Source organism: Bos taurus, chromosome 11 (assembly GCF_002263795.3).
Source record: "Bos taurus isolate L1 Dominette 01449 registration number 42190680 breed Hereford chromosome 11, ARS-UCD2.0, whole genome shotgun sequence".
Lineage (NCBI taxonomy): Eukaryota > Metazoa > Chordata > Mammalia > Artiodactyla > Bovidae > Bos > Bos taurus.
In genome coordinates this window covers 42,138,111-42,210,199 of record NC_037338.1, presented here as the reverse complement: position 1 = coordinate 42,210,199, position 72,089 = coordinate 42,138,111, and positions in this window count along the sequence as shown.

Genomic DNA, 72,089 nt, shown 5'->3' with positions numbered 1-72,089 from the left:
TTTGCAAGTTAATTGGATAAACATACATAGATGAAAACAATAAATAACTAGTACAAAGGAACTGGAAGGTTGCACAAGCAAGCACTGAATTAGATAGCCTACTCTTAAGCAGCAGAATTTGAGAGACTGTAGCTCATTTATAATCCTTAAGTGTGAAAAGTGTTTGAATATAAAGAACAACCAAATGCTTTCTCTCCAACAAAACAGGAGATGCTTTTAAATTGCAGATGAAATCGTGTCTAGTTTAAGAAAAGGTTTCAACATTCATTTGGACTGAGGGGCATAGGTTGTCTTGAAGACTTTTAACACAGGGTGTTTTTTAAAATAATTCCACTAAAAGGCAGGGCATTGGACTGAGTGACCCCCTCATGGCCTCTCTCAGCCCAGGAATTTTGTGACATGCATTGGAATGCAAGACAGCTCATCACTGTAAAGAAAATGAAACAGCTATTGTGTCTTGCTAACCCAGACTGTTTACCTCCTCCAGCCATCTCTACAAAGTTGCCCTAAGCCATCAAGGCACGTTTCTGGTCCTCAACAGCGAAATTCTGAAGAACAATAGTGTAGTATCTGAGACTAACAACTCACCCTACCCAGTACTCATCTTAGCAAAACCACCTAAGTATTCAACATTTTTACAAGTTTGCACCCCATCAGAAAAAATAAGTTAGACCAAGAAGGCTAAGTAATCAGTGTCCCACAGATGGGTTTTAAATAAGTGGTGTGGATTTCAAGGACTGTATCCAGTCCAGTGGGAGTAAAGGAAGTGTTACTGTAGATGAAAACAAGGAGCACCCTTGGCATCTTGAACGTAAGTGGTGAAAGAGCAGAGCTTCACGATGCTCTTCATTGCCCCCACTATTGACACTATTGTGAGGGTGTGATGCTTACTCCATGCCACACTTCTCTCACTCTCTTTTAAGAGCAGGCCACCTAGTGCCTAATGTGCTAGGAATACACAGGAAGGGCGACAATGACTGCCGAAGGAAGGCATGGGAGGCAGAAGATGAGGAATATGTATAGGAAATGACTGTAGACACATCTGATCAAAATGTAAAATCTGACATTTATCTGTTTGCAATACTGCAGAAAGGTGGTCTTGCCAACAACGGATGGACCAGGAAGCAGTGGTTTTTCTATTAAGGGTAAATAAAATGAGGGTAAAATTTTAAGTTGAGGAATTTTTCTGTTGCTAGAAGGCAAATTACTACATGCAGTAGTACAAAAGAACAGGGGTAAACAATACAATATGCTGTGAATTGCGAATGCATGTGTGGTAATGTCATGAATATATTAACTTCCTTCATTGTCAAGGCAAGTGACAGAGGCTGCCTGAAATTCAGAGAGGAGCCGGCTGTCACTCTGCAGCTCAGACACTTGGAGTCACATCTCTCCTAATAACAAAGTCTATTCTGTTTACATTTGACATGGTGAGCCAGGGGTGGTGGATTGTTTTTTTAATAGGAAAATGAATGAAGGTGTGAATGAATGAAGGAGTGAATGAGAAGATGGAGTCTCTCTCTACCCAGTCCATCCTGAAGCCATCAGTCTTCCCTGTTTGGATGAAAACAAATCATCTCTGACAGGAGCACATTTAGATGAATTTTTAAATATTTCTGGCAATGGGTTGTATTTATTTATTTTAACTATGTCAACATACTGCACATTTCTGAGTCTGGGTCCCAGTGGTGTTTAATAAAAGAAACCTGCAAAGCACTACAGTGTCAAAATCAGGGAGAGAGGAGACTATACAAACAAATGGAGGGAGGGTATTTGAGGATGATGCCAGTGAGGACTGGTGACAGGTTAACATTAGTTCTGGTTGGGTCGGGGGGTCTGACTAGCTGGCTGTTTCCCCATCCTAAATGTGTAACTGAGGTAGGAAGGTAAATATCCCATTGTGCTTAATAGCAGGATCCAGAGAAATGTTCTGAGTGAGGGAGGGAAAAGAGCCGGAGGCAGATTATTAGGCTGGAATTAAAATGCAGACGAGATTCATTAAATTGTTGACCCTCCTCCCCACTCCAAAAAAAAAAAAAAATCAGGTTGCCATCTTAAATTGACAGCATTAGAGAGGAATTATGTGCGCTGATTAATAAGTGAGTGTTTTTACCATTATGATCGCGGCACCTGCTAGTTATGTCGACATTGAAGAGGCTCTCAAACTACAGTGTTTCCAATAATAAAGGTACCATCAGTTGAAAGTTGTGCACAAGTGTCAGTACAGGGACACATCATTTTCTTATGCAGTAGTGATGTTTAAAAATATTGCCACAATTTCTCTTGCTAGTTTCCTCTGCACCCCTCCCCCAATTCCTACCTATATATTGTGCACAAAAGCACATCATTGACTGTCATCAGTAAAGCAAAGGCAATTTAGGGTCAAATCAGAAAATGCCAAAGAGAGTGAATTCCAGAGCAAGACTAGCATGCAGCTTAGGGCCACATGATATGAAGTGATTTCAAAACATGTGTTATTCTTTCCAGGTTCCAAGAAAAATGGCAATTTTATCCAATTTGGGTGTTTGCCAAAGGTGCCATTTCACCAAATGTAGCTACGGTCATAAAAAAAGGAAGCTTCAGAGTAGATTAACTGGCTTTGCTGTACTATAATGGTGTTTTAAATGAGCAATTTGAGACAATTAACCTGGAACAGGCACTTCTGAGAGCTTTATCCCTTTAACAGTTTTGGTTCTTCAAACAAGAACAGAGAAAATGAAAATTGGCTTCTTCTCATCATAGAATCTTCTGTATAACTTTGTGAATATACACATGATCCATAAGGAGCATGTAATGGGAAATCTAAACTATGTAATTTGGAGATGTAATACTCCATCAACCAAATAAAATCATTTTAAAAATTAATGGGTATTTATGTGGCTGACTTAAGATAAAAATATTCTCCATCTTTTGGTAACACTTAATAACTCTTTCCTTAGATACAAAACACATATTTTTCTTCTATGTACTTATTATTTACTGTAAAGTATGGGAGGAATAAGATCATTTTAAATTATATGGAATTATTAAAATATTAAAATGCTTTCACACTATCTAGAGATATGGTTCTCTCATTATATTTAAAAATAGCTAGACAGAGAACAAAAATAAAATGAATCTTACTAATCAAATAGGAGGTGTATTTTGAAATGCATTTTAAAATGCACTTTAAAAAATTACCTAATTTCAAACCACATGAGAAATATTTGAGTGCCTACTATGTGCAAAAGATTAAGGACAATTATATGGAGTAGATTAATTATAGCTATTACCATTATGAATGCATCATTCTGGAAAGGTTAATCTAGAGATTGTGTACAGGATGGAGTAGAGTCAGAATGATAAAAGACTTTTACAATGATTGAAGGACCCTGACTACATTGTGGTGGGTGAGCCAAGCTAAAGAGAACTGTCCTAGGGAAAACTAGTATTTAAAAATCATTGCTGGGAGATTTGGAATTCTTAATAGAAACTCCAGGAAGCCTGAGGCATCTCTGTAATATGGAAATGGGAGGGAAAAAACACCAATTTCTGCCTGGTAACTGACCTTTCCTTAATGATGTGTGATCCCTGCTTCAGTTCCTTGAGGTTTAAAGCCCCCACCAGAAACATGAGGAAGTCTCTTCATGGCATGGACTGAAAGAGTGGTACTCAGGGAAGCAAGCACAACAGCTAGAAGGATGACTTAACAAATGAAAACAGAAAAAAGTCAATCAATGTGTATTCTGTAAGAAATAAACCACAGTCATCTAAATTGTGGAATTTTCCACATTGCTCAATCCAGGGTTTAATTCTCAGATCTTATCTCTCTTGACAATGTTGTAGTATTTGATACAGCTGATCACTCCCTCCTTAGAGTTTTCAAGCCTTGGCTTCCTCAATATCAGTCTCCTCTATCTTACCAATTAATATGTTTTAGATTCCTTTGCTGGATTTTTCTCTTCTTCTCAACCTCTAAGTTTTCAAGTGCTCTAATTCTCAGCCTTACACACCTCCTCTGTCTTTATCTACTTCATAGGTCCAGTCCCATGGCTGCAAATGCCATGGTACTGACACCTCAATTGACATCTCTAAACCTGATATCTCCCTTGAGCCCCAGATTCATATATCCAACTATCCACTCAGTATTTCCCTTTGAATGTCCACTAAATGTCTCAAAATGAGCATGACCAAACTGAAATGAACCCAAACTATTATTCTCCTCATCTTTCCATCTTGATCAATACTACCACCTATGCCTTGTCATGCAGGATAAAAACTTCAGAATTAATTTTTCTTCCCATGGAGCTCTATTTCTGTTCTGAATCTGGGAAATGCAAGGACATGAGATTATTCTCTGCATACATAGGATCTGAAATATCATACCCACCCAGCAGGTTATTTTCTCTCTCTTCTGAATAATAGGTTGCCTAACCCTTACATGCATTTGACAGCTATTGGGCATCATTCACATGGTAGAACCCAGATGAATTATACATAGATTTTGGTTTCATGGAGCTTACAATCATGTATTTGAAGAGACAACTGTATGCCCTGCTAACCCAAGACCTGGAAAGATAGCTCATGAGTTCTCTAACTTAATAAAGTCTCTGAAAAGGCAATGTCTCAAAGATAATGGCCGATATCCACTCCTTATCCCATCAGATTCTAAAGCATATAACCCTGAGGGCCCATCTTCAAATCTCTAATTCACTGAGAGAGAAGAAGGGACAGAGGAAAGGTTAATACTCTGCATGCTTATTGTAGATAAGCAGGGAGAGTGTGGTGGCTCAGTTACATTTTTTTTCGGACTGACTATTTAAGTCAGTGAGTCTGGGTGGGGTTTCCTCTGTTCTTCTCCTGGGATCCTTTTCTTTCTAATCTTTTATATTCACTCAATATTCACTGAGTGCTTATTTGCATGGATCTAGATGCTAGAGACAAAACGGCCATTAAGAGATTCTCTGCGGTGTAGCAGTTTAAAAGTCTAATCAAGGGAGGAAACCAAAAAAATAAATTGGGCAGTATCAGGACTCAGATGCCTAGTGAGATAATGGGGGTACATGCTGATGGTGTGGACTATGCCACCTGGTGGGCTGAATGCAAGTCTGTAAAGAATATGATGTTTGTCCTGCTCCTGGGCAGCCAGAAAGTAGAGACAAAGGCAAAAGGTGTGAAGCAGCAAGGTCTGTTCACAGAGCTGCAATTCTCATCTTGAAAGATGACTGTGAAGAAGGCATGTTCAGAGGTGAGGTAAGGATTAGATCACAGGGATTGGTTGTGCCAAAGTGAAAGGACTTGGCCTTTATCCTGTACAAATGGGGAAGCCAGTGACAGCTTTAGCAGAAAAGATAATGTGACTAGATGGGCACTTGAGCAATTCACTGTGACAGCTGCGAACAGGTGAGGTGGACATGATTTGTAGAGGGGAAGTCTTCTTCATAATGAGACTGAGCATTATGAAATCTGCAACTAAGTGCTTATGTTTTAACAATGGCCACAGGACTGGAAAAGGTCAATTTTCATTCCAATCCCAAAGAAAGGCAATGCCAAAGAATGCTCAAACTATCGCATAATTGCACTCATCTCATGCTAGCAAAGTAATGCTCAAAATCCTTGAAGCCAGGCTTCAACAATACATGACCCATGAAATTCCAGATGTTCAAGCTGGTTTTAGAAAAAGGAGAGGAACCAGAGATCAAATTGCCAACATCTGCTGGATCATTGAAAAAGAGAGTTCCAGAAAAACATCTATTTCTGCTTTATTGACTATGCCAAAGCCTTTGACTGTGTGGATCACAATAAACTGTGGAAAATTCTGAAAGAGATGGGAATACCAGACCACCTGACCTGTCTCCTGAGAAGTCTGTATGCAGGTCAGGAAGCAACAGTTAGAACTGGACATGGAATAGCAGACTGGTTCCAAATAGGAAAAGGGGTAGGTCAAGGCTGTATATCATCACCCTGCTTATTTAACTTATATGCAGAGTACATCATGAGAAACACTGGGCTGGGTGAAGCACAAGCTAGAATCAAGATTTCTGGGAGAAATATCAATAACCTCAGATATGCAAATGACACCACCCTTATGGCAGAAAGTGAAGAAGAAATAAAGAGCCTCTTGATGAAAGTGAAAGAGGAGAGTGGAAAAAGTTGGCTTAAAGTTCAACATTCAGAAAACTAAGAACACGGCATTGTGTCCCATCAGTTCAGTTCAGTTCAGTTCATTTGCTCAGTCGTGTCCAACTCTTTGTGACCCCATGAACTGCAGCATGCCAGGCCTCCCTGTCCATCACCAGTTTCTCGAGTTTACCCAAACTCATGTCCATTGAGTCAGTGATGCCATCAAACCATCTCATCCTCTGTCGTCCCCTTCTCCTCCCACCTTCAATCTTTCCCAACATCAGAGTTTTTTCAAATGAGTCAGCTCTTCACATCAGGTAGCCAAAATATTGGAGTTTTAACTTCAAATCAGTCCTTCCAATGAATACCCAGGACTGATTTCATTTAGGGTGGACTGACCAGATCTCCTTGCAGTCCAAGGGACTCTCAAGAGTCTTCTCCAACAGTACAGTTCAAAAACATCAATTCTTCTGCATTCAGCTTTCTTTATAGTCCAACTCTCACATCCATGCATGACTACCTGAAAAAACATAGTCTTGACTAGATGGACCTTTGTTGACAAAGTAATGTCTCTGCTTTTGAAGATGCTGTCTAGGTTGGTCATAACTTTCCTTCCAAGGAGTAAGCATCTTTTACTTTCATGGCTGCAATCACCATCTGCAGTGATTCTGGAGCCCAAAAAATAAAGTCAACCACTGTTTCTGCTGTTTCCCCATCTATTTCCCATGAAGTGATGGGACCAGATGTCATGATCTGAGCTTTCTGAATGTTGATCTTTAAGCCAACTTTTTCACTCTCCACTTTTACTTTCATCAAGAGGCTCTTTAGTTCTTCTTCACTTTCTGCCATAAGGGTGGTGTCATCTGCATATCTGAGGGTACTGATATTTCTCCTGGCAATCCTGATTCCAGCTTGTGCTTCATCCAGCCCAGCGTTTCTCATGATGTACTCTGCATATAACTTAAATAAGCACTTTATGGCAAACAGATGGGGAAACAGTGAAAACAGTGGCAGCCTTTATTTTCTTGGGCACCAAAATCACTGTAGATGTTGACTGCAGCCATGAAATTAAAAGACACTTACCTTTGGAAAGAAAGTTATGACCAACCTAGACAGCATATTAAAAAGCAGAGACATTACTTTGTCAACAAAGGTCTGTCTAGTCAAGGCTATGGTTTTTTTTTGTTTTTTGTTTTTCTCTTTTTTTATTTTATTTTTTGTTAATTTTATTTTAACTTTATAATATTGTATTGGTTTTGCCATATATCAAAATGAATCTGCCACAGGTACACATGTGTTTCCAGTAGTCATGTATGGATGTGAGAGCTGGACTATAAAGAAAGCTGAGTGCTGAAGAATTGATGCTTTTGAACTGTGGTGTTGGAGAAGACTCTTGAGAGTCCCTTGGACTGCGAGGAGATACAACCAGTCTCTCCTAAAGGAATCAAACCTGAATATTCATTGGAAGGACTGGTGTTGAAGCTGAAACTCCAACACTCTGGCCACCTAATGCGAAGAGCTGACTCATTTGAAAAGACCCTGATGCTGAGAAAGATTGATGGTGGAAGGAGATTTGGACGAAGAGGATGAGATGGGTGGATGGCATCACCAAGTCAATGGACTTGAGTTTGAGTAAACTCAAGGATTTGGTGATGGACAGGGAGGCCTGGAGTGCTGCAGTCCATGGGGTTGCAAAGAGTCGGACATGACTGAGCGACTGAACTGGACTGAACTGAATAAGCATTAGTCTCTATTTGCTTTGCAATCTTTACATATTAATATTTTCATAACAATTTGTTCATGAGAGTTAAAAATCTATGGTCAGTTATTTATGATTTGACTTTGATCAAGTTACATAATATCTGCTTTGATTTCCTCATCTACAAAATGAAGAAAATACTTCTTCTCTTATGAAGTTTATGGCAGGACTAAGTAAGTTTTTACACGTAAATGGTTTAGCCATGGTATGTATAGAGTGCAAACAGTTATGTATAAGTTATTATGGATATTTTTAAAATAAATCATAAGGCTAATATATAATGACATTTTACTCCACCCAGGGTTGGGGACATGGATGTCTTTATATTGTTTTGGCCACTTTGTGTCTTAGTACTATAGTAGATTGTGGATAATTTGAAGAAAAAGAAAAGGAGACATAATTAGCATTGGTAAATCCCAATGTTCTCAGCCATTAGTTGAAAGAAAATTCCCAAACAAAATTTTAAAATGCTGTTAATGGCTAAATGCAATTCAGGATTGGTGCAATTATACTGTTAAATGAAGTAATCACGCTCTTTGGTCATGTATTATGGAGAGACTGTGGACACACCCAAAGATACTGAATGACCCTAGTGTCCTTGAGATAGATGCCCTCTTAGTAGACATTTCGCCCTCACTTCCCTGTTCCAGGATTTGCAAAACTTATTCTGAATTTTGTTTTCCACAAATAACGACATGGGCTGCCCTATTTTAAATACTATAGCAATCGCCATATTGCAAGCTTTATATCCACTCTTTAAACCTCACAACAACTCAGTGGCAACAATTATATCAGTATTGCTATTATTATTCCTATTTTACAGATGAGGACACTGAGGCAGAACATGATTTTTGATGCCTACACACCTGACTTAAAAGCCCTAGGGAGCTTAATCACTGTGTTACAGGGCCTTCATTAAAATAGTACTGGACTTATATTCTACCTACTCAAAAATTGTGTATCATTTCATTTGGGTTACCTGCCTGAAGAATGGTTGTCTTTTAACATGAAGACTTGCACCTTATAAAAACTCACTTTGCTTAAAAGATAGTATGCTTTGAAAACACTAGAGTGTAGCCAAATATCAAAATTAGAGGTATTAGCAAGCTAAGTTGAACCACCCCTTAACCTTATTGATTACTAAAACAGAAGAAAACAGCAACGTTTCAAGTTTTTTTTTTCTCTTTTCAGAATAATTGGATTCAAATTCACATCTGTAGCATTAAACCAGTGTTTTCAACCTTTTTCTCCCTCCCAATTGTTTAACCTCCATCTACATCTCTGGCATAAATTTAAGCCTTTATTTGTGAATATTCGGATAAGCACTTTGCCTCAAACGGTATTGTTCAGGGCCTGGCATCATTGTTACAGCTGTAATTGTAACTATCAAGACACAGTTCTTTGTAATTAGAAAGTCAAGATGGTATTCAGCAGTATGGCAGCACAGACTTACATTTGTTAGGCTATTAGAAAAAAATGTTTACAGAGAAAACAGTGTCATTGTTTAGTGCTCTTAATTGACCATCTGCCTGGTAAAGAAATGTCCAAAGAAGGATAAATAAGACTATAGTACACTTATTTATTTATTTTCTTTGTGCAGAGAGGAAATTAGGAAAAGCAGCCACAGAGGCAAAGTAGAAATGATGTTGCTGAAACAGGCTGCAAGTGAGATTATGGCACGTATCCATTTCTTGCTTTAATTTCTTTCAGTGTCAAGACAAAGACCTATGGCCTCCCCAAAGTTTATTTAAGAAGCATGCTTTAGATTGCCCCCGAAGTTTTTGGATAATATGGTTCCCACTTTGATTTTCCCCATTTTCTCTTGCTAATCCTCAGGGCACAGCCACTCTGCTCTAACCACTCTGCATTGTTCCCTGACATGCACTTCCTGCAGATGGAAGCCCCTCCTCTGCATTTGACTTAAGCCAATTCTAATCTACCTTCCCCTCTCTCTTCAAACTATAGATACCTTACCCATTCCTTCAAGAGGTAGGCAAATATCTCTCCACCATCCCAACCCTCATTATCTCTCTCTGACGGCACAGTAGAACAAAAATCACTCCCTCCTCTGAACTGCTATAGCACGTATATTTTCCCATTTACTTGGCAACAGAAGATGACCTGTCTGGAGACATTCTTCTGTTGTGCTGGAACCATTATTCAAATTCAGCATCCTCATATATTTCTATTTTGATTCTCTCCTTAGATTGTGAAGGGCTTGTCCTCAAATCACGTCTTATTCTTCTTTGAATTCCCCCCAAAATGCCCATCACTTTTTCCTTATTTTGTTATTCAAAAAAAACAGTAGAAATTGAGATCCTGTGAAATGTCTATCATTTATATTTTGACAAAACCAACCAAACTCAGGCTAATTTGACCCTCGAGACATGTTTAATTTGCCTTCTGTAAATATACTGAGTAACTCTTATGTGCCTAACTCTTACTAAATACTTGGGATGTAGAGAAGAATCCCAGGTGTTAGTCCTCTCACGAGGCTCATTTCTGGGAAAAAATCTGCAGTTGAATCATGAGTCTGTGAGGGAGAGGCATAGGGAGAAACAGGAAATTCATGGAAATCAGAAGGTAAGTTTCTTGGAATTTGATTCTAATTGATGAGAGTTCATTTTGACAAAACCTTTTCTATAGACACCAAAAACCTTGGTTCACATTTGATGGGCTTGTCCTGCTATTGTGTCATGTTGGCATGACTCTTACAGAAAAGGCTACATCAATTGTTCTCGCCAGGAAGGAAAACAGTATGTGGCACCCAGGGCAGAGCTGGTCCCAGATTCTGTAATTTGGGTCCTATCCCATGTCCAAACCACAAAGAGCAGCTGGTCTTGAGGAGATTATCTGTTGTACTATATGGATGTCCTTCTGCCCAGGGTCTGAATTGAATTTCCTCCCAAGACAATGAGTGACCAGGCTTATGCTCCAGGACGTGTCTCTTCCAGGATCACAGATGGAAGCCCCCATTACAGCCACACACAGATTCACCACAATATGGAAACCCTTCAAGTAGGAAATGGAACAGAAACACAAAATATGACCTGACCCAATACCAAGGAGCTTTTTTTTTTTTCCTGTCTTAAATTCTAGTGGATAATTCTGCTAGTTATTTCTTCTCTGTAGCCTTCTAGAGGCAACAGAACCTGATTCACCAGCAGGTGTTCTTCAAGACTCACACAAACATCTTTTGTAGTAACTTTTCCAATCCAGTCTCTTTCTAACTTAGTTGCTCTTGGAACGTTTTATATACTTTATACATTTTACAGTATTTCCTCACAATGCTTTCACCACTAACTACCTGTAATTGAACTGACAACGCCTTGAGTATAAATTACTAGTGTAGTTTTTTTAACAGTTATAAATTTAACGTACACATTTCATAGAATGGGATATCACAGAAGCCTTAATCTAACTATGTACAGAAACTAATTTTTTGTGGGTTTTAAAATTTTGCTTTTATTTTATAATGGAGTATAGTTGATTAACAATGTTGTGTTAGTTTCAGATACACAGCAAAGTGATTCACTTATACATATATGTGTGTAAGTAAATGTGCTCAGTTGTGTCCGACTTTTTGTGACCCCATGGACTGTAGGCCTCCAGGCCCCTCTGTCCATAGTATTTTCCAGGCAAAAATACTGAAGTGGGTTGCCATTTCCTCCTCCAAGTTATCTTCCCAATCCAGGGGTCGAAACCATGTCTCTTATGTCTCCTGCATTTACAGGCAGGTTCTTTACCACTAGCGCCATCTGGGAAGCCCCAAATACACTGTATATATAGGTTTCTATTTTCCTTGTACTCTATTGTCTTAAGCTGTTAAAAGCCACAGGGCTTTTTCTCTTGCTGTACCTCCCTACAATTTTTTTTTTCCCCAGGATGACCTCACAGCGCACTTCCTTTTCTAGATTAGATTTCTGTTCACATTCTGCCTTACCATTGAACTCTTCTCAATTTCCTTATATAAAGAATAACCCTCACTCCAAACCTGACCTATCCTGTATCCCCTACAGTACTTAATATTTCCATAGCTATTAGCATCACTATAGCTCTTAAATTGTCTTCCCCTTCCAGATTTAAGCTCAAGAAAGCAAAGGATTTAATTTTTTTTCTCCCACTAGTGTATCTCTCAGAGAAGGCAATCGCACCCCACTCCAGCACTCTTGCCTGGAAAATCCCATGGATGGAGGAGCCTGGTAGGCTGCAGTCCTTGGGGTCGCTAAAAGTCGGACATGACTGAATGACTTCACTTTCACTTTTTACTTTCCTGCATTAGAGAAGGAAATGGCAACCCACTCCAGTGTTCTTGCCTGGAGAATCCCAGGGACGGGGGAGCCTGTTGGGCTGTCGTCTATGGGGTCGCACAGAGTCGGACGTGACTGAAGCGACTTAGCAGCAGCAGCAGTGTATCTCTAGTGTATGCCCTAGTGTATCCACTAGGGCATTTTGTAGATGCTCAATAAGTATTCACTTAATAAACAAACCCATTTTCTTTCTTTCTTTCTTTTTTTTTTTTTTGGTGTCAAAATTGAGGTGTGCTTTAGGTATAAAATACACATTAGATTTCAAAGACAGTACAAAAGAAAAATGTAAAACATGTCATTAATTTTACATTGATAACAAATTAACATACTCATTTTGGATATAGTATTAGGTTAAATAAAATATATGATGAAAATAAAATTCAACTTTCTTTTTTACTTTTGAAAAACTTGGCTACTTGTAAATCTTTAAACTATATATACAGCTCACATTACATTTCTTTCGGATAGCGCTGCTCTAAACCATTGGTTCTCAAAATGTGGTCCCTTCAGTTCAGTTCAGTTCAGTCGCTCAGTCATTCCGACTCTTTGCGACCCCATGAATTGCAGCACCCCAGGCCTCCCTGTCCATCACCAACTCCCAGAGTTCACTCAAACTCACATCCATCGAGTCGGTGATGCCATCCAGCCATCTCATCCTCTGTCGTCCCCATCTCCTCCTGCCCCCAATCCCTCCCAGCATCAGAGTCTTTTCCAATGAGTCAACTCTTCACTTGAGGTGGCCAGAGTATTAGAGTTTCAGCTTCAGCATCAGTCCTTCCAATGAACACCCAGGACTGATCTCCTTTAGGATGGACTGGTTGGATTTCCTTGCAAACAAACCCATTTTCAAAGATCCTTGACTAGTGTCTACAGTGACAGCATAAAATATACAATTCTATACAATTCCTGGGCTTTGAATCCCATATGGGTCATTCAGCCACCATGAGACCCTGAGCAAATCGATACCACTCTCTGTGCCTAACTCCTTAACCTCAGAATGGGGATGACAGCATGTCCCTCTTTGGAGTGGTGGTGAGGTTATGAGGAGAGAGGCAGGAAAGTGTTAGAGTGTTGTCTACCACAGCTAGCATCCTGCACATGGGGATGGTTTTCTCCCCTTTCCTTTGTTCTGTTTTTTACCTCTCCTTTCCTATTAATTTCTTTCTCCCATAATTCTCCCTTTTTCTCTCCCTTTTCTCTCCTTTTTATCTTCCTTTTTTTGTTCTTTCTTCCCCACTTTTCCTGACTTTCTGTCCTTCATTTTGCATGTGTCTCAGTATCCGGTCCCATCACTTCATGGGAAATAGATGGGGAAACAGTGGAAACAGTGTCAGACTTTATTTTTTTGGATTCCAAAATCACTGCAGATGAGAAGACATACAGATGGCTAACAAACACATGAAAAGATGCTCAACATCACTCATTATCAGAGAAATGCAAATCAAAACCACTATGAGGTACCATTTCATACCAGTCAGAATGGCTGCGATCCAAAAGTCTACAAATAATAAATGCTGGAGAGGATGTGGAGAAAAGGGAACCCTCTTACACTGTTGGTGGGAATGCAAACTAGTACAGCCACTATGGAGAACAGTGTGGAGATTCCTTAAAAAACTGGAAATAGAACTGCCTTATGATCCAGCAATCCCACTGCTGGGCATACACACTGAGGAAACCAGAAGGGAAACAGACACATGTAGCCCAATGTTCATTGCAGCACTGTTTATAATAGCCAGGACATGGAAGCAACCTAGATGTCCATCAGCAGATGAATGGATAAGAAAGCAGTGGTACATATACACAATGGAGTATTACTCAGCCATTAAAAAGAATACATTTGAATCAGTTCTAATGAGGTGGATGAAACTGGAGCCTATTATACAGAGTGAAGTAAGCCAGAAGGAAAAACATAAATACAGTATACTAACGCATATATATGGAATTTAGAAAGATGGTAACAATAACCCGGTGTACAAGACAGCAAAAGAGACACTGATGTATAGAACAGTCTTATGGACTCTGTGGGAGAGGGAGAGGGTGGGAAGATTTGGGAGAATGACATTGAAACATGTAAAATATCATGTATGAAACGAGATGCCAGTCCAGGTTCGATGCATGATACTGGATGCTTGGGGCTAGAGCACTGGGATGACCCAGAGGGATGGTATGGGGAGGGAGGAGGGAGGAGGGTTCAGGATGGGGAACACATGTATACCTGTGATGGATTCATTTTGATATTTGGCAAAACTAATACAATTATGTAAAGTTTAAAAAAAAAAAAAAAAAAGACGCTTACTCCTTGGAAGGAAAGTTATGACCAACCTAGACAGCATATTCAAAAGCAGAGACATTACTTTGCCAACAAAGGTTCGTCTAGTCAAGGCTATGGTTTTTCCTGTGGTCATGTATGGATGTGAGAGTTGGACTGTGAAGAAGGCTGAACACTGAAAAATTGATGCCTTTGAACTGTGGTGTTGGAGAAGACTCTTGAGAGTCCCTTGGACGGCAAGGAGATCAGCCCTGGGGTTTCTTTGGAAGGAATGATGCTAAAGCTGAAACTCCAGTCCTTTGGCCACCTCATGTGAAGAGTTGACTAATTGGGAAGACTCTGATGCTGGGAGGGATTGGGGGCAAGAGGAGAAGGGGATGACAGAGGATGAGATGGCTGGATGGCATCACCGACTCGATGGAAGTGAGTCTGGGTGAACTCCAGGAGTTGGTGATGGACAGGGATGCCTGGGGTGCTGCGATTCATGGGGTCACAAAGAGTCGGACACGACTGAGCGACTGAACTGAACAGTAGTGCTCTGAATCAAGAAAAGTAGTATTTTCTTTCTCTCTCACACACAGACTCTATTCCTTACTTCTTTTCAAAAGGGTTTCTATGAACCATACCATTGATGAATATGTTTGCCTTTATTGTTGCTTTTCCAGCTGAAACTTTCTGCAGTCCCTTACTTTTTTTCAAGTATCTTAAGAATCACATTGTATAATCCTGCCTCTGTGGCATTCCTATGGGGCTGTTATCCTTTGTATCCTTGTATGCAGTGCCAATAGCACAGAGTCTAAAGAGATATATGAAACACCAGAACCTACACATGCATTTGGGCAGAGGTGATCATTACAATGATCATGGGGAATATTTAACTCATAGGATTTCAGCATTGTGGTAATTTCAGCCAAAATAGAAGCCCTTACTTTCCTGGGCTATGGAAAGGCATTATTTCCTATATTTTTCAGTTACAAAAAGAAATGTAAAAAGGCAAAATAGTTGTCTGAGGAGGCTTTACAAATAGCTGAGAAAGCAGCAAAGGCAAAGGAGAAAAGGAAAGATATACCTATTAGAATGCAGAATTCCAAAGAATACCAAGAGAGATAAGAAAGCTTTCTTAAGTGAACAATGCAAAGAAACAGAGGAAAACAACAGAATTGGAAAGACTAGAGATCTCTCAAGAAAATTAGAAATACCAAGGAAACGTTTCATGCAAAGATGGGCACAGTGAAGAACAGAAATGGTACAGACCTAACAGAAGCAGAAGAGATTAAGAAAAGGTGGCAAGAATACACAGAAGAACTATATAGAAAAGGTCTTAATGACACGGATAATCATGATGGTGTGATCTCTCATCTAGAGCCAGACATCCTAGAGTGTGAAATCAAATGGGCCTTAGAAAGCATCATGACAAACAAAGCTACTGGAATTCCATGACAAACAAAGTCATGGAATTACAGCTGAGCTATTTCAAATCCTAAAAGAGGATGCTGTTAAAGTGCTGCACTCAATATGCCAGCAAATTTGGAAAACTCAACAGTGGCTACAAGACCGGAAAAGATCAGTTTTAATTTCAATCTCAAAGAAGGGCAATGCCAAAGAATGTTCAAATTACCACAAAATTGCACACAGTCCACATGCTAGCAAGGTAATGCTCAAAATAGTTCAAGTTAGGCTTCAATAGTACATGAGCTGAGAAATTCCAGATGTTCAAGCTGGATTTAGAAGAGGCAGAGGAACCAGAGATCAAATTGCCAACATCTGCTGGATCATAGAAAAGCAAGAGAATTCCAGAAAAAACATCTGCTTCATTGACTTGGCTAAAGCCTTTGACTGTGTGAATCACAACAAACTGTGGAAAATACTTAGAGATGGGAATACCAGACCACCTGACCTGCCTCCTGAGAAACCTGTATGCAGGTCAAGAAGTAACAGTTAGAACTGGACATGGAACAAAGGACTAGTTCAAAATTGGGAAAGGAGTATATCAAGGTTGTATATTGTTACCCTGCTTATTTAATTTATATGCAGAGTACATCTTGGGAAATACTGGTCTGGATGAGTTACAAGCTGGAATCAAGATTGCTGGGAGAAATGTCAATAACCTCAGATATGGAGGGGTTTCCCTGATAGCTCAGTTGGTAAAGAATCTGCCTAAAATGCAGAAGACCTGGGTTTGATCCCTGGGTTGGAAGATGCCCTAGAGAAGGGAAAGGCTACCCACTCCAGTATTCTGGCCTGGAGAATTCCAAAATCACTGGGGACAGTGAGTGCAGCCATGAAATTAAAAGACGCTTGCTCCTTGGGGAAAAAAAAAGTTATGACAAACCTAGACAGTGTATTAAAAAGCAGAGACATCATTTTGCTGACAAAGGTCCATATAGTAAAAGCTATGGTTTTTCCAGTAGTCATGTACAGATGTGAGAGTTGCACCATAAAGAAGCCAAGCACCAAAGAATTGATGCTGTTGAACTATGGTGCTGGAGAAGACTCTTTAGAGTCCCATGGATAGCAAAGAGATCCAACCAGTCAATCCTAAGGGAAATGAACCCTGAATATTCATTGGAAGGACTGATGCTGAAGCTCCAACACTTTGGCCACCTGATGAGAAGGGCCAACTCATTGGAAAAGACCCTGATGCTGGGAAAGATTGAGGGCAGGAAGAGAAGGGGGCAACAGAGGATGAGATAGTTGGATGGCATCAGCTACTCAATACACATGCTGCTGCTGCTGCTAAGTCGCTTCAGTCATGTCTGACTCAGCGCGACCCCAGATGGCAGCCCACCAGGCTTGCCCGTCCCTGGGATTCTCCAGGCAAGAATGCTGGAGTGGGTTGCCATTTTCTTCTCCAATGCATGAAAGTGAAAAATGAAAGTTAAGTCACTCAATCGTGTCTGACTCTGAGCAACCTGATAGACTGTAGCCTACCAGGCTCCTCCATTCATGGAACTTTCCAGGCAAGAGTATTGGAGTGGGACGATGCATATATATGGAATTTAGAAAGATGGTAACAATAACCCTGTATAAGAGACAGCAAAAGAGACACTGATGTATAGAACAGTCTTTTGGACTCTGTGGGAGAGGGAGAGGGTGGGATGATTTGGGAGAATGGCATTGAAACATGTATAATATCATATATGAAACAAGTCGCCAGTCCAGATTCAATGCACGATACTGGATGCTTGGGGCTGGTGCACTGGGACAACCCAGAGGTATGGTACGGGGAGGGAGGAGGGAGGAGGGTTCAGGATGGGGAACACGTGTATACTTGTGGTGGATTCATGTACATATGGCAAAACCAATACAATATTGTAAAGTTTAAAAATTAAAAAAAATGAAAAATATAAAAAAAAATTAAAGTTCTTCAAATTAAAAAAAAAAAAAAAAAAAAGTACTGGAGTAGGCTGCCATTACCTTCTCCACAATACACATGAGTTTAAGCAAACTCTGGAAGATAGTGAAGGACACGGAAGCCTAGCATGCTGCATGCAGTCCATGGAGTTGCAAAGAGTTGGACATGACTGAGCAACTGAACAACAACAACAAATTGTTAGAAAACAGAAACAAAATTTAGGCCACAGATTACCCCACAGTGGCATCTAAATGCAGGAATTTTAGTCCTCAGAACAATGGCTTGAAAATAGTAGATACTGGTCTTACTTATGGTTACACAGAAGTTCAGTTACATTGTCTTATCCAAATAGAAGGGGGTTTGTCAATCTCAGGGAACAAGATGTACAGTAACAAGTCATCTAGGTCTGCTATTGTGACTTAATGATGTTTTAGTCATTGCTGTGGCATCTCCAAAAATGTTCTGTGAGCCAGGCAAAAAGATGGAGGAAGTAAAAGACACAGTGATGACAGATTTCTGCTTAAAAATATTGACCGGTAGGGGTCCTATGGCTCTCCTTGCTATAACAGAGACTGAGAATGAGGTGCTTTTTCTCCCATCTCTGTAATAGAGGCTGATATAAAGGAAGGTTGTTGAGATGGATAGTGGGATAGTTAACTGACAACATCTATAACAAAAATATTTGTAAATAAGTGAGATAGTTTTTTTAAAAAATGAGGTTGACTTTTAAGGGCTAAAAGATGATATATTTCAAGTCCTCTCTCCTGCCAGAAAGAAAACCACCATGATCAAGAGTTCAGCAGTTCTTTTAAGTAAGTGCAATACTAAGACCAGAACCTAAGTCAGCTGCCTGTCAGTTCTGCCCCCTTCCACAATAACTAAGATGACAGCCACCTCCTGGTCCATCACACTTCCCACATTCCTGATGGATGAAGTAGGGAGTCAGAGGTGCCCCTTCAGGAAGCCACTGTGGTTCCATCTTCCCAAAGGCATGCTTGTTGCAGGGCTCTCTGCTTTTGACATTAAAAAAAAAAAATAGATGAACAGACTGAAGCTCAGAAAAGTTAAGATATTTTGTGGCTATATTCACACAAGTAAAATAGGTAAAAACAGGATTTAAATTCAAAAGTTTTTGGATGCACAAATGCTAAATTGCAAAAAATGAACGAACAAAAAAATACCATACTATATCAGAGAACATACAATATATGAAACAAAATTGTAGGCTTTTTGTTGCTTCCTTTTAATAAAAATAATAGGTTTTTATAATTTACTTAGTAATATGAAAGACTTATTTTTATAGGCCATTATTATTTATTTTAAACTTCTTATTTAATTCAAGGACTCATTTTTTTCTAAACAAACATATGTGATATCATATAGATGACACCACACTGATCAGCAAATATGCCTTTTTTTCCCTTCATAATCAAATGAAACAACTAATCTGGGCTTTTAGCCTGAGTATGCTCTAGGGCTGAGCAAATTGGAGGAAGAAACATGGCTCTGCCTTCCTACCTACTTTCTCTAATCTCATCTCATCCGCACTGGGGAGGGTAGTCAAGCTACAGGTCCAAAGTAAGTCGAACTCTACTGTAGGGCTTTACACGCATCAAAATATATGTACCTCCCTCTAGAACCTCCTTAATTTGCAGATTCCAATCAGTAGGTCTGGGGTAGGGTCTCAAGATTCCATATTTCTAATATGCCCCCATGTGACACCAACGCTACCAGTCCCATGAGCACAATTTGAGTATTAAGGATTTACAGACAAAACACTGGTTTGGTGCTAGGCTTGCCTCTCCACCCATCCTGGGTATAGTCAGTGCCTTACCTTACCAACCACTGCTGCCACCAAGACTGACTGCCGAGAGTCACCTCCCTGGACTGCAGGTGTCTGTGCCAACCTTGGTGAATGAGTTCAGTATATTAAACGGTCAGGATGTTCTTCTCATAAAATGATCACATTGATTTTAAATTGATGACTGTGGGCAAAGGAAGCATGTTCTTCAGATATTAGACCAGAAGAAATTAATCACCAGGTACTAGACAGCATAGCCCAAGGGCCTAGCGCTGTGCCAGGTGACTTCCTGAGGAAGACTTCCTGAGGAAGGAGCAGGGCTTCATGCTCGCTTTCACTGCTGGCTCACAGGTACACCACCACTGCACAAAGAATTCTGCTTTTCAATGACCCACGTCTAGTCGAGCTTGTTATCTCATGGTTCTCTCAAAGCACAGTGTCCATCTCCTGTGGGTATTTTTTGCTCATCTAAAATACACCTTTTAAATCTGATTTTTATCTACATCCCTTCCATCCTAAGTCACCTTTCTACTAAATTCAAGAAGTCCTGAATTCCTTTACTGTTTACTATTAGATCCTCAGCTCTAGCACAGACCTAGATACATACATATCAGGCACTGAATGAGTATTTGTGGAATAAAGAAACCTATAAATGAATGACAAGGAAGTGCCATATTTTGGTATCTACAACATGTGGACCCATTGAGTCTTAATTCTCTGCTGTAATCTGCAAAGTCTTCCAATAAATTGCAGAAACAAGAAATGAATTTAAAATTCAATATGGATTCCAAGTAATTGATCCAAATGTAAAACAGGAATAGTTAAGTTGAGGAACCCTTAAATCCTGTCTGTGCACTAATATAAAATTATTTATTTTGTATTAGCCATCATATTAAGCCATTATAATCTCTTTTAATCCCTACAAAAGTCCAACAAGATTGGTTCATCACGCCATGACCATATATGGTTAGGAAACTATAGACCATCGAGAGCCTGTTGACAATGGAACACGAAATTCAAAGAAGGGCAGTTTACACATGCTGTCCCTGAGCATCTCCTCTAGTACCCTGCCCACTTCTCAGTATCCCACAGGGCACCTCATGTGCCATTACACTTGTATACAGATAATACCCGAAAGAAGAATGAAGGAGGGCTTTCCAGAGGGCTAGTGTATAAATTCTCATTCATAATGCCTCATTAAGATCACCTATCCTGGTCATCTTGGGTTTTCAACAGAAGTGGAATTTCTGATTGTCTAACCATCCATCAGATGCTCACACATCCCCTAAAAATTATCATACCTATTGGCCCTTGCAAACAGCCAGAGAGGCAATTTCACCATTGCATATTTTTAATCTCTTCTGAGGAGATTCAGGGAAGCCAAAAACATAATAGAAGTATGAAACCAAGAGTTACTTAAAGTATCAATGACCAGATAGCTATGATGTTCTTCCTTTCTGGAAGGCTGGCTGCAGAATGGGGAAGACACAATGCTCCAGAACCCAGCTCACACCAGGGGGGTCGGGGCTTTGCCTCTGCTGTTCCCTCTGCCAGGAATGCTCTTCCCTCAATGACCCTCAGGATCTGGATAGATCCCTCACTGTATTCATGCACCAGCTCAAATGTCACCTCATTCAACAACCCTTTCCTGACCTAAAATAAGGCTCCTTACTCACTCTGCACCCTATGGCCTTATTTTTTCTTCAAAGCCCTCATTACCACGTGAAATAGCATATGTTGACTTGTAAGCACCCATGTTCTCCCCACTAGAATGACACATGTATGAGCTGGGACCAGAGTTGCATTGTTCACCTCTGATTTCCAGCACACAGGTTAGTAGTCAGCTTTTCATAGATGCCCACAAAATATCCATTGAGTAAATATGGGATATTGGGTTGGCCAAAAAGTTCATTTGGGGTTTTCTGTATCATCTTATGGAAAAGCCTGAATGAACATTTTGGCCAATCAAATATGTTAAACATAATACCTACATTCCAATAAGCAAGGTGGCCATTCCACCCACCTAGCGAAGGCTACTAGCTTCTTCATTATTCTGTCCAAGATATACTTGGCTTTCCAACAGCCCTGCCTCTCCTTCTCTCTACCTCACCCCATATTGGACATCTTCCAATGGGGAGGGGTTCATTTTCTGGTGTCATATCTTTTTGCCTCTTCATACTATTCATGGGATTCTCACGGCAAAAATACTGGAGTAGTTTTCCATTTTCTCCCCCAGTGGACAATGTTTTGTCAGAACTCTCCACTGTGACCTATCCATCTTAGGTGGCCCTGCACAGCATGGCTCGTGGCTTCATTGAGTTATGCAAGCCCTTTTGTCATGACAAGGCTATGATCCATGAAGAGGCATCCCATATTTAAGTTAGATTAGATAAATCAAATCCCTTATTATTATACAGTGGAAGTGACAAATAGATTCAAAGGATTAGATCTGATAGACGAGTACCTGAAGAATTACGGAAGAAGGTGTGTAACATTGTATGGGGGGTGTTGACCAAAACCATCCTCAAGAAAAAGATAGGCAACAAGACAAAATGGTTGTCTCAGAAGGCCTTACAAACACTGAGAAAAGAAGAGGAGTGAAAGGCAAAGGAGAAAAGGAAAGATATACCCATCCGAACGCAGAGTTCCAAAGAATAGAAAGGAGAGATAATAAAAAGTCCCCGTAAGCGAACAATGCAAAGAAACAGAGGGAAACAGTAGAATGAAAAAGACTAGAGAACTCATCAAGAAAATTAGAGGTACCAAGGGAATATTCCCACAGAAGGGCACAAGAAAGGACAGAAAAGGTATGGACCTAACAGAAGCAGAAGTTATGAAGAAAAGGTGGAAGAAGAACTGTACAGAAAAGGTCCTAATAACCCAGATACCCACGATGGTATGACCACTCACCTAGAGTCAGACATCCTGAAGTGCAAAGTCAAGTAGGCCTTAAGAAGGATTCAGATCAGATCAGATCAGATCAGTTGTGTCCAACTCTTTGCGACCCCATGAATCGCAGCATGCCAGGCCTCCCTGTCCATCACCAACTCCCAGAGTTCACTCAGACTCACATCCATTGAGTCAGTGATGCCATCCAGCCATCTCATCCTCTGTCATCCCCTTCTCCTCTTGCCCCCAATCCCTCCCAGCATCAGAGTCTTTTCCAATGAGTCAACTCTTCGCATGAGGTGGCCAAAGTACTGGAGTTTCAGCTTTAGCATCATTCCTTCCAAAGAAATCCCAGGGCTGATCTCCTTCAGAATGGACTGGTTGGATCTCCTTGCAGTCCAAGGGACTCTCAAGAGTCTTCTCCAACACCACAGTTCAAAAGCATCAATTCTTTGGTGCTCAGCCTTCTTCACAGTCCAACTCTCACATCCATACATGACCACAGGAAAAACCATAGCCTTGACTAGATGAACCTTTGTTGGCAAAGTAATGTCTCTGCTTTTGAATATGCTATCTAGGTTGGTCATAACTTTCCTTCCAAGGAGTAAGCGTCTTTTAATTTCATGACTGCAGTCACCATCTGCAGTGATTTGGGAGCCCAGAAAAATAAAGTCTGACAGTTTCCCCTGTTTCCCCATCTATTTCCCATGAAGTGATGGGACCGGATGCCATAATCTTCGTTTTCTGAATGTTGAGCTTTAAGCCAACTTTTTCACTCTTCACTTTCACCTTCATCAAGAGGCTTTTGAGTTCCTCTTCACTTTCTGCAATAAGGGTGGTGTCATCTGCATATCTGAGGTTATTGATATTTCTCCCAGAAATCCTGATTCCAGCTTGTGTTTCTTTCAGTCCAGTGTTTCTCACGATGTACTCTGCATATAAGTTAAATAAACAGGGTAACAATATACAGCCTTGATGTACTCCTTTTCCTATTTGTAACCAGTCTGTTGTTCCATGTCCAGTTCTAACTGTTCCTTCCTGACCTGCATACAAATTTCTTAAGAGGCAGATCAGGTGGTCTGGTATTCCCATCTCTTTCAGAATTTCCCACAGTTTATTGTGATTCACACAGTCAAAGGCTTTGACATAGTGAATAAAGCAGAAATAGATGTTTTTCTGGAACTTTCTTGCTTTTTCCATGATCCAGCGGATGTTGGCAATTTGATCTCTGGTTCCTCTGCCTTTTCTAAAACCAGCTTGAATATCAGGAAGTTCACGGTTCACATAATGCTGAAGCCTGGCTTGGAGAATTTTGAGCATTACTTTACTAGTGTGTGAGATGAGTGCAATTGTGTGGTAGTTTGAGCATTCTTTGGCATTGCCTTTCTTTGGGATTGGAATGAAAACTGACCTTTTCCAGTCCTGTGGCCACTGCTGAGTTTTCCAAATTTGCTGGCATATTGAGTGCAGCACTTTCATAGCATCATCTTTCAGGATTTGAAATAGCTCAACTGGAATTCTATCACCTCCACTAGCTTTGTTCGTAGTGATGCTTTCTAAGGCCCACTTGACTTCACATTCCAGGATGTCTGGCTCTAGGTCAGTGATCACACCATTGTGATTATCTGGGTCATGAAGATCTTTTTTTTACAGTTCTTCTGTGTATTCTTGCCACCTCTTCTTAATATCTTCTGCTTCTGTTAGGTCCATACCATTTCTATCCTTTATCGAGCCCATCTTTGCATGAAATGTTCCTTTGGTATCTCTGATTTTCTTGAAGAGATCTCTAGTCTTTCCCATTCTGTTGTTTTCCTCTATTTCTTTGCATTGATTGCTGAGGAAGGCTTTCTTATCTCTTCTTGCTATTCTTTGCAACTCTGCATTCAGATATTTATATCTTTCCTTTTCTCCTTTGCTTTTCACTTCTCTTCTTTTCACACCTATTTGTAAGGCCTCCCCAGACAGCCACTTTGCTTTTTTGCATTAACAAAGCTAGTGGAGGTGATGGAATTCCAGCCGAGCTATTTCAAATTCTCATATTGCTGCACTCAATATGCCAGCAAATTAGGAAAACTCAGCAGTGGCCACAGGACTGGAAAAAGTCAGTTTTCATTCCAATCCCAAAGAAGGGCAATGTCAAAGAATGTTCAAGCTACTGAATAATTGCTTTCATTTCACATGCTAGCAAGGTAATGCTCAAATCCTTCAAGCTAGGCTCAACCATTTGTGAACCGAGAACTTTCAGATATACAAGCTGGACTTAGAAAAGGCAGTTATCAAGACAGTATGGTACTGGCACAAAGACAGAAATATAGATCAATGGAACAAAATAGAAAGCCCAGAGATAAATCCACACACATATGGACACCTTATCTTTGACAAAGGAGGCAAGAATATACAATGGATTAAAGACAATCTCTTTAACAAGTGGTGCTGGGAAATCTGGTCAACCACTTGTAAAAGAATGAAACTAGAACACTTTCTAACACCATACACAAAAATAAACTCAAAATGGATTAAAGATCTAAACATAAGACCAGAAACTATAAAACTCCTAGAAGAGAACATAGGCAAAACACTCTCTGACATACATCACAGCAGGATCCTCTATGACCCACCTCCCAGAATATTGGAAATAAAAGCAAAAATAAACAAATGGGACCTAATTAACCTTAAAAGCTTCTGCACATCAAAGGAAACTATCAGCAAGGTGAAAAGACAGCCTTCAGAATGGGAGAAAATAATAGCAAATGAAGCAACTGACAAACAACTAATCTCAAAAATATACAAGCAACTCCTACAGCTCAACTCCAGAAAAATAAATGACCCAATCAAAAAATGGGCCAAAGAACTAAATAGACATTTTTCCAAAGAAGACAAACAGATGGCTAACAAACACATGAAAAGATGCTCAACATCACTTATTATCAGAGAAATGCAAATCAAGACCACTATGAGGTACCATTTCACGCCAGTCAGAATGGCTGTGATCCAAAAGTCTACAAATAATAAATGCTGGAGAGGGTGTGGAGAAAAGGGAACCCTCTTACACTGTTGGTGGGAATGCAAACTAGTACAGCCACTATGGAGAACAGTGTGGAGATTCCTTAAAAAACTGGAAATAGAACTGCCTTATGATCCAGCAATCCCACTGCTGGGCATACACACAGAGAAAACCAGAAGGGAAAGAGGCACATGTACCCCAGTGTTCATCGCAGCACTGTTTATAATAGCCAGGACATGGAAGCAACCTAGATGTCTATCAGCAGATGAATGGATAAGAAAGCAGTGGTACATATACACAATGGAGTATTACTCAGCCATTAAAAAGAATTCATTTGAGTCAGTTCTAATGGGGTGGATGAAACTGGAGCCTATTATACAGAGTGAAGTAAGCAAGAAGGAAAAACACCAATACAGTATACTAACACATATATATGGAATTTAGAAAGATGATAACAATAACCCTGTGTACAAGACAGCAAAAGAGACACTGATGTATAGAACAGTCTTATGGACTCTGTGGGAGAGGGAGAGGGTGGGAAGATTTGGGACAATGGCATTGAAACATGTAAAATATCATGTATGAAACGAGATGCCAGTCCAGGTTCGATGCACGATACTGGATGCTTGGGACTAGTGCACTGGGACGACCCAGGGGAGGGAGGAGGGAGGAGGGTTCAGGATGGGGAACACATGTACACCTGTGATGGATTCATTTTGATATTTGGCAAAACTAATACAATTATGTAAAGTTTAAAAATAAAATAAAATTTAAAAAAAAAGAAAAGGCAGAGGAAATAGAGATCAAATTGCCAACATTCAGTGGATCATAGAAAAAGAAGGGAATTCCAGAAAAACATCTACATCTTTTTCGTTGACTACACTAAAGCCTTTGACTGTGCAGATCACAACAAACTGTGGAAAATTCTTTTTTTTTTTTTCAATTTATTTATTTTTTAACTGAAGGATAATTGCTTTAGAGAATTTTGTTGTTTCTGTCAAACATCAACATGAATCAGCCATAGGTGTACATATGTCCCCTCCCTCCCATCTCCTTCCCCTTCCTATCCCTCTAGGTTACAGAGCCCCTGTTTGAGTTCCCTGAGACATACAGCAAATGCCCATTGGCTATCTATTTTACATATGGTAATGTAAGTTTCCATGTTAAAGAGCAAGGAATACCAGACTACCTTACCCGACTCCTGAAAAACCTGTATGCAGGTCCAAAAGCAACAGTTAGAACCGGACATGAAAAAAAGGACTGGTTCAAAACTGGAAAAGGAATATGTAAAGGCTGTACATAGTCACCCTACATATTTAACTTATATTAAGAGTATATAATGTGAAATGCCAGGCTAGATGAAGCTCAAGTTGGAATCAAGATTGCCAGGAGAAATATCAATAACCTCATTATGCAGATGATACCACCCTAATGGCAGAATGCATGACAGTGAAAGAGAAGTGAAAAAGCTGGCTTAAAACTCAACATTCAACATACTAAAATCATGGCATCTCATCCCATCACTTCATGGCAAACAGGTGGGGAAAAAATTGGAAACAGTGGCAGACTTTATTTTCTTAGGCTCCAAAACCATTGCCAATGGTGACTGCAGCCATGAAATTAAAAGACATTTGCTCCTTGGAAGAAAAGCTATGATAAACACAGACAGCATATTAAAAAGCAGAGACATCACTTTGCTGACAAAGCTGCATCTAGTCAAAGCTATGGTATTCCAGTAGTCATGTATGGATGTGAGAGTTGGACCATAAAGAAGGCTGAGCACCAAAGAATTGATGCTTTCAAACTGTGGTGCTGGAGAAGACTCTTGAAAGTCCCCTGGGCAGCTAGGAGACCCAACCTGTCAGTCCTAAAGGAAATCAACCCTGAAAATTAATCATAAGGATTTATGATGAAGCTGAAGCTCCAATACTTTGGCCACCTTATGTGAAGAGCCGACTTATTGGAAAAGACCCTGATGCTGGGAAATATTGAGGGCAGGAAGAGAAGGGGACGACAGAGGATGAGTTGTTTCGATTGCACCACTGACTCAATGGACATGAGTTTGAGCAAACTCTGGGAGATGGTGAAGGACAGGGAAGCCTGCCATGCTGCAGTGCATGGAGTCACAAAGAATAGGACACAACTGAGCAACTAAACAACAGCAACAAGATTCCCTTCAGTGCCCCCAACCTTTTCATGGGATGGATCCAGGAAGCTGTTCTGACTTATATAATAGAGTGGCTTAAGATGGGGAAAGGCTCTTTCTATTTTTGCCAGGTGATGGCATAAGATCTTTATTAGGTTAGCGCCTCACATGAAGCACAAGCCTCTTAGGGAGGTAATCTGTCCAGCTCATCCTGTCACTCTTCAACTTAGTGCCACTCAGTGATGATGTGCTCCAGCTGTCATCTCTATTATCCTTCTGCAATGAAGCAGCCACCTCCTTCCATCTTCAGTTCACTGGGAGTCTAGTTTTGCATCTTCACTTGGATATGTCTGTTATTGCATACGAGAACCCATAAAGGACTAACTATTCAAATTGTTATCGGGTATATCTTGCATGAGAGAGAAAAGGAAGTTAATGGTAAATACTACTCTTGATTTTCATGTGATAACAAAATCCAGCAAACTTTATATCAAACAATAATAAAATCTTGTTGGTATCATTTGGGAAAGGTTGCCAGATTTATATACTTGTGTAGTCAAAGCCACATTCACACAATGAAACACTGCCCCTCCCCCAAATCTCTTTTATCTTCAATATATCTTATTTTAAAGGTACCTGCCCATTTATTGTGGATGACAGACTAATAAAATGAAGTCATTTTAACAAACGCTGTATCAGAATATCCCATCTTCTAATGTGGCAATGTGAAATTTCACCACTGGAGGAAACATTTAACATTCTGACTATTTTAATACTTTTAATAAATATTTGCAATTCCTATGATAAAGCATCCCAGTAGAAAATGCATTTCCTCCAAAATTTATGTGGCTGCTGGCAGGTGGCCATTTTCTAATTTTCTGTCTCACTTACATACATTTATTACAGATTTCTAACTATCTCTTTTTGCTCTTTTACTGGTTTTGGGCATGCTGTTTCCTCTGAGTAGGAATGTGTGTGGTTAAAATTGAGGATAGTAAACAGGAGCTTTCTGGTTTGCAAATTGGAGGGTTGGTCAAAGCCCTTTGGGGAGTCCCTTAACATCTATTTTATTCAGCTCTATAATACATTTGAATCAAGTCTTCAGATTCACATGGAGTTTGAGAATCCTTTCCCAGTTCCTCAATACAGTGAAAGGTTGGGAACAGGTACAAAGGTAGGTTTGGGAGTGGGGACTGGATCATTATTTAGTTCTATTAAGCTTTGGACTTACTCAAGAAATTCAGTAGGTAGAATCTGTGAAATCCTTGTTGTATAAATAAGCCTTAGAGAGATAGAAATATTCAGGTTAAGTAAACTACATTTTAAATACAAAGGGAAAGGAACTATTTAAAAAAATTTACTGTAAATTTTCTTGAAGAAGAAAAAAAAAAAAACTCTTAAAACTTTGTCATCCCCTCCTTCATGTATATTTCAACTCTGTTAAATATCCCCATGTAAAATACGTTCGTATAAACTCAAACATTTCACAACAAAACTTATGATTCCTGCTACTTCCTATTCCCTACCTTCTGAGGACTCAAAGTTGCATCCTTTACTTGCATTCTGGGTCTTGCTTAAAGTTATTGCCAATCTCTAATCACACAGAAGTACGAGTCTTAGGCATTTCCTTTTTATATTATCCAAAGTCTTGATCATCCTACCTATTCAACATCTCTTGATTTATTTCTTCCTTCAATTCCTACTGATGCTGCCCTGGCTTAAGTGCATATTATTGCTGAAGACCATTATATTTAATGAATCACTATCATAAGCAATTCATTATCTCATTTAAGGCTTCCAACAGTTCAAGAGTTATCCCCATTTTATAGACAAAGAGAAAGGCAGAAATTCTGGGATGTTCCCAAGGTTATTCAGCCAGATCTTAGAGCTGAGATTTAAACCCTGACAGTCTGATGCCAGAAATGAAGCTCTGAATTACTAGGCTCCACTCTGCTCTTGTAAAAGTTTAATAATTGTTCTCCCTATTTTCTTCATCTTGTCTCTCCTATTCCTCTTTTACATAGCTGCCAAAGACTATTTATAAAAGAGGGTTCATGTCCTAACCTACAAAACCTCTGATGGTGCCCTAATGCCCATCATTTATTCATTCAATGGTTCATTCATCATTCATTCTTTTATTTCATCTACATGACAAATATTTGTGGACTACACATTATATATGAAGCACAGTTTAGGAACTGGGGCTTTTACAAGGCTAAAAATTGTCCAGAGTTCTTGCCCAGGGATAGAAAGTAAGGAAATGGTGATCTGACACAAGCTTGGGTGGTGGCAAGTGCTTTGAAGAAAGAAAATGCAGAGAAAAGAAAACAGAGGGAGAGGATTTGCTGCTTTAGACAAGAGAGTTAGCGAAAGCCTCTGTAATGAGCACCATGCTAGTGGTGGTGTTGTTTAGTCCCTAAGTCGTGTCCAACTCCTTGCATCCCAAAGGACTGCAGTACTCCAGGCTTCCCTATCCTTCACTATCTCCCAGAGTTAGCTCAAACTTATGTCCATAGAGTCAGTGATGCCATCCAACCATTTCAACCTTTGTGGCCCCCTTCTCCTCCTGCCTTCAATCTTTCCCAGCATCAGGGTCTGTTCCCGTGAATTGGTTCCACGTTAGTATAAACTCAAGTAAAAGGAAGGAAGATGCCAGGCCAAGGGGGAAGAGCATTCATAAAAATTGAAAAGCAAATGCATTGTCCTGAAGCAAGGCTATGCTGAGCCTGTTCACAAGCAGCAGAGAAGCCAGAGTGACTGGAGCCAGGTGAGAGTGCGGAAGGGAGAGAGGCTTAAGGGAGGTGGAGGCTCTGTAGACCAGAGTTGTTTCTTTACAGTAATATTCCCTTTCCTTTCACTCATGAACCTATATTTCCAGCCTCTCTAAAAAGGGTACAGCTTATCACTATGTGCCACTTGCTGTCTCCAAAATAGAGCATGTACCTTACCACCTCCCTGATTTTATTTTTAATACAGTCCCTCTTCTCTGCCTTCTAAAATCTTCTGCAGCCTTTAAGGTCAGTTCCCAATGCTGTAGCCTAAGTTAATTCTTCTGTTATGTCTGATCTTGCTCTAGCTGTTCCCTCAATAAGGATGAGGAGGTTACCTGGGGAAGACCTCCAGGGCCAGGCTACTTGAGATCAAATCCCATTGTACACCTTGCTGACCAGGATCTTCCAGGGCAACTGAGAAATGTTTTTCCAAGCTTCCATTTGGTTTTGACATTTTAAAAATACACCAGTAGAGGAACAATTTCATGCGGTTTTAAAACAATAATTGATATTATCCTTGCATATAATAAGAATCTAGTAATTTTTAGTATTAAATTATTTTAAAGGACTTCAGGGGATCCCAGTGCCTTTCTCTTATAATCCTAATACCATGTGCTAATGTTATTCTGCTATACAATTTGTTTTCTAGGAAAGACTTCAAGCATCTTGAGAACAAGGGCCATATTTAATTTATGTAGTTTTGTTCTCTTTTTCGGTCCTTTGCATGGAGTCTGTGTGTACGTGCGTGCTAAGTCGCTTCAGTCATGTCCAGCTTTTTGCAACCTTATGGACTGTAGCCCACCAGGCTCCTCTGTCCATGGGATTCTCCAGGAAAGAATACTGGAGTGAGTTGCCATGCCATCCTCCTGGGGATATTCCTCACCCAGGGATCGAACCCACATCACTTCTCCTGCATTGGCAGGTAGGTTCTTTACCACTAGTGCCACCTGGGAAGCCCTTGCACGCACTGCTGCTGCTGCTGCTGCGTCTCTTCAGTCATGTCTGACTCTGTGTGACCCCATAGACGGCAGCCCACCAGGTTCTGCCACCCCTGGGATTCTCTAGGCAGGAACACTGGAGTGGGTTGCCATTTGCTTCTCCAATGCATGAAAGTGAAAACTGAAAGTGAAGTTGCACAGTCGTGTCTGACTCTTAGCGACCCCATGGACTGCAGCCTACCAGGCTCCTCCGTCCATGGGATTTTCCAGGCAAGAGTACTGGAGTGGGGTGCCATTGCCTTTTCCATTGCATGCACTAGGTATTAATAAAATGGGACAAAGGAATTTATAACTCAAATCACCAATTTACCTAGAATATTTAGTATATACATTGGTGAAGGATTTTGTAAAGTCTATTTTTTTTTTTTTTCCACAGTGAGGTTGAGATAAAGGGCTTAGGATTTAAAGCAACACATGGAGAATATCTTTATGATCTTGAGAGCAAGAAATAATATTGAACAAAACACAAAAAGTAGTAAGCTTAGAGGAAAACTGATGAGTTAACCTTCATTAAAATTTGAAACTTAGGCTCATCAAAAGTGAATGATATGACAAAATACAAACTATAAGAACATACGTCATTAAAGATTCTGTATCCAAAATGCACATAAACTGTCTACTAATAGATTTTTTAAAGATAAAATCTTATAGAAAAATGGAAAATAAGATAGAATAGAAATTGTACCAAAATATAGGACACAAATTGTGAATAAACAAATGAAAAACTATCAGAATCCTTTGTAATTAAGGGAATGATATTAAAGACTTTAATAAGGTACATTTGAGATGTTTGATAATCAATTCATGGGGTCGTAAAGAGTCGGACATGACTGAGTGACTGAACTGAACTGAACTGACTTTAAGTATGTGGACCTGTGAGGATACACAGACACTTCTAGTGGGAGTCAAACTTCATACAATCATGTTGGGAAGTGATTTGGTGCCAGTTTGTGATTTTGAACATTTACAAGAATTAAGAATCAGCAATTCTTCTTCTACTTATGTAATTTAAAGAAACTCCTGCTCATGAGTTTCAGGAAATCTAATACAAGAATGTTCACAGAAGCACTGATTATAGGAGAAAAATAGGAACAATCCTAGGATAATATATATTATAGACTGAACTGTACCCCCTTAAATCCCTATGTTGAAGCCCTAACTCTCAACATGGCTGTACTTGGAGACAAAATATTTAAGGAAGTTCTTAAGGTTAAGTCACAGAGGTGAGACCCTAATCCAATAGGACTAGTGTCCTTAAAAGAGGAAGAGATAACAAGAGTGAATGGTACATATCTACAGAAGAAAGACCACATGAGGGCAGAGAGAGAAAGCAAGTGGCTGCAAGCTAGGAAGAGAGGCCTTGCTGGAAACCAGCTCTGCTAGCACCTTTAATTTGGACTTCTAGACTTCAGCACTGTGAGAAAATAAAGTCCTATTGTTTAAGCCAATCAGTCTATGATATTTTGTTATGGCAGCCTAGCAGACCAATATAATAAATAAACCACATGTGATATATACACACAATGGAACATTATGTAATAAATGAATATTTATTTTTATTTTTTAATTTTTGTAATTTTATTACAAAGTAATAAAAATGAAAAAACAGCTGTACCCTATAATGGGATGAATCTTAAAAAAATTTACTAATAAAAATCATTATATCAAACACTACTATTTTTGTAAAGCTCAAAACAATAGGTTATAGTATAGCATTTTATGCATATGTATTATATGCATATGGATTAAGACTATTTTGTTTGCTTATTTGTTTTTAAATTTATTTATATTTTAATTGAAGGATAATCTCTTTACAGAATTTTGTTGTTTTCTGTCAAACCTCAAAGTGAATCAGCCATAGGTATACATATATCCCCTCCCTCTTGAACCTTCCTGGATTAGGATTATTTTTTTAAGCAAGGGAATAATCAACATAAAATTCAGAATAGTGGGAATACTGTGGAATAAGATGAAAACCCTGACACAGAAACAATGAAATGGTTAATAGTTTAGTTTTTAAATCAGGTAATGAGCTTACACATATTTCTTTTATTATAATGCTATATACTTGTTTATAGATACTATAATAATGTTTTAAGTATCAAATATGATGATAGCTATTTTCTTTTTTGGAAAAAAATGTGTTTTTCTGTCTTATGCAAGGATATAACTTTCAACATGCTTTTAAAATTGTAACTATTTTCTTTTCTCTTTCATATCCTTTGCCTTTTCTTCTTTCCATATAACTGGATTCTCTATCAGCTTTAAAATTAAGAAAATGACTCATTTTGTTAATTTTCTGTTATGAAAAATATCCCAATACTATCACAGGTGTGTGAGAGTAAGGTATTCAGAATTGATTCCAGTATAAAATTAATTCTCAGTTACTTATAATATTTAATTTGTGTATGCAAAGTACCCTAGTCACCTAAAAGATAATTGACTTTACTCTGAAGCCTCTCTGTCTACATATTAATTTCAACTTCTTTCTCAGACCCACGTCCTCAATAAAACTCATTGCTATTATTGATGTGAACTTAGAGGAGCTGCAGTATCAACAAGTTTGTCAAACATCATCATATCTGGTCTGTTGGGCAGAATTTGTTGATGTTATCCCAATTCCATAACCATACAATGTTGAACAATTGCCTTCCAATACATTATGGATTCTTTTCTATTTTACAAGTCACATTCACTACTGAAGGTTAAGTGTTACTGTAAAATTTTTGCTACATTAAAATGCTTATTGCAAAATCTCTAGAAGCTAAGGGATTATATTTTACAGTCCTAATTGGCAACTTAAAAAATAATCTAAAACCTAAAAATACATAGTAATAGCCTACCATATTCCTCATGAAGTTGTGGGACCACAGCACATGTACGGAGTAGCGTAGTAATTATTTTTAAGGACTTTTCCATCTAATATATATATATATAATTAAGCCATGGGGATGTTGCTGGGACTGACTGATCATTTCCCTCACTAAAACACTGCATTTCTGTGAGTATTGTAATGCCACTTGTCCTCTCCTAAAACCTTCAAAACAAACTGTCAGTCTTACTATATGGAACATCTTACAATAACCACAGACACATTTGGTTTTAATCAGAAAGTTTCAGGCAAGACATCATCCAAAAAGCAGGGTGGGCTGTTGAATTATTATTATTTTCTCATCTTTTTTTTTTCAGGAAATATGTTAAATGTGAAACATTGAAACGTTAATAATTGAGAGTGACACCCATCAACAGCACCACCAGCAGCTTGGAGAGTTGGATAATTGAAGAATCAGTTTCTTTTTACAAATATCAACCCATTTCATTGGCTGGCTGTATCTGAGCAGGAAATAGTAAAGAAATAATGGCATGTTTGTATCACCAGAAGGGTCGTAATAAAAAGATTTGTTTCTGCAGGTGACTCCAAAGCCTAAGCGGCATTCATTTCTGTTTCCAAAATAAATGGTCCTCTCTTCTCTCACTGACTGAAGTTCATTTTCCCTCAGATGCTAAATAAATCTGTACATCCCAAAGGCACAAATACAGAAGCAGACTTCCTCATTCCCTAATTATCTTTGGTGGAATTAGTATCATCAAAAGAAAATCCCTGCGAAATCAACTTACACAAGAAGGAGAACAGGAAATAGCATGTCATTTAAAAAATCACCTGCTGCTGCGGCCCACCCACAGGAGCACAGGGATTGAAGCCAGTATCCTCTGTTAGAGACAGCACAAGGGCAGGCTGAGGACATAGACTACGATGGCATCAGGTCTCCTGTTGTAGTGATTGTATCATTTTAAGAACCTAGACACTGGGGGAATAATGCGAGTGATTCTTCACACTTTATTGTATCTATCCTCAAAGAGCTACCACTTTCAATCTCAAGTTGAAGGATCTTAACATCTGGAGTGAAGTTCTTGTGAGAGTACAAAAGTTGCACTGTGTGACACTGGGTTAAGAGCAATTAGACTTGCTACCTCCCTGAACGTTGACCACCGTCACTTTGGGAGTTCCATCAGGACTTTTGAGCTTTCTGGTAATGAATTTCCATTTAATTTTTACTTTTGTTGGATGGGCTGGAATCCATAAACATAAATGGGAGGGCTACTGGCCGTTATGGAAGCTGTAATTCAATCCACACAGTAGGCTCTGATAAAATGTACACTGGATAGAGCCCTACTCTTATAGCTTACATTTATCAGAAGCTCTCTATTGAATTATAACCAAATAATGTCTATTTTCTCATGTATTATCATATCTGGAATGATAACAAAATCATGCTAATCCATTCTGAATTTTTTTTTTTCTTTTTTTGGTGACACTGAAGTTGAATAGCCCCTCCAGCCAGCCTCTTACATCAAAGTGCTTCTTTCCTATCATGGCTCTTAAGAACAAAACTGTATTCCACTCTTCAGCACGCTGTAATCTTTCCATTTCTATTACAATACTTCATTAATTTGACTACCCTATTGCTTTGTAGCTTTTAAGAAGGGCAGAAGTGGAAAACACTTGAATTCACAGTAACCTCTGGCAGGGAGGGTTTGTTCTTCCAAATATTTCAGCTATTTCCTCTCTGCTGGCTTACTATCATGTTGAGTTCCTGTGAGGAGCAGATAGGAGTCATGCTCTCCCACCTTAGGCATCATAAATATCTTTCAGATAATAGATAATTCACCTGATCTTATGCGTTCCTGTGCACTTAAGAGATTCTCAGTGTGAAGAGAAAAATGCATTTTGATTTGAGGCATCCCTAGGTTTTATAGGGGTGCTAAATTATATCCCTATAATGGTGGGGGAATGACTGCTCTCATCACCAAATGCCAGCTTTATCTCTTTCTTTTCCCATTCACCAACCTCCAAAGAAACATCTGAACAGCTACGCAACCTGATAAACAGCAAGATTCCCCTGTACATAACCCCATGTTTGTGACATTAAATAAATGTGTGTTAGCAACGTGGATTACAAGGATCTGTGTAAAATACAGGAATTTACTTGAAATCTCTGAAAGAAAATGTGAACCTTGGCACAAAGCAGCCTGTTTTGTTTGAGTGTGCTCTAGAGGTTAAAATTGTGTCCTTATATTGAACTTATCTGGCTAGGTCCAATTTCCAAGTCTTAATCTTGCCTTCTGGAGCTTAACCTGTTCATTTTATCTCTTTTCATAGGATATTTCCCCGAAATTTGACTACAGGTATCAGACTTATTTTAAGTCTGCCCTGCATAGTTCCTACACATTCTCCCTCTATGGCATCACTTCCAGAGCCCTCACAGTCCTGATGAACCATCTGCATAGCATGTAACTATTAGGATGCCCTCACAATAGAATACATTTAAATGCTGTCCTTTTAGTTTTCTCTGAAAGCAACCTGAGCCCAAGGCTTAGTGCACATATTTGTTTGAGGAGTGATTTCAGCTATGAGACTGCTAGAAACTGTTTCCCTCAGCATCTGGGGAATTTCTGTGGGCTGCAGGAAAATGGGACAGAACATAGGAAGAGCTGCTACCAATGCCAGGCTGGCAGTATAAATATGTGGATCTGGCCAGGTATACAGCAATAGAAATGTTGAGCCTGTGAAAGCACATATTTAAATCCTGCCCCAAAGCATTACAATTAAAAAACACATTAGTAATAACATAGATACTATATCAGCCAAACAAAATATGTCAGCCTGTTTATACTTTCTGCAGCAATGAGCAGTTGGGATGGTAACAAATTTCAATGCACATCCTATCTAAAGGAGGCTGTCATTCCTTAGTCTAGTCAATTATTACCATTCAAGAATATGGGCTCTCCCAGGTTCAGAGTGGCACTATTTACAGTAGCTAAGATATGAAGCAACATAAATTGACAGACAAATAGATAAGGAAAATGTGGTACATACATACAATGGACTATTGCTCAGCCATAAAAAAGAACGAAATCATATCATTTGCAGCAACACGGATGGACCTAGAAATTACACTGAGTGAAGTAAGTCAGAAAGAGAAAGACGAAACCATATAACATCACTCTACTATACGTGAAATCTAAAATATGACCCAAATGAACATATCTGCAAAGCAGGAACCAACTCATAGCCATGGAGAACAGACTTGCAGCTGTCAAGGGTGAGAGGAGGTGGAGGAGGGAAGTATTGGGCATTTGGGATTAACAAATGAAAACTATTATACACAGAATGGATAAACAACAAGATCATACTATATAGCACAGGGAACTACATGCAATATCCTATGAAAAACCATAATGGAAAAGAATATGAAAAAGAATATATATATATATATGTATATATGTGTGCATGTATATATATATATATGTATGTGTGTGTATATATATATATATATATATATATAAATATAAAATACTGAGTCACTTTGACAGAAGAAATTAACTACTTTAATGAAATTAGAAACAAAACAGACAAAAGGCCAAACCAACAGAAAAAAAAAATAAAGAATATGGGCTGAACATTGTTAGATCTTTTGATTCTTTCTGTATCCAGAAATCCAGATTTTATGGGAAATACCTTGATTCTTAAACACTGTAGAAACTGAATGTGTTTGGATCCCATGAAGCACATCTGTGGGTGTCCACCTCCCATTATAGTCTTACTGAAACAGCAACAGTAACCACTGCACAAGAGCTATGGAAATTCAGGATTTCAGAAGTATCTAAAGTGGCCCATGGGTGCATTTCTGGGTAAACTGACTTTGCTAATGCAAGCTCATTTTCTATTGAGCTGAATACCGTCTTTGCAGTGAAGTTGGGGGTGGGGCTCTAAAATGAGTAACCCATTTTTTGCCCTTGTTAATGTAACCCAGGTTAAAGCAGCATTGCTTTGCTTCAGGAACATTTAAGGTAGAGCTTTGATCTCCCCTCTATTAAAATAAAGTAATGCATTATCCTGACCTCAAAAAAGTAGTCTTAATTAGGGGCCTTGAATGAAATAATTGACCTTGACATTGCCTTCAGCTCAGGGCACAAAGCTGTTATCAAAAAGACTTATTGAGAAGTAAGACATGCTGCAATAAAGACTATTTAATAATTTTACAGTTTTGAGTTTTAAGATCCCAGAATGCTTATACCACAAAGACAAATACTAACTAGCTTTGCAGTGGCCAGTAAGGAGAACTGTTGCATTGTAATGAAATTTTTGTTGAGATTATGTATTGGTAAAAAATATAGTCTTCATTTAAAACTAGTATTGTTGATATTTTTTTACCTACTTCATCTGCATTTTAACATAATTAATGATTGTGAAAAGTCTTTCATATGTTGCAGGATGGGTATCATTTTAAGCACTGGCACAAAGATTGGAAACAGAAAATAGTAGAAAAAGCAAAGGATTAAATAAAAGACTGATAGCTCAGTTGGTAAAGAATCTGCCTGCAATTTGGGAGACCCTAGTTCAATTCTTGGGTCGGGAAGATCCCCAGAAGAAAGGATAGGCTACCCACTACAGTGTTCATGGGCTTCCCTTGTGGCTCAGCTGGTAAAGAATCTGACTGCAAAGCAGGAGACCTGGGTTCAATCCCTGGGTTGGGAAGATCCCCTGGAGAAAAGAAAGGCTACCCACTCCAGTACTCTGGCCTGAAGAATTCCATGGACAGTCCATGGGGTTGCAAAGAGTCGGATACGACAGATCAACTTTCACTTCACCTCAAATAAAAGACAGGAGATTTCATTCTTGGTCCTCAAACTGTCCTTATCCAGTGTGACCTTGGAGAATTTATTTATATGATCATCTTTCCATTCCTTAAAGCTCTGTTACCTCATAACTTTAATATAATTATTATCTTACTTCTTAATTTTATCTTTATTTGTCCTATTTAGGTAAAAACTAAAAATAAAACTATGATCAATTCTTCTCACCAAACAAAACTTAACAAAATGTAAAGTTGACAAAATATGTTTTGCAGTTCCCAAGATTTGCTTTCTGGTGCTTTCTTCTCTTCCATGAGCTACTTTCTCCCTTCATGTCCCTTTGTTCATACCCATGAGATACTTTATCACCATCAGTAAACACTTAGTCTCTCACCAAACTGAGTTCTCATTGAAAATCTCCAAGCAACCATCTACCCCATAGTGAGAAAGAGCCAACCAGTTGCTGTTCTTTCTTGCATTTGTACTTTTTTATGGTTACAGAATTAAGATTTTGCTTTCCTATAATAGGAAATCAAGAATTAAGCATCCAAATGGGAGGGGTTTCAGGGTGCCAGTAAAGAATTATTTCTACTTTCCCTCTAGAATTTTAGAGGGAAAATGGATGTGTACACAGTATGGAAACCTGAGGCTTCAAATTGCACAGGTTATAGAGACAGACTATGACCAACCTAGACAGCATATTGAAAAGCAGAGACATTACTTTGCCAACAAAGGTCCGTGTAGTCAAGGCTATGGTTTTTCCAGTGGTCATGTATGGATGTGGGAGTTGGACTGTGAAGAAAGCTGAGCATCAAAGAATTGATGCTTTTGAACTGTGGTGTTGGAGAAGACTCTTGAGAGTCCCTTGGACTGCAAGGAGATCCAACCAGTCAATTCTGAAGATCAGCCCTGGGATTTCTTTGGAAGGAATGATGCTAAAGCTGAAACTCCAGTACTCTGGCCACCTCATGCGAAGAGTTGACTCATTGGAAAAGACTCTGATGCTGGGAGGGGTTGGGGGCAGGAGGAGAAGGGGATGACAGAGGATGAGATTGCTGGATGGCATCACTGACTCGATGGACGTGAGTCTGAGTGAACTCCAGGAGTTGGTGATGGACAGGAAGGCCTGGTGTGCTGTGATTCATGGGGTCACAAAGAGTTGGACACGACTGAGTGACTGAACTGAACTGAACTGATGGCAGGGCTGTGAGAAGAGATCAGGTCTTCTGTGCATTTCAAGCTACAGAGATTGAACATTTATCAGGTGACTACCTAGTAGGCATGGTGCTGAGGGAACAGAACTGAGTGTGACAGTCTGCTTGTCAGGAATTTGCAGGCTAGCAGAGGAGATGGGTGGGATCTACAGAACACCACAATGTTTGCAGTGTTAGGCCCAGGTAGAATCTGGTATGAGAGGTGTGGCACAGCCAACAGGCCCCCTTGGGCTTTTCAACACCTTTTTAGGTAGCATCTGTCCGCAATAACCCAGTCAGCATCTGTTTTCTTTACCACTGTCTCTTAATAAATCAACTGACCCCTCCATCTCTAAACTTGTCTTGCTGTCAAGTCACTGTGACTGCCCTAAAAAACAGTCCTTGTTTCTGGTTTTAACCTGAAAGTCATTTCTGGCTCTTTCCTGTATCCCTAAGGCAGGTAAAGGCATTCTCCAGTTGTCAATCTAGTCCTAGGTTTCATTTTGGTTTACCTGACATGGTGCCTCTTGCCTCATTAATAAAGATGAAAAACATTCCTCTGAGAACCCAGGAGAGAAAATATTTAGTAGAAATAGAAGAGTGAGTAACATCCTCATCAAGGAAGCACACTTCCTCTGGTCTAGAAGAGTAAGTTGGTGTTTGACAGGAGATGGGAGGAAGGCATTTGGACTGAGGATTCAGTGTACATAGAAGCAGGGAGTCATGACAGACTTGGTGTGTTTGAAGAAGAACTAGAGGTTCCATGAGGAAGTCATATCTGCACCTCCCTAACCTGTCATAACGGTCTGTTTCCTAAGAGAGGAATCTTAGGATGGTGGTTGGGACTTTCCTGGTGGCCCAGGGGCTAAGACTCTGCACTTCCACTGCAAGGGGTGTGGGGGGTTTCCCTGGTAGCTTAGTTGGTAAAGAATCCACCTACAAAGGAGGAGACCCCAGTTCAGTTCCTGGGTTGGGAAGAGCCGCTCGAGAAGGGAAAGGCTACAAACTCCAGTATTCTGGCCTGGAGAATTCCATGGACTGTATAGTCCATGGGATAGCAGCAGGTCAGACAAGACTGAGTGACTTTCATTTTAACTTCGGGGACCTAAGATCCTGCATGCTATGTGGTGTGGCAAAAAAGAGGGGGGCGGTTATCTCTTTAGGCAATAGGGTCCACACCCCACAATGTATATATGGATATGAAGGAAATGGCAACCTGCTCCAGTGTTCTTGCCTGGAAAATTCCCCAACAGAGGAGACTGGTAGGCTACAGTCCATGGGATTGCAAAGGAATCGGATATGACTGACCACAGACACACACACACACACACACACACGACAGAAATGGCCTTGAGAAAGAGAAAAGTTCAGAAAGAACCTTGCTATTGGGCTAATTTCATATTACTAACAGTTATTGGTAGAAATAAATATATCTTGGCCCCCAAACCTTTTAATTCTACCCAAAACACACACACACACACACACACACACACACACACACACCACTCTCCACTTGTACCTCTCCAACCCACCTCCTCTCCTTGTGCATTTTGTCCTGAGATTTTCCCTTTAACGATAGGTGGGGCCCATCCTTCTGATTTTAACTTCTTCCTACCAGGAGGTAGAGATTTATCTTGACAAACCATTTGGAATTGCTGGGGGAATATTAATAAAATTTGCATGTGTGTCCTACAGCAGTGAAGAGAATACCTGAGAAGTTTAAACGCTTTTGTGGGAGATTAGGTGTGGCTGTGAGGAAATGTGCTACCTGGTGGTGAGCTCCCAGCACAGATATTTCACCATCCAGGGATCTCTAATTACTAATACAGTACAGGAACAGTATGATATGTCCTTACAATTGCAGATGCCTTTTCAAAGATAATCTTTAATAGTTTATTTGACAACCTGTAAAATTATAGAAAATTATTAGTCTTGGGAATTACAAAAATCCCTGTAGTACAGTCAAACAATAAAGTTATAATTACCTGTGGGTAATTGAAATTTAACTGTTTTTTTTTTATTTTATATTACACATCAATAGCAACATAAGTTCAAGAGGTTTTTTTCCTTCTTCCCTTTTTTCTTACAGAACCTGAGAAAATGGACAGCACTGTTGGGGGCTTGTGAGTTCCTGTCATAGTACTGAGCTTGAACAATTTCGATTAAAGCCCCATGTTTGAGACTGTCATTAGACCCGCATTAAATTACATATCTGCAGTGTTAAAAAATAGAGTACTGTAGCTTTTTCTCAGCTACCTAAGGTAGGTAGTTAAGGCCTTGATTATCTTTAAAGATCTATTTTTTCCCTCCACTGAAAGTCATTGTTTCTTTCATTAAACATAAAACACAATTAAGAACACTAAAATGTGCAGACAGGAATATTAGGACGGCATATTCCAAAGTACCTTTGTTCTGTATTCATTGCTGTAGGTTGAATTCTGCATCTTATAATGTGACTTTATTATTTGGCTTTCATTCAGGTGTACAGAACAGGACGGGCATCGCTCAGGACCTTTAATTCCCTGGACTTCAGATGAAGCAGGCACTTGCCTTCTTCTTCCTCATTCACCCTCCACTTCTGCCACACACAAATTTTTGTTAAAGCTACATAAGCATTTTCAGACCAAAGCAAGGTAGTAGCATTTCAATTACTTCCATCCCTTCTTTGAATGATAGCCTTTATCACAGCACCTCCAAGCCCTGCCCCTTTGGTTTCCTTTGTTTAAAGGAACCTTCTGATTCTTTGATTCTTCTCAGCTAAACAGTGGTTCAACTGAATGGAAGGAAAGCAATGGACCTGTATATAGAAAAACGTTCATAGGTAATGGGGCAGGTTCCTTTACAGAAATTGTCTCTACCCTTTGCTGCCCCTCCTGTCCAGCGTCATCCTCCTCCACACTGTCTCCGGGTCCATTTCTTGTGTATAAACATCACCTGGGTGTCAAGGCCTCTGGGGACCCAGGGCACACAGGGTAGCCCTCTGAAGTTTTCACCCAGAAGGAGCAGCTATAGACCAAGTGGTCTGACCCAGTTCCTCCTCTGTGATTTGGAGAGTAATGGGAATTGAAATCTGCTTGTGTTTTATCCAGGGCTGACTTTCACCTCATTTTCTAGATATTAGGAAACAGGGTCAAAGAATGTGGAAGGTTCCAGACTAATATTAGAAATTAGCCAGCAGGCTAGTGCTTTCCTTTCTTTCATAAGAGGTCTGAGGGGTCCAGTGTGGGAGGACCACGGGGCCTTTATCTTCTTTGGTAACCACAGAGCAGTTCATGACACATGAAGCAGACAAAGGAGGGGCTAACCACATCCAGACCTTTGTGTTAGTTATGCTAAGTGAACCGACAGAGGAAGAAAAAACTAAAATTCAGAAACAGCAGCCTAAGATCATTTCTTCTCTTGTCCTCCTTTCTTAATTCATTCACACACATGATGGCTGACATACACGCATGCTAGTGCATGTGCACACACACACACACACATACACACACACTTCCTCTTTTAGACAGAATATCATCAGTATCTCCTGTTGGATAACCTAACTTATACCTTCATCAGTCTTAAGACCCAATGTTGACAAGCAAACATACATAAAGCATCTCTTAGGGGAAAAGTTAGTCCTCTTAGAATTAGTTCTTTATAATGATTTAATGAGGTTTCTTTTTACAAACAAAATCTTATTTTCTTTCTAAAGGTAGGTTAGAAAATATGTGTACTGTCCTGGAGCACTGAATCCAGGCCACAAAGTAATGAAGAGCTGATATATTACCTTCATGTAGGTGAAAGTTCAAGGTAGATAATGTCCCTCTATGGACGGGGGTGAACTCAGCAGTTTGTGGTGCCACAAACTCATGATTTTGTAAAGTATCAATTTGGGGTGATCTTTTACAACAGGAAGCATCTCACATCTGGTTTACTAGTTATTCGTCTCTCTTCTCCCACTAGAGCATAAGCTCCATGAGGATAGATACTTTGTCATGCTCATCACTCACTTTCACAACTCTCCACTGATTTCAGTTAAAAATCCAGCCTCTTATGTCTGGTACTGCCTGCCTCTCTGACCTTGTCCCCCATCACTCTTTCCCTCACTTCCTTCCAGCTACCAGGCCCTTATGCTATTCATGAATGCACTGATTTCTGCCCATTTTGCTTTTCTATTTTCATTAATTCTCTTCCCACCTGCTCAGAGAGTGCTTCCTGAATGCTCTTCTAAAATTCACCTCCTTTCAGTCCTGTCATTCTGCTTCCCCTTGATCTGGTTTGTTTTCCCCCATAGTGTGGATTGCCATCCAGAAAGCATTTTTAGCAGTTATAATAACTCAGTAATTTCACTGAATGGGTAGAATTTTGGCAAGTGAAGAACATCCAGACTGGGAATTGGCCATAAAGGCAAAAGTGATCCCAATTTAGACACCAGGGTCCTCAGGGCCGTTAGTAGAAACAGAGACAGCAGGCGGGGTGTGTAGAGAGGAAAATAATCACTGATGAAGTATTTTTGATTTTTATGTAAGAGAATGTCATTTCTGATTTCTAGAATGCAACTCGGTGATCTATGTAGAGTTACAGGCTCCACCTTGTGCCCAATAGTTCAGCATTACACTGGGGAGATAAATGTAGAAACTATCAAGTCTGTAATAAGGTAAAACCTGGTTTCCACCAATTTAATCTCTATTAAAAGCCTCATAAACCACATTTTGGTAAAAGGGACTAATATCTATCTCACAGCTATGCCCAGCTTCTAACTCAATTGGCATATGTTTCTTCATATTCCTCTTTAAAAAGTCAATGGTTTATGAAATTATCCAAATACCTGAATCCTTCCCTAGTCAGAACAAGTCACTAAATGCAAAAGAATTTAAATTGCACACATTCCGTGATCCCCCCAGGCTTTTTCTTTCCCCCTCGAGTACAAGCGTTAGTTTCAAGAAAAGAAATGCATGCAAAGTTCAGTAAATTTGGGGAGGATGGCTCTAAGATTTTGACTCAATGCCCTGATTTTCATCCAAGCCATTGAAAGGTAAGGCTGGAAAATAGCCAATGGAGAATTTTTCCCACCTTGTCCAGTGACTTCATCAATTCCTCTCTCTACTGCAGGAGGAGTGAAGCCTTTTCCTTAGCAAACCCTGACTGTGGAGTCCTGCGGAGTACCCTATTAGGGGTACTCTAGAAAGGCCTTCCTTTCCTAAACACTTTTTAGAATCCTTAATATGCTTAAGATGCATGCCTTGTAACTTACACAGTGGTCTGAGGATCAATGGTCACTTGAAGGCCCACTAAATCTCTCAATCTGGACAATGTCCTTCGCTCAACTTAACTGAAGGTTCTTTGATCAAATGTCATTTCCTAGGAGGTTTGAAAGGTGTGGAAAGCAAGACAAAAGTTCTAACCACTGCCTTTCTGGAAGAGTCTCATCTCTTGCTATCTATTTTTAAATGGCCGTCCTCTTCCAATACCCTCAGGCTACTGGGGAACCTTGTCAGAGGTTTCACAGTTTGTAGATATCAAGCTCAATACTGCTTCCTCAGCATCGACATCCCACAGGCCCCGAATCCCTACAGATTCCAGGAAGGTTGTCAAGTCTGGAGGGGTCCTCACACTGCTCCAAGTTCCATAAGCAATTTAAGTCTTCAGACTAAAACCAGAGGCCTGGCTGACAGACTCTTTTCACATCCCTTCCAGCTCTAGGAGTCCAGATTTTAGCTCAGGCCCAAATAATTCTTTAGTGAAAAAGTGAAACTTCTGTTCTAGCTAATTCAGTCTTCGGCACATTTGCTACTGTTTTTTAGAAGCCAGAGGCGATTTACAAGGGAACTTGCAAAGCCATTTTGCCTGAACAAATTCTCCATCTGGTGATTCACTGAACATGATCTCATATTTCTTAAAGGAAGAAACAAGGAATGGACTTAGAAGGCCTCATGTTGATGTTTACCTGCCAAGACTTCTTATGATGCTGACACTCCATTTGTAAATCTACATCGAAAATCACTCTTTGGGTACAATTTCCCACTATTCCTTCACTTCTAGCTGTCATAGGTCAATGAAGCTACAAGTTGGGGCCCTGTCCACATATAAATACTGGAATCACTGAAATTTGGGGAGAAGTTTGTAAAAAGAATTTGTGTTATATTTCATGAGACCCATGAAAGAGTCTGAATATTTTTTAGTTGTTCTGTGGTTCCTGAGAACAATACTGCTGCTAGGGTACTTCACATCCCTCCTGCAGAAAGTGTTAGGATAGACAGAGTGCTTTGTTACAGGAAGAATAAAAACAGGACCCATTAGGGTGGAGGGGTTACTATGACGTCACGCAGGCTCTGCTAATCCTTCTGGGATACCCTCAACCTACCAGACCACCTTCTCCCCCGACCCTAGGCCTTTATCTTCTCCTCCTCCTGATTACTAACATACCCTTGGTGGTCCACCGGTGTCCCTGCAGCTTTTGTGAGGAACCTGTTGATTTCTGTGCTTCTTCTGATTTCCTAAAGCCAGATTTCCCTTTCCATTTGATGACCCACTGTCTCTTCACTCACTGATTGCACCACCTCTGATTGTGCTCTCTAGATATAATCTTTCTCCAACAATATGGATTGCCTTCTAGTCAGTTTGTGCCTAGGAAAAAGAGACTGCTCTTGGCTCCCACCTCTTCTCCAATGCTGCTTTTTTAAGACCACATACTGGTTCTCATTCAGCTGATTTTCTTTGTGTTTCCATTCTTTAATCCATAATTCTCTCTCTGTGACCCTTGTTGCTACTTGACTTTGGATCTTTCTTTTTATAGGCCTCCTATCCTGTTAACTCTGGAGGCCAGAATCTAGGCCAGATATATGTAGCAAGAGGGCTAAGAAAAAGATAAGAGGCACTGATCTGGCCAAGAAAGGGTGCAAGCTCACAGGACACAAGGACATAGAAATATTGCACATAATCTGACATAAGGAAAACATACCAGAATTGCACTCATTCACCCATAGATGCAAACATTATTTAATCAACTCAGCATTTGTCTGTAATAAATATTCTACCTCTTGTTTGTTTTATAAGGTTGATCAAGATTATTTTTTTTCTCTTTGTGCAGGAACCCTAGACTTATACAACCACCCTCCAACACAGATGTAAAATCAACATTTTCTGAGCCAAAGACACTTGTCTCTTGTATTCCCTGCCTGAACTAGGGCACAGCATGACAAGTTTGAGGTTTTTGCCTAAACTATCATGTAACAATTCATCCATTCATTTATTTATTCAATCAATTGATCATTGAACTGACATTTATTGAACAAGGAACCTATATGTGCCAAGCATTGTTCTCAGTACTCCAGAAATGAAAGTGAATAAACCAAAGTCTCTTTTCTCATTCAAATTATTTACTAGAGATGTAGATTGAAGGGAGACATACATATTCTTTCAGGGGTTGATGAATTCTATGAAGAAAAATCAGGTGGCTAAAGAGACAGAAAGCAATGGGGAGCAAAGTTACATCATTAAGCATAATGGCAGACAAGGTCTTCTACTTATTAAGGTATTATTTGAGTGAATAAATTGTAGAGATAAGCCGTGTAGATATCTAGAAGAAAAAGACTTTAGGAAATGGGAGCAGGAGATCAATAATCTTCAAGCATAAGAGTTCTTGGTATATTTAGAAAACAGCAAAATTTGGATTCATTTAGTAGGTCCATCTCCTACGAGCACCAAGAGACGTTGTAATTTCCAAAAAATACTATCAACTTCATTGTGATCACCTGTTTATTATTTTTCCCTCTGGGCAGCACATAACATGAAACAGGAAACACGATTGCTTGGTTTACCCCTGCCTCCCAGTGCTTGCTGGATGTCTGGCACAGCAGAGGTGCACCGTAAATAGTAATCAAATGAATGAGTGGATGTCTGAATAAACTGCCCTATAAAATGAGATAATGCGCATAAATCTTTTAGCTCAGTGCCAGACATATACTACACATTTAATGGATTTCAGGGACAATATGTTGCTGCTGATGCAGGTGATGATGATACAACCCAAGAGAAGCTGAACTTCTTCCTGAAGATGGAGACACTGTTCCTGGCCTGTGGGTAGACCAGTGCAGCAGGAAGCTCACTTTGAGTGCTTCTTGCTGAAATCTGCCCATTTGTTTAGTGCCCTATCTGTCCCCAGTGGTAAAGAATCTGCCTGACATTGCAGGAGACACAAGAGACAGGGGTTCGATCTCTGGGTCAGGAAGATCCCCTAGAGGAGGAAGCAGCAATCCAATCCAGTATTCTTGCCTGGAAAATTCCAAGGACACAGGAGCCTGGTGGGCTACAGTCCATGGGGTTGCAAAGAGGCATACATGAGTGAGCATGCACATATGCATTATTATGCATTATATATCTAGCCCCAATGATAGCTGTAGCAGCAGCAAATGCATCTATAATGATATTAATATATAAGAAATCCAAACATATAGCTAAGAACATGAAAGCAGAACTATTCAACTCTTAATTTTCTATGGCCTTCTAAATAAGAGTCTTTCATAGTAGCTCAGACTGTAAAGTGGAGAAGGCTATGGCAACCCACTCCAGTACTCTTGCCTGGAAAATCCCATGGACGGAGGAGCCTGGAAGGCTGCAGTCCATGGGGTCACTAAGAGTCGGGCACAACTGAGCGACTTCATTTTCACTTTTCACTTTCATGCATTGGAGAAGGAAATGGCAACCTACTCCAGTATTCTTGCCTGGAGAATCCCAGGGACAGAGGAGCCTAATGGGCTGCCATCTATGGCGTCACACAGAGTCGGACATGACTGAAGCGACTTAGCAGCAGCAGCAGCAGCAGCAGCAGCAGACAGTAAAGAATCTACCTGCAATGCAGGAGACCTGGGTTCATTCCCCAGGTCAGGAAGATCCCCTGGAGAAGGAAATGGCAACCCCCTCCAGTATTCTTGCCTAAAAAATCCCATGGAAAGAGGAGCCTGGTGGGCTACAGTCCTTGGGGTCACAAAGAGTTGGACATGACTGAGTGGCCAGCACTTTCTAAACAAGGAATAAAGTCTTCAGAGAGAAAACAAATTATGTCAAATGGAGAGTGATGTCCAAATGAGGAGTTAGTAAAGAAAACTAATACCTACAAACATACTTGAAGTGAGTCCAGCAGTGAAAGTGAAAGTGAAGTCACTCAGTCGTATCTGACTCTTTGCGACCCCATGGACTGTAGCCTAACAGGCTCCTCCGTCCATGGGATTTTCCAGGCAAGAGTGCTGGAGTGGATTGCCATTTCCTTCTCCAGGGGATCTCTCACATTGCAGGCAGACGCTTTACCATCTGAGCCACCAGGGAAGCTCGAGTCCAGCAGATGTTACTGCAAATATCTAGTCCTCACAACTTTTGAAGCATCGCATACAACAGTGGACATCTCAGTTTTGAAATAAGGGAGGGGTGTGTACCTCAGAAACTGAAGCAAGGTCACACTGTCAAGAGTCGAGAAACATTCTGGGGTTGACAGTAAGTAAAGCGAATCAAGTGTTAATCACTCAGTCATGTCCAACTCTTTGCACCCCCACAGACTGTAGCCCACCAGGCTCCTCTGTCCATGCAGATTCTCCAGCAAGAATGCTGGAGTAGGTTGCCATTCCCTTCCACAGGGGATCTTCCTGACCCAGAAATCAAACTCAGGTGTCCTGCAAATAGTGATGATCAAATTGCATATATGTGGAATATTAGAGTTGACAAGTTTTGTTCAAACTATCAAAGCTCCTTTAATCTTTCACTGCATAAAAGAACTCAGACTGGCTAGAATGTCTCTCCCAAACTCATGCCACCATTGACAGGACCAGGAGAACTTGTCTTCTGACTCAGAGGTAGGTATTCCTTCCATTAATCTCTATAGCCCTTAACTGGGCTCCTTATTTCCATTCTTGTTCTTCTATAATCCATTCTATGAGTTCAGTTCAATTGTTCAATCATGTCTGACTCTCTGCGACCCCATGGACTGCAGCACGCCAGGCTCCCTTGTCCATCACCAACTCCCAATCCATTCTATACACAGTGTCAAAATGATCTAAAGTTAAAGCTCTGATTATTTTATTGTGTCTAATAAAATTTTAATGCTTTCTTGCTGCAATTAAAGTCAAATATTTCATATCGGTCTATACAGTAATTCTCTAATATAAAATAATGCCTGGAACATAGTAGGCAATAGTGAACAAATAAACTTCTTTTTCCTCCAAATAATATCATAAAGTTGGTCAATCAAAGTAAATCTGAATAAACAGCTTGTTTAAATAAAATGTTCAACAATATATTCACCAAAATTAATGTATATGATGAAATGCAAGCTGGGTGAAAGTGGATTAACTGAATTTAATGATCAGACCCAAATAATTTATTTTCACCTCCATCATCTAGTAGATTACTGCTAGCTCCTTGTTGACTCAGCTTCCTTAAGCCTGTTTACCAATGATTTTGGTGACAACACAGAAAGGAAGCTTATGAAATCTGAATGGCACAAAGCTGTAAAGGATAATAAATATAACAATCAACCTTCAAAATTGTTCTGACAGGCTGGAATTCCAAGTAAATTCCAATAAAATGAAATTTAATAGTGATAAATGCAACATTCTGCATAAAAGTTCAAATACTAATTGTATAATACAGGATGGAGAAACTTGCCTTGGCAGAAAATCATGTGAAAAAGATCTGGAGGATTTAACTGACCACAACTTTAATAAGACCCATCAGTACGTGGCAGATGCCTTTAAAAATTCACATTCATAGGTTGCATTAGTACAAGCCCTTTTTCTAAATTATAGCTAGTAATCACTTTCCTAACCTCTGTAACTCAGACCACATCCGGAGTTTGTTGTTCAGTTCTGGGTGCCATATTTTAAGGGGGACACTTAATCCAGGAAACAAAACCAAGATGGAGAAAGTTGGATAAGCAAGCCATGGTTGAAATAATAGAAATCCAAAATCATACCAGTGTTTTAAGTCTTATGAGACACTATAAAAATAAAAAGCTTCATTTTTTGCTGTTCTGGAAATCAGAATGTGAACTAATGACTTTAAGTGGGTATTAAGTATACTCTTGCTGCTGCTAAGTCACTTCAGTCGTGTCTGACTCTGTGTGACTCCATATACAGCAGCCCACCAGGCTCCCCCGTCCCTGGGATTCTCCAGGCAAGAACACTGGAGTGGGTTGCCATTTCCTTCTCCAATGCATGAAAGTGAAAAGTGAAAGTGAAGTCACTCAGTTGTGTCCGACTCTTTTCGACCCCATGGACTGCAGCCCATCAGGCTCCTCCGTCCATGGGATTTTCCAGGCAAGAGTACTGGAGTGGGGTGCCATTTACTGACAGAAAAATTTTGAATCAATGAATAAGTGGCTTAAAGGAGGAAAGATACTGTCACTGAACAAGGGGGGAAGTCATGTGTACCTGGGGTAGTTTTACAACAGAATAGCCACCTGAATGAGTTGGGATGAATGAACTATTTGCCACTGGGAGTTGTCAAAGCAACAACGATAGATAAACCTCAAAAGTTAGAAACACTGAGTGACTATATAAAGCTCTGTAGCTAGCATTTCTAAACTAAGCAACTTTCTTCACCTTGCTAGCTGTCCAAGGTGGTCCCTTTCACTTCCACAAGAGTCCCTTTGACTTCCACAGTCAACATATATGGAATACGATATATGGAACCAGCCACCTTAAAATTGAAGTCATTTTCCAAGAAATGTGCCTTACTGTACCCAAATAAATATTCATATGCTATTCTGGAGCCTACAGAAAAGGAAAACAAAATTTTTTTTAAATCTTTGTCATTATGACACTAATACCATCAGACCACCTCCAAGAAAAAGAAATGCAAAAGGAAAAATGGTTGTCTGACAAGGCCTTTATAGCTGAGAAAAGAAGAGAAGCTAAAGGCAAGGAGAAAAGGAAAGATATGCCCATTTGAATGCAGAGTTTCAAAGAATAGCAAGGAGAGATAAGAATGTCTTCCTCATCAATCAGTGCAAAGATAGAGAAAAACGACAGAATGGGAACGACTAGAGATCTCTTCAAGAAAATTAGAGATACCAAGGGAACATTTCATGCAAAGATGAGCACATTAAAGGACAGAAATGGTATGGACCTAACAGAAGCAGAAGATATTAAGACGAGGTGGCAAGAATACACAGAAGAACTACACAAAAAATGATCTTCATGACCCAGATAACTGTGATGTTGTGATCACTCACCTAGAGCCATACATCCTGGAATTTGAAGTCAAGTGGGCCTTAGGAAGCATCAATACAAACAAAGCTAGTGGAGGGGATGGAATTCCAGTTGAGCTATTTCAAATCCTAAAAGAGGATGCTGTGAAAGTGCTACACTGAATAAGCCAGCAAATCTGGAAAACGCAGCAGTGACCAAAGGACTGGAAAAGGTCCGTTTTCATTCCAATCCCAAAGAAAGGCAATGCCAAAGAATGCTCAAACTACCGCACAATTGCACTCATCTCACATGCTAACAAAGTAATGTTCAAAATTCTCCAAGCCAGGCTTCAACACTATGTGAACCATGAACTTCCAGATGTTCAAGCTGGGTTTAGAAAAGCCAGAGGAACCAGAGATCAAACTGCCAACATCCACTGGATCATCAGAAAAGCAGTAGAGTTCCAGAAAAACATCTACTTTTGTTTATTGACTATGCCAAAGCCTTTGACTGTGTGGATCACGACAAACTGTGGAAAATTATGAAAGAGATGGGAATACCGGACCACCTGACCTGCCTCTTGAGAAATCTGTATGCAGGTCAGGAAGCAACAGTTAGAACTGGACATGGAACAACAGACTGGTTCCAAATAGGAAAAGGAGTATGTCAAAGCTGTATATTGTCACCCTGCTTATTTAACTTATATGCAGAGTACATCATGAGAAACACTGGGCTGAATGAAGCACAAGCAGGAATCAAGATTGCCGGGAGAAATACCAATAACCTCAGATACACAGATGACACCACCCTTATGGCAGAAAGCTAAGAAGAACTAAAGAGCCTCTTCATGAAAGTGAAAGAGGAGAGTGAAAAAGTTGGCTTAAAGCTCAACATTCAGAAAACGAAGATCATGGCATCCAGCCCTATCACTTCATGGCAAATAGATGGAGAAACAATGGAAACAATAACAGACTTTATTTTGGGGGCTCTAAAATCACTGCAGATAGTGACTGCAACCATGAAATTAAAAGATGCTTGCTTCTTGGAAGAAAGCTATGACCAACCTAGCCAGCATATTAAAAAGCAGAGACATTACTTTACCAACAAAGGTTCATCTAGTCAGAGCTATGGTTTTTCTAGTAGTCATGTATGGATGTGAGATTTGGACTATAAAGAAAGTTGAGCACTGAAGAATTGATGCTTTTGAACTGTGGTGTTGGAGAAGACTCTTGAGAATGCCTTGGACTGCAAGGAGATCCAACCAGTCCGTTCTAAAGGAAATCAGTCCTGAATATTCACTGGAAGGACTGATGCTGAAGCTGAAACTCCAATACTTTGGCCATCTGATGTAAAGAACTGACTCATTTGAAAAGACCCTGATGCTGGGAGAGATTGAAGGCGGGAGGACAAGGGGACGGCAGAGGATGAAATGTTTGAATGGCATCACCAACACCTTGGATATGAGTTTGAGTACGCTCCGGGAGTTGGTGATGGACAGCGAAGCCTGACATGCCACAGTCCATGGGGTCACAAAGAGTCGGACACGACTGAACAACTGAACTGCCTGAACTGAATACAAAGCTTAACAGTCCAGAATAAGAATAAAAATGTTAACTTATTGGGAAATCCTTGGTGGTCCAGAGGTTATGACTCAGTGCTTTCACTACAAAGGGCCTAGGTTCAATCCCTGGGAAGGGAACTAAGATCCCACAAGAAAAACTCTGCATCCATAAAAAAAAAAAAAAAAAAAAAAAACAGACCTGTTAAAGTAGTATTGCAGAAGGGTTTTGTGTTGACGTCTTCATCACTCACCATTACAATCTTCTTTGTTTAGAGAATGAGAGGAAGCATGGGCTTCAATTCACACATTAGACACACCAACCCTGGGGTGCAACACCAGGATGATGAGCCCCCTCATAGCTGATGTGGAAACTAGTGAGGGTAACCAAGCGGCTGTGAGAAACTGAGACTGCTCTTGAAGAATGTGTGCAAAGACTTGCTTGCTCCAAGTCACAATGTGAAAGCAGCAGATTGAGAACTGCCTGGGGCACTGGCCATTTGCCAGGACCACTCCAGCCACTCCCCAGCCATCCTGCTCTTTTAGCTCTTCTTGCTCCAGCTATGTTCCCCACTAAAGAGGAGGCTGCCATTAACAATGACAGTACGTATACTTTGAAGGAACAGAGCTGACTCGGACTGTGGACCTGCCTGTGGCCATGGGCAGTGTGTGCATCAGTGTGTACGTTCAGCAGGGAGTGAAACTAGCTCGAGAATGGAGACCCCCATCAGCAGAGTGTGTGTCCCCAGTCACACCTGGAAAAGACTGAAAAAAGCTCAATAGTATGGCACCAACCCAGCCTCTAACCAAGCACATAGGGAAAAAAAATCCAACTAGCACAGAATGGCAGCCCCAATCCCTCAGGTCTTAGCTGTGCCCCAAAGCAAGGTGGAGACAGCCATCACACTCAGGAGAAACCCAACTTCCTAAGGACTCTTGTTCCAGTCCCTAGGGTCCTTCCCCCACCCCAAACAGGGCTGTGATGGCTTGAGTATAGAAGCCCTGGTTTGCATCTCGTTCTGGTCTAGCCTCTCCAAGCCCTAATGAGGCCATGGCTGCCAGTACTCCCCTAGTGGAAGACATAACCCTTGCTCACTTTAGACCCAGTTCTCCCACCGAAGTCCCTGGGCACACATGGATGAAACAGGGCTGCTCCCACATAAGGACATGCCTTCAAGATTGTGACAGGCAACTGTTTCACCTAATTTCATAGAAAAAGAGAAAGTTAAATAAAACAAAAAGAAAGATAAATGTTTCTAATGAAAGAACAAGGAAAAAAAAAAAACTGAGGAGAAAACCTGAATGAAACAGATGAATAATTTACCTGTTAAAAGAGTTCAAAGCAATAATAAGAATCCTAACTGAACTGAGGGAAAGATTAGACAGACACAGGAAGAATTTTAACAAGAAATTATGTAAAAAGAATCAGTCAGAACTAAAGAATACAACAAATAAAATGAAAAAATACACTCAAGGGAGGGGATTAACAGCAGATTAGGTGATACAGAAGAACACTTAAGCCAATCTGGAAGAGAGAATAATGGAAATCACCCAATCAGAACAGCAGAAAGAATTTTTTTTTTTTTTTAAATGAGAAGAGCTTAAGGAACTTCTAGGTTGAGAGCAAGTGTACTAACATTCATAAGGGCCCCAGGAGAATAAGAAAGCAGGGATAGAAATATTTTTGATAAAATTATGGCTGAAAAATTCCCAAAGCTAAGGAATGAAACATACGCAGGTACAGGAAGCATACAGAGTTCCGGCTATATGGACAGCATGAGGGTAGAAAGTTGGTCTCTTTTAGAGCTAAGATATCATTAAGGTATCATTCCAATGATACTGCATTTATTTTATGACTCTCAATTTTTAAAGACCCTCAGATTCTACTTCAGTATGCTGCATATTCTTGAAGGTAACACAGCTTATCTTTTCAGAGTAGATACAGCAGGATAAAAATGGTGAACATAACAGAAACTCTTTCAAGCTTATTTTATTTCGCTCTACTTTTAAAGGGGGAAGTATTACAAAGATACAAGAGTCAAGTTTTGGATCCACTGTCTGAGTTTTAGGATTTTTAAGGTTTCTTTGCTATACCAGGAGACAAAGTTAGTATATTATATTTTCCCCCAATAACTTTGTTTTACCTTTAGAGTATATTTTTTATTGGAAATCCAACCAAAAGATGAAGCTTGTCTCTGAGACTGTCTACTCCACAATTTGTCCTATATTTATTGATTAGTGCTGGCCCTCATATGGTCAACAAATCCCTATATATATATACACACATTTATATGAGTCAGATTATGAATAATAAATTCTGTTCCATAATTATATGTGTCTGTTCCTTTAGGACTACAGAACTTTTTTTTTATTGCAATGCCTTTTAAGTCCTAATATCTAGAATGCGAATCCCCATTTTTTACTTTTATTTTTCAATGTTAAGTTATTACTAATGAACTCATTTTTAATTTTTATATCATATTTTCTAAGATTTGTCAAGTTTCTCCAAAATTCCAGCTGATATTTTGATAAAAATTATTTTGAAATTATAAGATAATTTGATTTGAATTAATAATTTTTCAAAGTTAGACCATCTCACCTATGGTGATGGAATGAACTTAAATTGGTTCATCTTTTATGTCCTTTAATATACTTTAAAAAGTTTCTTCTTCCTAAGTCAGTATCTAAGTAATTTAGAGTTTTCCCTTGTATTGTCAATTGAACCTTATATTTTTAGTCATTCTCCCAACTGACTTATTATGTAGTAACAATGAATATATATAGCCTTGATGTACTCCTTTTTCTATTTGGAACCAGTCTGTTGTTCCATGTCCAGTTCTAACTGTTGCTTCCTGACCTGCATACAGATTTCTCAAGAGGCAGGTCAGGTGGTCTGGTATTCCCATCTCTTTCATAATTTTCCACAGTTTGTCGTGATCCACACAGTCAAAGGCTTTGGCATAGTCAATAAAGCAGAAATAGATGTTTTTCTGGAACTCTCTTGCTTTTTCCATGATCCAGCAGATGTTGGCAATTTGACCTCTGGTTCCTCTGCCTTTTCTAAAACCAGCTTGAACATCAGGAAGTTCACGGTTCACATATTGCTGAAGCCTGGCTTGGAGAATTTTGAGCATTACTTTACTAGCATGAGAAATATCAATGACCTCAGATATGCAGATGACACCACCCTTATGGCAGAAAGTGAAGAGGAACTCAAAAGCCTCTTGATGAAAGTGAAAGAGGAGAGTGAAAAGTTGGCTTAAAGCTCAACATTCAGAAAACTAAGATCATGGCATCTGGTCCTATCACTTCATGGGAAATAGATGGGGAAACAGTGGAAACAGTGTCAGACTTTATTTTTTGGGGCTCCAAAATCACTGCAGATGGTGACTGCAGCCATGAAATTAAAAGACACTTACTCCTTGGAAGGAAAGTTATGACCAACCTAGATAGCATATTCAAAAGCAGAGACATTACTTTGCCAACAAAGGTTCGTCTAGTCAAAGCTATGGTTTTTCCTGTGGTCATGTATGGATGTGAGAGTTGGACTGTGAAGAAGGCTGAGCACCAAAAAATTGATGCTTTTGAACTGTGGTGTTGGAGAAGACTCTTGAGAGTCCCTTGGACTGCAAGGAGATCCAACCAGTCCATTCTGAAGGAGATCAGCCCTGGGATTTCTTTGGAAGGAATGATGCTAAAGCTGAAACTCCAGTCCTTTAGCCACCTCATGCGAAGAGTTGACTCATTGGAAAAGATTCTGATGCTGGGAGGGACTGGGGGCAGGAGGAGAAGGGGAAGACAGAGGATGAGATGGCTGGGTGGCATCACTGACTCGATGGAAGTGAGTCTGAGTGAACTCCAGGAGTTGGTGATGGACAGGGAGGCCTGGCGTGCTGCAATTCATGGGGTTGCAAAGAGTCGGACACGACTGAGCAACTGAACTGAACTGAACTGAACAATGAATATTATTAGTTTTGGGATGAAATCATCTTCTGTCAGGTAATCTAGCTGAATTTTCTCATTCTATGTATTCTTTGAAAAGGAATAACTACAATTTATTTTGTTATGCTGCATCACATGTTAGAGTAAAAAATCCTATAATGAGTCAAATTTCAAATTCCAGAAAAGCAAACTCCTGTACATAGCACAGACTCAGATGTACTATGACTACTGAATATTTTAAATAATAGTATCCTAAAGAGTCTGTATTTAAAACTCATTTTATATTAATATTATTGGATTAAATGTTTGTTATCTTTTTTTTTTCTCTAAGTAGAACTTTTAAAACCATTGCATATTGGAGTATAGTCATTTTACAATGTTCTATTAGTTTCTATTCTGCTGCTGCTAAGTCACTTCAGTCATGTTCAACTCTGTGCAACCCCATAGACGGCAGCCCACCAGGCTCCCCCATCCCTGGGATACTCTACAGCAAAATAAATCAGCTAAGCGTATACATATATCCCATTTTGGGGGGATTTCCTTCCCATTTAAGTCACCACAGAGCACTGAGTAGAGTTCCCAGAGATAATCAAAGATGGTACAAACAGATAGAGGGATACACATGGGGATATATGTTCTTAGATTGGAATAATCAATATTGTGAAAATAACTATACTACCCAAGGCAATCTACAGATTTAATGCAATTCCTATCAAATTACCAATGGCATTTTCCACAGAACTAGAACAGCAAATTCTACAGCTGGTATAGAAACACAAAAGACTCTGAATTGCCAAAAAAATCTTTAGAAGAAAAACAGAACTGGAAGAATCAGGCTCCCTGACTTCAGACTATATTACAAAGCTATAGTAATCAAGACAGTATGGTACTGGCACTAAAACAGAAATATAAACCAATGGAACAGATTCCCTGGAGTAGGGCATGGCAACCCACTCCAGTATTCTTGCCTGGATAATCCCATAGACAGAAGAGCCTGGTGGGATACAGTCCATGGGGTCACAAAGAGTTGGACATGACTGAGCAACTAAGCACAAGCACATATATTAATTATGGCTTCCTTGGTGACTCAGACAGTTAAGAATCTGCCTGCAATGCAGGAGACCCAGGTTTGGTTTCTGGGTCAGGAACATCCACTGGAAAAGGGAATTGCTACCCACTAGAGTATGACTTCCCTCATGGCTCAGACAGTAAAGTGTCTACAATGTGGGAGACCTGGGTTCGATCCCTGAGTTGGGAAGATCTGCTGGAGAAGGAAATGGCAATCCACTCCAGTACTATTGCCTGGAAAATCCCATGGAGAGAGGAGCCTGGTAGGCTACAGTCCATGGGGTCGCAAAGACTCAGACGTGACTGAGTGACTTCACTTTCCTGACTTCACTTTCCAGTATTCTTGCCTCAAAAATCCCATGGACAGAGGGGCCTGGCAGGTAGCTGTCTATGGGCTCACAAAAATTCAGACATGACTGAGGGACTAACACTTTCACTATCAGAGTGGTTGTTATGGGAGTAAGCAGAAGTGGAATGGAGAATAAGAATGAAATGAATACATACTTTGCCTACATTCTTACATTTATATTCACAAAACAAGAGGGGGCCTCACATCCACCTATAAGAAGGTGTCATGATCTAAGAAATAGAATTATTCAAACCTTTTGCACCTGGGATAATACAAAATAAAATCTACAAAGATGTCTCAGAACTCAGTGAACTTTCTTGGAAATGGAGAGCTGTAAGAAATCCAGGAGAGAATATCCTTCCCCCTGCATCTCTCCTTGGCCTTCTTGCTCAGTAGACCCACTTGCTCTCCTTTTCAGCAGACACAGAGAAAATTCCATGTAATACCGTCACATTGCTTCATCTCCTCCCTCTAAAAGACCAGCCTAGACTGAGTTTTGGGGGGAAAAAAAGTAATTCACAATGAAGATAGATGAATATGGTAGATACCATTTTGTTATTAAAAAACAGCATACAATATAATAAGTCTGGTTTTCTTTTATGAGAAATAAAATGATGGTTTCCAAAGAGGAATTCCAACTACCAATTTGTTCAAATATGTCCATAAGCTCCTGAAAGAAAGCTTTTGAAATCATATTTGTTTAATTGTAAAAGTTCTATACCTCATTTCTTCTTTCATTCCTTCACTTATTTCTTCTTTCCATTTTTATTCCTTTCCTTCCTTTTATCCTCGTTTTTCTTTGTTTTCTCCTTCATCTCCTCTCCCCCTACCTTCCATCTCACCTCCTCCTCCTCTCTCTCTCTCCCTTTCTCTTCCCCTCTCCCATCCATAGCTAAAATGTCAAAACAGCTCAAAAACGCACTGCCTGATTGAAATACAAAGTCCAACAGTCAACTTTCAGGGAAAAGTAATTTACAAAATGATTTCATTTTAGCAACATGACACTATATTTTCACTGTTTTCATAAAGCTTTTACTTAGTCTTCCCTTTGAATGGAATACCACCAAGTTGGATAGCTATGGCTCTGTCTTCTGAAAGCCTACAACATATCCAGAAACATAAAACTCCCCATCTTGGTTAACTAAAGAAAAATGAGTATTTTTCAACCAATCTTTCTTAATCTCCTGATTTGAAATACAAGTTTTGAGCTAGGCATGACATACCACTAGAAATACAGCAACTTTGTTGTCCCAATGCTGATCATTTCACTGTCCTGATCTGGGATGAAGAGAACAAAGATATTACGTTTTGTAATATGATGCTTCCTGGCTATTTGTTGCATCCATCTCACTACATTGGGTACTTCAAGTGATGAAGTCTTAAGGAGTGTGGAAACACAGACATGTGATGAGCCCTTTACAATTCATAAAGCCATTCAAAAACACCCACCATGTAATTAAGCTGTTTATTTTGATTTTCAGTCTATTAGAATTGGTAGAATATTTTCACTCCAGCAGCAGTGTGTCAGTGAGACCACGGGGTAGGGTAAGAGGGTTTTTACAACCATCAGCTCCATGTCTGAAAAGAATTTACATTCTCCTCTGCCTACACCTACTCCATATATATGAAATTAAATAAATGATTATTTACATGTTTGTTTCACAAAGATAATGAAATGCTCACTGAATATCGACTTATTCTCCTACCTTCATCCTCTTAGAAAGTATTAAAAAAAGTTAAGTTTTGTTTCCCATAAATGGTGTTATTAAATTACAGAAGAGTCTTATATTCAAGAGCTTGTTGGAGAGTTGTAGACAGCCCTAGGGCTCTCTCTCTCCGTGAGCTCCAGAAAAGATGTGGTGAGAGCTTTAACAGCTAGTTTCTTTTCCTCTCCTAAAACACATATCATTGTTTTTAAAACTGTTTGTTTAGTTACATATGTAAGTATTTGCTCTAAAGGAGACTCCGTCATGTTGAAAATTCATCCATATATCTTCTACTGATCTGATGATTCAGGTATGCCTTCAAGGTTTAGTTTCTTATCTCTATTGATAAGAAAATAAAATTTCTAGTTCTTCTCCTTGAGGATTCAAACCAAAGCTACTTCCTAGTAACAGAGTTCTCAGTATCAACTATCAGAAGTCATTCTTGAACTGTCACAAAGTAAATTTTAATATGAACAGCATGCACCTTGCTTATCTAACGCCCATTCCTATTCTTTCCTGCTCCCTGGATTAACCTTCTGTTTCCAACAAGCAGATAGTCCCCCTTTTTCAGGTCAAGTTCACCTTGCTTCTGAGCTTTTATTCTCTGCGTACCACTCCTTCCTTCATCCCTCTTTCTGATTTCTCAGCTTATAGAAATCTCATACTTTCCTCAAAATTAAATTCTATTTTCAATTTAAAAAATTCAAACAAAAGAAATAAACCAACCAATGAAACAACCAACTTCTCTGATTACTACAAGGGTCAAAGTGCCCTTTTTGTCAATGGATTACTCTAGCACATGGGATCATAAAATATATTTGTGGAATTCTTCACCTTGTTCTCTGATTATTTCCTTTATGAACACCTTCTGTATGTTAATAAAGACAGGGAATATGTAACTATTGCTTGATTTTTTTTTTTTAATTGTCTGCTGCCTTGGATAGAGCTGGACAAATAGTATACATTTAACAAATACTTTTTAACTCAGTAAGTGGCTATTTTCCATAATTATTAGAACTTTACCCCATAATTAACTTTTATTTCCTAGAACTTAAAAAATCTGAATTGTGTAGCATGGATCGATCAGCTTATATCAAATGTGTCCCTGTGAGTAGGTCCTCTTTGCCTTTTCTGCCCATGTAAAGTCTGCTATAATTTAGAAAATAGTGGTATTTTGATTGTGAGATAGTTCAACCACACACAAAGCAGAATAGAAAAATAAATACTGAGGCTTAATTGTGCATCTTGAACAAATATAAATATTAAACACTCACTACATACCAAGCATTCTTCTATGAATTTTAATACATATTGATTCATCAAATTCTCAGAACACTCCTATGATGTGATACTGTTGCTACTATTCCACATTTTCTAAGTGAATGTAGATTTGTTACATACTTTGCATAAAGTCACATAGATTGTAGGTGACAGAGGGCAAAATTGAACCAAAGCATTCAGGTTTAGAATGTGCCCATGATTCCATCCTATACTACCTTTTCATCTTGACTTCCCCTTAAATCCTAACATTATGACACATTTACTTTGAACTTTTAAAAACAATATTCCCACTATAAACACCTTTCCAACCCTATTTACTGAATTTCTCTGCTGTGATGGCAATAATTCTTAATTCAATGCTTATCAATCCCATATCTTTTTGTGCTTTTACTTGTAGATTTATATTTACTTTTGTGCTTATATTTATGGACTATTATTTATTTGTGAGTGGTTTTAAAGCTTATTTAAATATGTATCATTTGGCAATTGCCTTGATTTTATTCAATGTGTTTTTTAAAACTTTTCTTCATTGGCATATATATCCTTCTTCCTCATTTTAACTATTGTCTAATGCCCCACCCATGATAAATACATCATGAATTTCTTGTACATGGACATTTGTATTTTTTCCATATTTTTGAAGTAAGAAGCAGTGTTTCAATGAACGTTCTTATATATGTTTCCTTCAGTTCATGTACTTGACTTATTTTAGGAAATATAACTTTTACACACTGTTACTTACAGAACTGAACTGAGTGTAGGGTATGAGATTTGGTCAGATAGCTTTCCAAATTATTGTGCCAGCTTGTGTGCCCACTAGACTAAATGAGAGTTCCTGTTTCACTGCTTTATTGCCAATATTGATGCTCTTAAGGTCTTTGACTTTTCTTGGTCTCAGGAGTGTGAAATTGTCTCATTATTTAACATTTACATTTCATGGTTATCTGTTGAAGCTGAGATTCTTTTCATAAGATGTATATTCAGATTTCTTCTGTCAAATGCCATTTCAATTCTCTGCTCTTTTGTCTTTTTTTATTAAATTGTAGAAGTCATTTATAGATTGTTAATAGTAAACTTCAATTTCTATTAAACTTTTTAAAATGTATCTTCTGCTTGGTTGCTTTTAACTTTGTATTTGGTTTATTTCATAATACGGTTATTTAAAAATTATATGTGGTTGATTTATCAGTTGTTTTTGTTATGGTGTGTACCAGTCAATGGATTTTAGTATATTCACAAACATGTACAACCATCACCACAGTCAATTTCAGTATTTTCTATCACCTCAAAAAGAAACTCTATATGGTTTAGCTACCCACTTCTATGCCTCATCACAAAGAAACTACTAATACACTTATCATCACTATAGATTTCCCTGTTCAGAACTTTTAGATGAAACGAATGGGTACTTGGAGTCTTTCCACATTTTGGCTATTGTTAATGATGCTGCTATAAACCTTCATGTATAAGTTTCAATATGAACATGTTTTTGTTTCTGTTTGGTACATATTTGGGGATGGATTTTCGGAGTCATTTGGTAACTGCATTTAATGGTTTGAAGAACGACAAAGCTATTTTTCAAACTGACTGATCCATTTTACTTTCTACCAGCATATGAGGGGTCAGATTCAAGACTACACCAGTTCTTGTTCTTTTGAGTTAGTGATCCTGCTCCTGCTGCTGCTGCTAAGTTGCTTCAGTCGTGTCCAACTCTGTGCGACCCCATAGACGGCAGCTCACCAGTCTCCCCCGCCCTTGGGATTCTCCAGGCAAGAACACTGGAGTGGGTTGCCATTGATCCTAGATGGGTATTATTCTGATAGCTAATGATATTGAACAACTTTTCATATGCTTTTTGACCACTTGTGAAGCTTCCTTGGATAAATATAAATGTCTATTCAGATTCTTTACCCATTTAAAAAGTTGGGTTATTTGTTTATTACTGAGATAAGTGTTCTTTATAATTTCTGGAAACAAGCCTTTCATTAGGCATAAACTTTGCAAATATCCCCTCTTTTTCTGTCAGCTGTCATTTTTTTGACAGTCTCAATGCACAGAAGATATTTTGTTTTGATGAAGTCCAATTTATCTACTTTTGTGTTGTTGCTGTTGCTTGTCTTTTGGTATTATATCCATGAATCCTTTGCCAATCCAAGATCATGAAGATTTACCCCTTTGTTTTTTTCTAACAGTTTTATAGTTTTCATTCTAACATTTAGGTCTTTGATCTAGTTTAATTTTTTATGCAGTGTAAAGAAAGGGTTCATTTTTTTCTATGTGGCTAGAGACTTATCCCAGGAATATCTGTATATTATGATGTGTAACTTTTTAAATATGTTTGCTGGATTTGGGGTTGCTGATATTTTGTTGAGGAATTTTACATCTATATTCATAATAGATATTGATTCATAATTTGTTTTGTGTGTGTGATGATTTTGGTTTTGGTATTCTGGTAATACCTGTAGAATGAGTTGGGAAGCATTCTCTCCTCTTCACTTTTGGAATGAGGTTGTGATGAATTGTGGAAAGTGTTAGTTACTCAGTTATGTCTGACTCTTAACTAGTATTCATGCTTAAATGTTGATAGAATGCGATGGTGAGGCCATCTGGGACTGAGTTTTTCTTTGTAGGTAGGTTATTGATTACTATTTTAATATATTATTATAAATCTATTCAGATTGTCTATTCCTTAGGTTAGTTTTTAGGAATTTGTCCAATTTATCTAATTTGTTAGTGTACAATTATTAGCAGTAGTTCTTTGTAATTCTTTTTAAATTTCTGTAGGGTCAGTAGTAATGTCTTCTCTTTTGTTTCTAATTCTAATAATTTTCTTCTTCTCTCTCTTCTTCTTGGCAATCTAGCTAAATGTTTGTAATATTTTTATCTTTTAAAAGTACCAGCTTTAGCTTTATCAATTTCCCTTATTTTTCCTAGGCTTTCTTTCTTTCTTGTTGTTGTTGTTTTTATCTTTTTTATTTCCTTTATTCTTTTTTTTTCAGTTTCTGAGGAGGGAATATTAGGGTGTTCATTTGATATATTTCTTCTTTCTTAATATAGGCATATTTAATATTTACAGTTAAATATTTCTCTCCACTCCCTGCTTTAACTTCATCCCATATGTTTTGGTATGCTATGTCCTCATCTGCATTACTCTTAAGGTATTTTCTAATTTCCCTTCTGATATTTTCTTTAATTCATTAGTTATTTAGGAAAGTGTCATACAATTTCCACATTTTGTTAGTTTCCCAAATCTTTTCCTGCCATTGATTTCTAATTTTATTACATTATGGCTGACAAACATACTTTGCATTATTTATATCATTTCAAATCTATTGAAGTTTGATTTATTGTTAGCTTATAGTTTATCCTGGAGAATGCTCTGTGTGCATTTGGGATGACATATATTCCGCTGTTGTTAGGGTTGGTGTTCTGTAGATGCCTACTAAGTCTAGTTGGTTTACAATGTTTAATTTGTCTATTTTTTAATTGATCTGTTTGTTCTTTCCACTACTAAGAGTGGGGTATGGAAGTCTCCAACTCTTTTGCATTTTGGTGTTCTGCTATTAGCACATATGTTTATACTTACATGCTTTTAATGGATTGACTTTTATCACTATAAAATGTTTCTATTTCTAGGAATTTTTTTTGTTTTAAAGTCTATTTTTTTTCTGATATCGGCATGGATATTTCAGTTTTCAGTCACTATTTAATATTTTTTATACTCCTTTTGTCTCTATGATACTCCCATTATGTATACATAAAGTGCTTATCCACATTTCTCTGAAATGCTCTTCATTTTTTTCCAGTTCTTTTTTCTCCCTGTTTTTCAGCTTGCATAATCTCTATCAGTCTATCTTCAAAATCACATCCCTTTCTCTGCCAGTACAAATCTATTATTAAGCCCCTCTAATGAAATCTTTCATTAGGCGAGGGGACAGGGAGGCCTGGCGATGGGGTCACAGAGTCGGACATGACTGGGCGACTGAACAACAATAACAATAATGAAGTCTGTCTCTTTGATTATTTTAAAAATGTCTACATTTTGCCAAATATCAAAATGAATCCGCCACAGGTATACATGTGTTCCCCATCCTGAACCCTCCTCCCTCCTCCCTCCCCATACCATCCCCCTGGGTCGTCCCAGTGCACTAGCCCCAAGCATCCAGTATCGTGCATCGAACCTGGACTGGCAACTCGTTTCTTACATGATATTTTACATGTTTCAATGTCATTCTCCCAAATCTTCCCACCCTCTCCCTTATGTAAAGTTTAAAAAAAAAAAAAATGTCTACATTTTGATAGGGAGTTTGGGATGGACATGTACACACTGCTATATTTAAAATGGACAACCAACAAGGACCTACTATATAGCACATGAACTCTGTTCAATGTTATGTGGCAGCCTGGATCAAAAGGGAGTTTGGGGGAGAATGGATATTTGTATATGTATAGCTGAGTCCCTTCACTGTTCACTTGAAACTGTCACAACATTGCGAATAGGCTATACCCCAAAAGAATGTTTTTTGAAATTCTACATCTTTATTGATCATCTCTACTTAATGCAATATTGCATTTATACCTTTACTTCTTTAATCATAATTTCCCTTAATTCCATGAACATGTTTATAATGGCTAAAGTCTTTTTCTCATAAATTCAGGAACTGATCTCACAAGTAGTTTCAGTTGCTTTCATTTTTTTCCCTTATATGAGCTATAATTTAGCATTTCTTTACATGTTTCTAATTTTTTACTGTTAAAAGTTGGCATTTTAGATAATATATGGTAGAAATTCTGAATGTTGTCTTTCACTGCCCCACCCCCTGAGGGGTTATTGCTATCTGCTTGTTTATTTGCTTAGAAACTGATTATTTTAGTGTCCTTTCCAAAACCTCTCCTCTAGCGTTCAGCCTCTGATGTTGTTCCTTGAGGATGCACAGGTTTGGATATGCCCACAGCACCCAGGGATGACAGTGATAATGGCTGGACTCTCTCCCTCTCTTTCCCCGATCACATTCAGCAGGTAAAGCCCATTGCTGCTGCTGCTAAGTCGCTTCAGTTGTGTCCGACTCTGTAGGATCCCATAGATGGCAGCCGACCAGGCTCTCCCGTCCCTGGGATTCTCCAGGCAAGAACACTGGAGTGGGTTGCTATTTCCTTCTCCAATGCATGAAAGTGAAAGTGAAGTCGCTCAGTCGTATCTGACTCTGTATGATCCCATAGATGGCAGCCCACCAGGCTCCCCTGTCCCTGGGATTCTCCAGGTAAGAACACTGGAGTAGGTTGCCATTTTCTTCTCCAATGCATGAAAGTGAAAAGTGTAAGTGAAGTCGCTCAATCGTGTCCGACTCTTCGAGACCCCATGGACTGCAGCCTACCAGGCTCCTCTGTCCAGGGGATTTTCCAGGCAAGAGTACTGGAGTGGGGTGCCATTGCCTTCTCTGGTAAACCTCGTTAGCTGATAGCTAATTATTCTGTTGCATTTAACAAAATCTGGGGGTATAAATTGCTCTACCAACTGATTTATTCATTCTGGCTCCTTTCAATGAATAGTTTCTGAAGTTAGTGTTTCATTTTTATCCTGATCATCAGAGCGCTGTTCCAACTGTATTATTCCCTGGTTCTCTTCTGCAAACTAGTTTGGCTACTGCTGAGTTGTGTCTCGAATCTCATCTCAATTGCCTTTCACCACTTCAACTGTTTTTGGCAGTGCCGTTAGACTTGATTTTTTTCAGTCTAGTTAGAACAAGAAAGTTCCTTAGGAAGAGAAGAAGAGCTGTTTATTTTGTGGCAGGTTTGTCTTCTCTCCCCAAACAAAAATCTCTGAGCCAGGCCTCTAGATCTGAATGTAGGGAAGATGTCAGGTTTGTCTCTGAGGCCACTTTCACTCTAAGAACTTTCACCAAGAACTTCATGAAGGAGGGGCAGAAATATGAGATTCTTTCAATTTGCTTCTCTTGGTGTGGAACCGTGGCCTCATGAGCCAGGGAAGAAGTCATCAAGGACTCAGTGAAGCCTCCTTTCTACAGTGGAGGCTGGGCACAAGAAAGTCCTTACTTCTCAACTGTACTGGTTTGAAACAGCCTCAGCAATAAGAAACTTGTAGTAGGATGCAAAATTATAAAATCCTGCTCCTCCTGGAAAGAAAGCCTTTCCTCTGGATGCTGAGGAGAGAGAGTTCCCTATATTCCTGGCATCATCAGTCTGGAGTGGAATCTCTATCTCATTGAACTAAGAGTAGAGAAGACAGGGACAAATTTCAGTTTAAATAGCATACATTCTAATTTTTCTTAGCAAATTTTGGTAGATTTTCTTGAATAGATACTTTGTCATAGGCCAGTCACTCTTAGAACTATTTCTAGAGGCTTTATTATTTTTGTAAAAATAGTTTAACAATTTTACTGGGAGCTGGCCAACATAGTTTCTCATAAATCACACTAGAGGCTGACCTCCTAAGCCCACATTAATATTTTTGTTTTATAGGTTTTTCAGATACTTTACAGTTCAAATTGCAGATGGTTAATAGGAAAAAAAAAATGCTTACCACTAGATGCAGACAGACAGACAATTGAGTGAACTGACGTGGCTGATAATAAGTAAATTAAATCAAATTAGTTTCACCATATTTGCCTCTTTAGGAAAAATCTCTTTTTTTTCAAACCAGGCAGTTATCTTATGACATATTTTATAGCATATTTCAATAATGTCTCATTTATGTAGTAGCTTATCATCTAGTAAGTTTTCTGAGTATACCTAAGAAACAGAAAATGATCAAAACTGGTCATAAAGATTCAAAAGAGATGCTATAAAATTAGTGCACTAAATGTTAAACCATTTTTATAAACAATATGCAGAAATTCACTGCTATGTTAGAATAAATTTTACAAAATGTGGTTTTCCAGTCCAAAGGTGAGAGGCACATGAAAGGAGCAGAGTTTACTAGAGGAGGTACACAGACAGAAGTGAGGGACAAGAGTAGACTAAAATATTATAAAGGACAAATTTTTAAAAAAAGATTGCATCTATACATTGAAATTTTCTGAGTACATCACAGAATTAATTAGTGATTGACTTTACGAGTGATTAAAAAACATTTAGTATACTCTAAGGAAATGAGGATACTTTAGAAATATTTCAGTCAAAAATAGTTAAAATAAGACAAGTTAGTGTTTAAGGAGGAGATTAAGTTGTATAGAAGAGTTAAAAAAAATTATGTTTCCATAATATGAAGCACTTCTATGTATAATGGGAAAGTCATCATGGGTTTGTTTTGGAATACACTAGTCCGTCTTTTGGACAGATACTAGATGAATATTTGTACAGTGAGTGAATTAAAGAAGCGACCAATTAAGTAACTTAAGCTGTTAAGATATTTAGATATTCAAACTATTAGGATGTTTATAGGTCTAACAGAACTGACTTGAGGGTAGACCTAAAAATATTCCCCAGTGGCTCAGATGGTAAAGAATTTGCCTCCAGTGCAGGAGATCTGGGCACAATCCCTGGGTTGGGACAGTCCCCTGAAGAAAGGAATGGCAGCCCACTCCAGCATTCTTGCATGGAGAATTCCATGGACAGAGGAGCCTGGCAGGCTACAACCAAGGGGTCTCAAAGACTTAGGCATTTCTGAGCAACTAACACTTTCACTTTCAAAAATATTCACAAGGAGGACAGCACATGGCCACTGCATGTGCCATGGACTTGGCAGGTCATACATCTCAGCCATCACCAATAGTGTCCCTCTGAGCTTTAATGCTTTCACAAGTTTGTGGCTAAGTACCTTCACTTTTTTCTAACTTCTTTACATCTGTCATCAACACAAACAATTGAATTTCTTTATCTGCAAATTTTTTTGTCAACTTTGTTTTTACTTGAAGTATACTTGATGAATACAAATTTAATTAAGTTTGATGTACTTTAATTTAATTGAAGTATACATAGCATCACCAACTCGATGGACATGAGTTTGAGCAAGCTCTGGGAGTTGGTGATGGACAGGGAAACCTGGCATGTTTGGGGTCCATGGGCTCGCAAAGAGTCAGACATGACTGAGAGACTGAACTGAACTCAATGTACAATTTTATTATTAGTTAACAGGTATACAATGTAAGGATTTACAATTTTTCAGTTATACCCTATTTATCAGTTCAGTTCCTCAGTCATGTCTGACTCTTTGAGACCCCATGGACTGCAGCATGCCAGGCTTCCCTATCCATCACCAAATCCCAGAGCTTACTCAAACTCATGTCCATTTAGTTAGTGATGCCATCCAACCACTTCATCCTCTGTCATCCCCTTCTCCTGCCTTCAATCTTTCCCAGCATCAGGGTCTTTTCAAATGGGTCAGTTCTTTGCATGAGGTGGCCTAAGTATTGGAGTTTCAGCTTCATCATCAGTCCTTCCAATGAATATTCAGGACTGATTTCCTTTAGGATGGACTGGTTAGATCTCCTTGCAGTCCAAGGGACCCTTAAAAGTCTTCTCCAACACCACAGTTCAAAAGCATCAATTCTTCAGTGCTCAATTTTCTTTATAGTCCAACTCTCACATCCATACATGACTACTGGAAAAACCATAGCTTTACAAGACTGTTCTTAGCAAAGTAATCTCTCTGCTTTTTAATATGCTATCTAGCTTGGTCATAGCTTTTCTTTCAAGGAGCAAGCATCTTTTAATTTCATGGCTGGAATCACCATCTGCAGTGATTTTGGAGCCTAAGAAAATAAAGTCGCTCACTGTTTCCATTGTTTCCCCATCTAGTTGGCGTGAAGTGATGGGACCAGATGCCATGATCTTAGTTTTCTAAATGTTGAGTTTTAAGCCAACTTTTTCACTCTCCTCTTTCACTTTCATCAAGAGGCTCTTTAGTTCTTCACCCTCTGCCATAAGGGTGGTGTCATCTGTATATCTGAAGTTATTGATATTTCTCCTGGCAATCTTGTTTCCAACTTGTGCTTCATCCAGCCCAGCATTCCTATGATGTACTCTGCATATAAGTTAAATAAGCAGGGTGACAATATACAGCCTTGACGTACTCCTTTCCCAATTTGGAACCAGTCTGTTGTTCCATGTCCAGTTCTAACTGTTGCTTCCTGTCCTGCATACAGATTTCTCAGGAGGCAGGTCAGGTGGTCTGGTATTCCCATCTCTTTCAGAATTTTCCACAGTTTGTTGTGATCCACACAGTCAAAGGCTTTGGTATAGTCAATAAAGCAAAAATAGATGTTTTTCTGGAACTCTCTTACTTTTTCGATGATCCAACGGATGCTGGAAATTTGATCTCTGGATCCTCTGGCTTTTCTAAATCCAGCTTGAACATCTGGAAGTTCATGGCTCATGTACTGTTTAAGCCTGGCTTGGAGAATTTTGAACATTACTTTGATGAGTACAATTGTGTGCTAGTTTGAGCATTCTTTGGCATTGCCTTTCTTTGGGATTGGAATGAAAATGGACCTTTTCCAGTCCTGTAGCCATTGATGAGTTTTCCAGATTTGCTGGCATATTGAGTGCAGCAGTTTCACAGCATCCTCTTTTAGGATTTGAAATAGCTCAACTAGAATGCATCACTTTCACTAGCTTTGTTCATAGTGATGCTTCCTAAGGCCCACTTGACCTCGCCTTCCAGGATATCTGGCCCTAGATGAGTGATCACACCATTGTGGTTCTCTGGGTCATTAAGAAATTTTCTGTACAGTTTTTCTGTGTATTCTTGCCATCTCTTCTTCATATCTTCTGCTTCTGTTAGGTCCATACAATTTCCGTCCTTTATTGTGCCCATCTTTGCATGAAATG